Genomic DNA, 72,089 nt, shown 5'->3' with positions numbered 1-72,089 from the left:
ATGCTGGAGGAAACAGGTACAAAAGTATCTATATCCACAGTAAAACAAGTCCTATATCAACATAACCTAAAAGCCCGCTCAGCAAGGAAGAAGCCACTGCTCCAAAACCACCATAAAAAAGCCAGACTACGGTTTGCAACTGCACATGGGGACAAAGATGGTACTTTTTGGAGAAATGTCCTCTGGTCTGATGAAACAAAAATAGAACTGTTTGGCCATAATGACCATCGTTATGTTTGGAGGAAAAAGGGGGTTGCTTGCAAGCCGAAGAACAACATCCCAACCGTGAAGCACGGGGGTGGCAGCATCATGCTGTGAGGGTGCTTTGCTGCAGGAGGGACTGGTGCACTTCACAAAATAGATGGCATCATGAGGAAGAAAATGATGTGGATATATTGAAGCAACATCTAAAGACATCAGTCAGGAAGTTAAAGCTTGGTCGCAAATGGGTCTTCCAAATGAACAATGACCCCAAGCATACTTCCAAAGTTGTGGCAAAATGGCTTAAGGACAACAAAGTCAAGGTATTGGAGTGGCCATCACAAAGCCCTGACCTCAATCCTATAGAAATATGGGGGCAGAAATGAAAAAGCGTGTGCGAGCACGGAGGCCTACAAACCTGACTCAGTTACACCAGCTCTGTCAGGAGGAATGGGCCAAAATTCACCCAACTTATTGTGGAAAGCTTGTGGAAGGCTACCCAAAACGTTTGACCCAAGTTAAACAATTTAAAGGCAATGCTACCAAATACTAATTGAGTGTATGTAAACTTCTGACCCACTGGGAATGTGATGAAAGAAATAAAAGCTGAAATAAATCATTCTCTCTGCTATTATTCTGACATTTCACATTCTTAAAATAAAGTGGTGATCCTAACTGACCTAAGACAGGTAATGTTGACTAGGATTAATTGTCAGGAATTGTGAAAAACTGAGTTTAAATGTATTTGGCTAAGGTGTATGTAAACTTCCGACTTCAACTGTTATTGACAAACGAAGCATTTGTGTTTAGTGACTCGGTACCGGTACCCCCTGTATATAGCCTCGTTATTGTTATTTTATTGTGTTACTTTATATTTTATTTTTTACTTTAGGTTATTTAGTAAATATTTATTCACTCTATTTCTTGAATTGCATTGTTGGTTAAGGGCTTGTAAGTAAGCATTTCACGGTGTTGTATTCGGCGCATGTGACAAATACATTTTGATTTGATTTGATTTAGTGAGTCCACCAGATCAGAGGCAGTAGGGATGACCAGGGATGTTCTCTTGATAAGTGTGTGAATGTCACACCCTGGCTCTGGGGACTCTATATGTTGAGCCAGGGTGTGTAGATTCTATGTGTTTGTGTTCTGTGTTGTAGATTCTAGTTGTTCTATTTCTATGTTGGCCAGAGTGGTTCTCAATCAGAGGCAACGAGTGTCAGCTGTTGCTGGTTGTCTCTGATTGGGAACCACATTTAGACAGGCTGTTTTCCCACAGTGTTGTGGGATCTTGTTCCGTGTTGGTTGTGTTAGACCTAGGACGTCACGTTATCGTTTGTTGTTTTGTTTATTGTGTGCACTTAATAAAATAAGTATGTACGAATATCACGCTGCGCATTGGTCCTCCTCCTTCGACGATCGTGACAGAAGATCCCACCACACCAGGACCAAGCAGCGTGTCCAGGACACACGCAGGAGGTAACATTAGTAGATGTCCTCCTCGGTTGGGGGCAGATTACGGAGGAGGAGGCCGTCCGTTGCCGGAGGGCTATGAAGGGGGAGACCCAGGCAGGAGAGGAGAAGCGGCGCCAACCGGGCCGTGGTCGGACAGGCGAGAGGCACCCCCAAAAAATGTTTAGGGGGGGGCACATGGCATGGACGACGGGGCTGCTGGAGGCAGAGAAGGGGCGAGTTCGTGGATGAGGAGAGAAGGCCACCGGGTTACGGGAGCCATTGGTGAGAAGAGGGAGGGAAGATGTAGAGGCACGGCGAGAGGTACTGAGGTGTATTGCCAGTCCGGTCCGGCCCGTTCCTGATCCCCGTTTAAGGCCAGTGGTGTGTGTTCCTAGTACGGTCCGGCCTGTTCCTGTCCCTCGCACCAAGCCTACGGTGCGCGTCGCCAGCACGGCCCGGCCTGTTCCTGCCCCTCGCACCAAGCCTACGGTGCACGTCGCCAGCCCGGCCCGGCCTGTTCCTGCTCCCCGCACCAAGCTAATGGTGCGCGTCGCCAGCCCGGCCCGGCCTGTTCCTGCTCCCCGCACCAAGCTAATGGTGCGCGTCGCCAGCCCGGCCCGGCCTGTTCCTGCTCCCCGCACCAAGCTAATGGTGCGCGTCGCCAGCCCGGCCTGGCCTGTTCCTGCTCCCCGCACCAAGCTAATGGTGCGCGTCGCTAGCCCGGCCCGGCCTGTTCCTGCTCCCCGCACCAAGCTAATGGTGCGCGTCGCCAGCCCGGCCCGGCCTGTTCCTGCTCCCCGCACCAAGCTAATGCTGCGCGTCGCCAGCCCGGCCCGGCCTGTTCCTGCTCCCCGCACCAAGCTAATGGTGCGCGTCGCCAGCCCGGCCCGGCCTGCTCCTGCCCCTCGCACGAAGCCTACGGTGCGCGTCGCCAGCCCGGCCCGGCCTGTTCCTGCCACTCGCACCAAGCCAGGGGTGCGAGTCGTCAGCCCGGTACGGCCCGTTCCTGCTCCACGCACCAAGCCAGGGGTGCACATCGTCAGCCCGGTCCGGCCCGTTGCTGCTCCACGCACCAAGCCAGGGGTGCGCATCGTCAGCCCGGTCCGGCCCGTTCCTGCTCCACGCACCAAGCCAGGGGTGCGCGTCGTCAGTCCGGCACAACCCGTGCCTGGGTCACCGGTGCCTGGTCAGGTACCTTCAGCTGCTCCACACCGGAGCCTAAGCAATCCGCTCCTACGATGTCCAGTCCAGCTCCAGCCAGTGGGGCCAGACCGGACCAGGGGCGCTACGGGGGGATTGTTGGAGGGTGGTGGTCAAGCCCGGAGCCGGAACCGCCTCCGAGGAGGAATGCCCACCCAGCCCTCCCCTGTTTGGTTTATGTTTAGGCGCGGTCGCAGTCCGCGCCTTTGGGGAGGGGGGGGGGGTACTGTCACACCCTGGCTCTGGGGACTCTATATGTTGAGCCAGGGTGTGTAGATTCTATGTGTTTGTGTTCTGTGTTGTAGATTCTAGTTGTTCTATTTCTATGTTGGCCAGAGTGGTTCTCAATCAGAGGCAACGAGTGTCAGCTGTTGCTGGTTGTCTCTGATTGGGAACCACATTTAGACAGGCTGTTTTCCCACAGTAGTTGTGGGATCTTGTTCCGTGTTGGTTGTGTTAGACCTAGGACGTCACGTTATCGTTTGTTGTTTTGTTTATTGTGTGCACTTAATAAAATAAGTATGTACGAATATCACGCTGCGCATTGGTCCTCCTCCTTCGACGATCGTGACAGTGAATTGGAAAACAATTCTGTCCTGCTAAGAATTCTAAATGTAACGCATACTTTTGGGTTTTAGGGAAAATGTATGGAGTAAAAAGTACATTATTTTCTTTAGGAGTGTAGTGGAGTAATAGTAAAAGTTGTCAAAAATATAAATAGTAAAGTAAAGTACAGATACCCCAAAAAACTACTTAAATAGTACTTTAAAGTATTTTTACTTAATTACTTTACACCACTTGAAAGGCAGAGCTGTTAGAGAGAAAAATGACCTGGAGCTGCAGGGTTTTAACACGATTTGCAAGAGATGGATGACATGAATGGCTGCTCTTAACATCTCTGCGGGGGTCCTAAGAGACAGACAAAGAGAGGGGGAGAGAGAGAGCGAGAGGTTCATATAACATGTATGCTGATATCTCATGCTTGATTGTCTAGCTCCTCTAACGTACTGTTTTTGTTTAGCTTGTTTACGTATTCATGAATGAGGAAGTGACTTTATTCTATAAATGACATGAGTGTCACGATATGCCTAGTCAACAACACATCACTGTTCAGTCGTGTTTTAAAATATTTGTTTATTGTCTCATTTTAGTCAACACAAAAGCAACAAACAAAAAAATCTGTGGAGAAACAGAATTTTATTTTGAGCCAGCCCTTGATTAACTAGTTTGTGCTGCCCGGTTTTATTTAAAGCTTTATTTTCGGCAATGACATTGTCCTTGTTCAGTAAATATAGATGAATTACCACCATCATGCATCCAATTTCCACAGTAATGTGAATGGTGCCCAGGGGAATGTCTTTAGGGACTCAGTGAAAAGGTTATTCTGAATGCTAAATCAACTGTCGAGAACGTAGTGTCGCAGACACACACAGTGGACATGTATCGCATTATCAATGCAAAAAATCTATACCTCGAAGACCTACAGTATATTACCAAATATCTCGCTCCAGTTAAATCCTACAACCCAACCCAGTCTTATCACTCACTGACTTATTTGATACACTGCTCTTTCTTGTCCTTGTACATCCTTTAGAGAGTGTTTGCCAGTTGATAACTACCATAACTACTGGATAATGTAATGAGACCCTCTGGTGACTTCAGCTTATCACTGTCCTCTAACACTACATAATCAGATCAATTACACAGCTTTATCAGGCCAGCAAAACATGTGTAGGGAAGACCTGCCTGACTCAGAGGGGCAATGAAAACCTCAGAACTGTACCACTCAGAGTTTGATAAGGAGTAAGGACTTTTCACTAGGTGTGGATTTTATAGACAGAACAGACCCTGAGGCATTATGGGAAAAAGGCTAGCGGATACCCAGCAGTCACTGTGGATTACTCACCATTGGAGCAAACCACCAATGTGACAGAGGACCTCTCAATCTGTCACAGTGTGAACACTAATGCCAGGGTCTGTCTATTCCACTTTGGAGGGAAACTGAGCTCATGGAGAGTCAGGATTTGGCATTGAGTTGTGCTGGGGTGGGGGGTGCATAAGCAGTGGTGTGTATTCATGGATGCCAAAAGAAGCCAGGCTAACCCAAAATATTTGACCAATAAAAACATTTAAATGATAAAATAAGTTATCTTTCGTCTCTCTGTGATGTCATCATTTTCCGTCAATTCGCAAGTGGCTGAATCTCACCTGAGAAATAATCAGAGCGAGGGAAACAGCACCCCTTTGTCTCAGTATGTGTAGACCATGTATCTGATGCTGTCTGGAACAAAAAAGTACAGTGGGGGAAAAAAGTATTTAGTCAGCCACCAATTGTGCAAGTTCTCCCACTTAAAAAGATGAGAGAGGCCTGTCATTTTCATCATAGGTACACGTCAACTATGACAGACAAATTGAGGAGAAAAAATCCAGAAAATCACATTGTAGGATTTTTTATGAATTTATTTGCAAATTATGGTGGAAAATAAGTATTTGGTCACCTACAAACAAGCAAGATTTCTGGCTCTCACAGACCTGTAACTTCTTCTTTAAGAGGCTCCTCTGTCCTCCACTCGTTACCTGTATTAATGGCACCTGTTTGAACTTGTTATCAGTATAAAAGACACCTGTCCACAACCTCAAACAGTCACACTCCAAACTCCACTATGGCCAAGACCAAAGAGCTGTCAAAGGACACCAGAAACAAAATTGTAGACCTGCACCAGGCTGGGAAGACTGAATCTGCAATAGGTAAGCAGCTTGGTTTGAAGAAATCAACTGTTGGAGCAATTATTAGGAAATGGAAGACATACAAGACCACTGATAATCTCCCTCGATCTGGGGCTCCACGCAAGATCTCACCCCGTGGGGTCAAAATGATCACAAGAACGGTGAGCAAAAATCCCAGAACCACACGGGGGGACCTAGTGAATGACCTACAGAGAGCTGGGACCAAAGTAACAAAGCCTACCATCAGTAACACACTACGCCGCCAGGGACTCAAATCCTGCAGTGCCAGACGTGTCCCCCTGCTTAAGCCAGTACATGTCCAGGCCCGTCTGAAGTTTGCTAGAGTGCATTTGGATGATCCAGAAGAGGATTGGGAGAATGTCATATGGTCAGATGAAACCAAAATAGAACTTTTTGGTAAAAACTCAACTCGTCGTGTTTGGAGGACAAAGAATGCTGAGTTGCATCCAAAGAACACCATACCTACTGTGAAGCATGGGGGTGGAAACATCATGCTTTGGGGCTGTTTTTCTGCAAAGGGACCAGGACGACTGATCCGTGTAAAGGAAACAATGAATGGGGCCATGTATCGTGAGATTTTGAGTGAAAACCTCCTTCCATCAGCAAGGGCATTGAAGATGAAACGTGGCTGGGTCTTTCAGCATGACAATGATCCCAAACACACCGCCCGGGCAACGAAGGAGTGGCTTCGTAAGAAGCATTTCAAGGTCCTGGAGTGGCCTAGCCAGTCTCCAGATCTCAACCCCATAGAAAATCTTTGGAGGGAGTTGAAAGTCTGTGTTGCCCAGCGACAGCCCCAAAACATCACTGCTCTAGAGGAGATCTGCATGGAGGAATGGGCCAAAATACCAGCAACAGTGTGTGAAAACCTTGTGAAGACTTACAGAAAACGTTTGACCTGTGTCATTGCCAACAAAGGGTATATAACAAAGTATTGAGAAACTTTTGTTATTGACCAAATACTTATTTTCCACCATAATTTGCAAATAAATTCATTAAAAATCCTACAATGTGATTTTCTGGAGAATTTTTTTCTCATTTTGTCTGTTATAGTTGACGTGTACCTATGATGAAAATTACAGGCGTCTCTCATCTTTTTAAGTGGGAGAACTTGCACAATTGGTGGCTGACTAAATACTTTTTTTCCCCACTGTATGTCATGTTGCCACCGTAGCATTTGATTAATTGATGCCAGCAAGTATTTGGACATTGTCAGAAAAACGTGTCTGTTTCTGGTCTGCTTGTGTTGATGTCTTGCAGTAGCTAGCTTGCTAAATCAGCCCTTTCCTAAGCCATGGATGGAGATGGGGATTTGGACTTGTGGTTTTGACTTAATTCTATGTACAGGCCAATGATTATGATGGCGATTCTAATCTAACTATGAATTCATATATTGTGCCAATGGTCTGAGATGATTGAAGTTCAATATGTAGCCTAGATGTAGCCTAGTAGTCTCACGTTAGCTAGCTAGCTAACTTAGCTGGTTCATTGTTGCCCATGCGAGGAAGTTAGGCTAGCAAGTATTTTAGCTAGGTAGCCTATGAAAACAAAAACTAAAGGCGTACAGAGCCATAGCCCTTTTTGCCAAAATGAAAGAGAGGAGGACGGCATTGGTGTTCAACTAGTCTACAAGTAGGATGGGTACCCAAAAATGTTTTTACTTGCACGCACGCACACGCACGCACGCACGCACGCACGCACGCACGCACGCACGCACGCACGCACGCACGCACGCACACACACACACACACACACACACACACACACACACACACACACACACACACACACACACACACACACACACACACACACACACACAGAGAGAGAGACAGAAACCAGTACCATGGACAGCCACAAGATATTTAGCAACATTGATTAGACTAAATTGTTTTTGGTTCCTTTAAGTTCGTTTTCAGTGTATTAAACTAAGCATACAGTATATAGCCTTGTTGATTTGATGATGTTTAAATGTTTAAGTTGAAATGGTGCTGGAATAGCAGAGGCAGTGCTCCTGTTGTCTTTGTGCTGACTTGCAGTAACTCTGTGGTTCTAAATCAGTAGTTGTTTAGTAAACTGTCGAAAACATTAACTTGCTTGACCATGCTGCAGGTCATATAACTGTTTGTTACATGCAATATTTACTTTGTGACCTTCACTGGACAGATGTTGCTCTCCGGTTTTGTGATGAAACAAATGTATGTGTAGTTGAATTTATTCTGCCACTGTGTGACCGTTGTCTTTTGGTTGTCATGGCCTTATTGTATATCACGGTGGTGTATGAACAAATGGGTTATAGAGCAAACAACACAAATATCACAACATAGGTTGTAATATGTTTTTCTACAGTGGTGTAAAGTACTTCAGTAAAATACAGTACTTTAAATTACTAATTAAGTAGTTTTCTTTTGTATCTGTACTTTACTATTTCTATTTTTTACAACTTTTACTTTTACTTTTACTACACTACATTCCTAAAGAAAATAATGTACTTTTTACTCCATACATCCCTGACACCCAAAAGTACTTGTTACATTTTAAATGCTTGTCACGATCGTCATACATTGAGGAGGGAGACCAATGCGCAGCGTTGAAGGTGAACATGTTTAATAATAATAATGATGATGATCAACCGATCAGAACAACAAACGAATAACGTGACGTCTACGGTTCAACACAAACCGAAATGAACAAAAACCCACAACACCCACAGGAAACCATACAGATTAAATATGGCTCCCAATCAGAGATAACGAGCCGACAGCTGACACTCGTTACCTCCGATTGGGAGTCACTGACCAAACATAGAAATGCACCCAACAGAAATACAAACATAGAAATACACCCAAATAATGAACACCCCCTGGCTCACTATACAGAGTCCCGGAGCCAGAGCGTGACAGTACCCCCCCCTAAAGGCGCGGACTGCGACCGCGCCTCAATAAGGCTAAACAAGGGAGGGCTGGGTGGGCATACCTCCTCGGCGGTGGTTCTGGCTCCGGCCCTGATCCCCACCTCCTCTTCAACCCCCCAAAGTACCCCTGGTCCTGACTAGCCCCGCTGGTCGGAGCCGGACTGACGACACGAGCCCCTGGCTTGGTGCGTGTAGGAGGAACGAGCTGGACCAGGCTGACGACTCGCATCCCTGGTTTGGTGCGCGTAGCAGGAACGGGCTGGACCCGGCTGACGACGCGCACCACTGACCTGGTGCGGGGAGCAGGACTGAGCCGGACCGGGCTGACGACGCGCACCACTGACCTGGTGCGGGGAGCTTGGATGGGCCGGACTGGGCTGGCGACGCGCACCACAGACTTGGTGCGGAGAGCAGAAACGGGCCGGACAGGGCTGGCGACGCGCACCACAGACTTGGCGCGGAGAGCAGGAATGGGCCGGACTGGGCTGGCGACGCGCACCACAGACCTGGTGCGGAGAGCAGGAACGGGCAGAGCCGGGCTGACGAGACGCACCACAGACTTGATGCGGGGAGCAGGAACGGGCCGGACTGGACTGACGACACACACCACTGGCTTGGTGCGGGAAGCTTGGATGGGCCGGACTGTACTGGGGACACACACCACTGGCCCCACACCGGGATCTGGAACGGGCCGGACCGGACTGGCCACACACGCCAGTACCTCTCGCCGTGCCTCCACTTCCTCCATCCCCTCTTTGACCAGTGGCCCCCGTAACCCGGCGGCCTTCTCCAGCAACCCACTGGGCCGCTCTACCGCGGCCTCCTGCTGATCCGACGTCTCGAGCCCCCCCCTAAAAATTTTCGGGGCGTCTCTCCTACCCGTGGACCAGGTCTCCATAGACCTCGCCAGCCTCTCGCCCTTCTGCCATAGCGTCAAGCCCTTGTCTTCCTCCCTCGGCTTGACCCAGTCCAGGAGGCGAAGGAGATCTGTGAGGGATCTCCCTGGCGATGGCTCCTGGACACGCTGCTTGGTCCCATCTTGGTGGGTTTTTCTGTCACGATCGTCATACATTGAGGAGGGAGACCAATGCGCAGCGTTGAAGGTGAACATGTTTAATAATAATAATGATGATGATCAACCGATCAGAACAACAAACGAATAACGTGACGTCTACGGTTCAACACAAACCGAAATGAACAAAAACCCACAACACCCACAGGAAACCATACAGATTAAATATGGCTCCCAATCAGAGATAACGAGCCGACAGCTGACACTCGTTACCTCCGATTGGGAGTCACTGACCAAACATAGAAATGCACCCAACAGAAATACAAACATAGAAATACACCCAAATAATGAACACCCCCTGGCTCACTATACAGAGTCCCGGAGCCAGAGCGTGACAATGCTTAGTAGGACAGGAAAATGGTACAATTCACACACTTATCAAGAGAACATCCCTGGTCATCCCTACTGCTGGTCCTACTCAAAGTGTCATAAACAAAACTGCACCCCCTCCCCAAAGTTAGAAATATTTTCACAAGATCCTCCCCTTGTACTGTAAAATAAATTGAACACACTCCCCCCTCATAGAATTAACTCAAAATAATGCTTACGACCACAAATAACAATATCTGTAGCGACCCTGTGTTTATCGGCTTTGCCACTTCAGCATGGTTTTGTGGCACAGTCGAGGCCACGCAGGGCTACGGGCCAGAAGGTTGAGGGTTCGCCGACCACCACAGACGCGCTCACTCTCCCTGCCTGTTTCATTACACTATGATCAGAGCCGGCTTCAGACAATGATCAGCTAGAGGGAAATCTGATTTTCAACATTTTGATGCCATATTTATAATTATATAAAATATATGCAACAAACTTTCCACCAACAGGTTTCTGTGCTACTGCACCAAACAACCAACAAACAAAGCAAACCAACTTCTGGCACTTCAATATCATGGTTTTCAACACCACAATAAATAGACTATGTCAATCTCGACAAATAGAAGATACATCCCTCCCTACCTTGTAGTATCGAAGGCTAAACAATCTCTGAATGTCATTAAACTTTTTGGTGTTTTGTAACAGATGTCTCTTTCCATTCATCAATTGGCCGCTGCACAGTTAGGATTGATATTTGTCAGTTAAAAAAATACATTTTTAAAGTGACCGGGATTGCACATTAAAGTCGAGGACTTACATCCATTGTGGTCCGTATTTTTTTACATAAATACATATACAATTACATAGATACAGACACATTACAGAGATAGAGATGAAAAAAATTCTCAACCTCCAGATGAGTATGAGGGGGGAGTTTAAGTACAATTCTTACAAGCTTGTTTAGCTGGTAGCTTATTCTTTAGATGTTTGGGGCTGCTGGTGGAACTAGTGCCCTTGCCAGAGTCTTTAGGATGTCTATAGCTAGGTTTCCATCCAATTGTCGACAGATTTTCCTGTGAATATTCTAAAATCTTCACTAAAAAAATATATGCCATTTCAGAGTTTCCCTTCAGAAAATTTGGCACTGGACAACATGACAGGGAAGATTTTAACTTACCGTACATTTGAGAAATGTAACGGACATTCATATGCATTCAGAATCAACCTGGTGCAGTCAGAGCCATCAATAAATGAAGGATGTTGGCCAAATGAGCCACATTTATGTGTCCTTAAAAACAGCCTATAAAAAAATTACAAAAACACTATTCCTTGTGTTTCGATGTGTAGCATATGCAAAACTTCATAGCTTTTTTATTTTTTTTGACTACTTTCCTTAAACAATAATTGTCCATCTCACAGTTCAGCTGTCAGAGATTTGAGCACTAAATTTAACAGGGCATTGCATTCAAAGGCTTAGGTGTCCACTGTATGATATTAATATTTTAATATAAACTACCATTCAAAAGTTTGGGGTCACATAGAAATGTCCTTGTTTTCGAAAGAAAAGCAATTTTTTTGTCCATTAAAATAACATCAAATTGATCAGAAATACAGTGTAGACATTGTTAGTGTTGTAAATGGCTATTGTAGCTGGAAATGGCTGATATTTTATGGAATATCTACATAGGCGTACAGAGTCCCATTATCAGCAACCATCAGTCCTGTGTTCCAATGGCACGTTGTGTTTGCTAATCCAAGTTTATCATTTTAAAAGGCTAAATGATCATTATAAAACCCTTTTGCAATTATTTTAGCACAGCTGAAAACTGTTGTGCTGATTAAAGAAACAATAAAACTGGCCTTCTTGAGACCAGTTGAGTATCTGGAGCATCAGCAATTGTGGGTTCGATTACAGGTTCAAAATGGCCAGAAACAAAGAACTTTCTTCTGAAACTTGTCAGTCTATTCTTGTTCTGAGAAATGAAGGCTATTCTATGCGAGAAATTGCCAAGAAACTGAAGATTGTAACAGACACATCTCAACATCAACTGAGGAGACTGTATGAATCAGGCCTTCATGGTTGAATTGCTGCAAGAAACCACTACTAAAGGACACCAATAAGAAGAAGAGACTTGCTTGGGCCAAGAAACATGAGCAATGGACATTAGACCAGTGGAAATTTGTCCTTTGGTCTGGAGTCCAAATTGGAGATTTTTGGTGCCAACCGCCGTGTCTTTGTGAGATGCGGTGTGGGTGAACGGATGATCTCCGCATGTGTATTTCCCACCGTAAAGCATGGGGGAGGAGGTGTTATGGTGTGAGGGTGCTTTGCTGGTGACACTGTCTGTGATTTATTTCGAATACAAGGCACACTTAACCAGCATGGCTACCACAGCATTCTGAAGCGATACGCCATCCCATCTGGTTTGGGCTTAGTGGGACTATCATTTGTTTTTCAACAGGACAATGACCCAACACACCTCCAGGCTGTGTAAGGGATATTTTACCAAGAAGGAGAGTGATGGAGTGCTGCATCAGATGACCTGGCCTCCACAATCCCACGACCTCAACCAAATTAAGATGGTTTGGGATGAGTCGGACCGCAGAGTGAAGGAAAAGCAGCCAACAAGGGCTCATCATATGTGGGAATTCCTTCAAGTGTTGGAAAAGCATTCCAGGTGAAGCTGGTTGAGAGAATGCCAAGAGTGTGCAAAGCTGTCATCAAGGCAAAGGGTGGCTATTTGGAGAATCACAAATATAAAATATATTTTGATTTGTTTAACACTTCTTTGATTACTACATGATTCCATATGTGTTATTTCATAGTTTTGATGTCTTCACTATTATTCTACAAAGTAGAAAATAGTAAAAAATTAAGAAAAACCCTTGAATGAGTAGGTGTGTCCAAACTTTTGACCGGTAGTGTATATATATAAATAAAAGAAGAGAAGCTTAGGCCTAACCCAGAGAGATAGAGATATGCCGGTGGCATGCTATGACACCGACATGCATTTCTTTATGTCAGATGGCTACAGCGTCTGCTATACAGATAAAGACATACAGAAGGAGGGTAATTCGTTAAATTTCTATCCCGAATATTTTGTATAAAGTTAAGCATTATATTGTTCGATTATAGGAGTAACTCTGGTAGGCCTGAAACAGTCTTCCTCACCTCTACTGCACGATCCAGCTTTACAGCCGAGCACACTGCCACTGTATCAGGTTTGTTTCAATGTCCAGGTCACATTATCAGGCGCTATACTCAACAACATTGACTGACAACATTCATTTACACTGCAAGCCAATTATTGATTGTGACTAAAGGGTATTGCCATACAGAGACCAATGAACACTTATGGGAGAGGTGAGTGATAACAGGCCATGGTGCTATGAAGGTGACTGACTGCTGCTGGCTACCTGCTCAGTGGCTTGCTGCTGTGGATCTGAGGAGGCGGTTAGGGACAGCAGTGTGGAGGGGGACAGGACAAGTGGCCTCTAATGAGGGAGGGAGGAGGGCTCATATAACACAGCATTATTGATGCAGGGCTCATCCACTCATGGATGACACAATATCTTTGATCTGCCAGACAGCACTAAAATGACTTCTAAATCCACAACATATAGCCTACACCTTTTACGAACAGCCAATATGAGCAAAGACAAGGATATAAGAAAATAAGAATAAAGAATACAATTTAGTCTTTAGACAAGCTATTGAGGAGAAAACTCAAACAGTGGATTGCGAAAGTATTCACCTCCCTTGGCATTTTTCCTATTTAGTTGCCTTACAACCTGAAATTAAAATTGATTTTGGGGGGGGTTGTATCATTTGATTTACACAACATGCCTACCACTTTGAAGATGCAAAATAAAACATTTTGTGAAACAAACAAGAAATAAGACAAAAAAAACAGAAAACTTGAGCGTCCTTCAAGTTGGATGGGTTCCGCTGCTGTACAGCAATCTTTAAGTCATACCACAGATTCTCAATTGGATTGAGGTCTGGGCTTTGACTAGGACATTCCAAGACATTTAAATGTTTCCCCTTAAACATTTTACATTTACATTTTAGTCATTTAACAGACGCTCTTATCCAGAGCGACTTACAGTTAGTGAGTGCATACATTTTCATACTTTTTTCATACTCAAGTGTTGCTTTAGCAGTATGCTTAGGGTCATTGTCCTGCTGGAAGGTGAACCTCTGTCCCAGTCTCAAATCTCTGGAAGACTGAAACAGGTTTCCCTCAAGAATTTCCCTGTACTTAGCGCCATCCCTCATTCCTTCAATTCTGACCAGTTTCCCAGTCCCTGCCGATGAAAAACATCCCCACAGCATGATGCTGCCACCACCATGCTTCACTGTGGGGATGGTGTTCTCGGGGTGATGAGAGGTGTTGGGTTTGCGCCAGACAACATTTTCCTTGATGGCCAAAAAGCAACATTTTTGTCTCATCTGACCAGAGTACCTTCTTCCATATGTTTGGGGTATCTCCCACATGCCTTTTGGCAAACACCAAATGTGTTTGCTTATTTTTTTCTTTAAGCAATAGCTTTTTTCTGGCCACTCTTCCGTAAAGCCCAGCTCTGTGGAGTGTACGGCTTAAAGTGGTCCTATGGACAGATACTCCAATCTCCACTGTGGAGTTTTGCAGCTCCTTCAGGGTTATCTTTGGTCTCTTTTTTGCCTCTCTGATTAATGCCCTCCTTGGCTGGTCTGTGAGTTTTGGTGGGCAGCCCTCTCTTGGCAGGTTTGTTGTGGTGCCATATTCTTTCCATTTTTTAATCATGGATTTAATGGTGCTCCGTGGGATGTTCAAAGTTTCAGATATTTTTTTTAACCCAACCCTGATCTGTACTTCTCCACAACTTTGTCCCTGACCAGTTTGGTGAGCTCCTTGGTCTTCATGGTGCCGCTTGCTTGGTGGTGCCCCTTGCTTAGTGGTGTTGCAGACTCTGGGGCCTTTCAGAACAGATGTATATATACTGAGATCATGTGACAGACCATGTGACACTTAGATTGCACACGGGTGGACTTTATTTAACTAATTATGTGACTTCTGAAGGTAATTGGTTGCACCAGATCTTATTTAGGGGCTTCATAGAGCAAAGGGGGTGAATACATATGCATGCACCACTTTTCCGTTAATTTTTTTGAAACAAGTTATTTTTTTAATTTCACTTCACCAATTTGGACTATTTTGTGTATGTCCATTACATGAAATCCAAATAAAAATCAATTTAAATTACAGGTTGTAATGCAACAAAATAGGAAAAACGCCAAGGGGGATGAATACTTTTGCAAGGCACTGTACATATACAGTATATATATATATACAGTGGGGAGAACAAGTATTTGATACACTGCCGATTTTATTTGATACACTGCCGATCCTACTTACAAAGCATGTAGAGGTCTGTAATGTTTATCATAGGTACACTTCAACTGTGAGAAACGGAATCTAAAACAAAAATCAAGAAAATCACATTGTATGATTTTTAAGTAATTAATTTGCATTTTATTGCATGACATAAGTATTTGATACATCAGAAAAGCAGAACTTAATATTTGGTACAGAAACCTTTGTTTGCAATTACAGAGATCATATGTTTCCTGTAGGTCTTGACCAGGTTTGCACACACTGCAGCAGGGATTTTGGCCCACTCCTCCATACAGACCTTCTCCAGATCCTTCAGGTTTTGGGGCTGTCGCTGGGCAATACGGACATTCAGCTCCCTCCAAAGATTTTCTGGCTAGGCCACTCCAGGACCTTGAGATGCTTCTTACGGAGCCACTCCTTAGTTGTCCTGGCTGTGTGTTTCGGGTCGTTGTCATGCTGGAAGACCCAGCCACGACCCATCTTCAATGCTCTTACTGAGGGAAGGAGGTTGTTGGCCAAGATCTCGCGATACATGGCCCGATCCATCCTCCCCTCAATACGGTGCAGTCGTCCTGTCCCCTTTGCAGAAAAGTATCCCCAAAGAATGATGTTTCCACCTCCGTGCTTCACGGTTGGGATGGTGTTCTTGGGGTTGTACTCATCCTTCTTCTTCCTCCAAACACGGCGAGTGGAGTTTAGACCAAAAAGCTCTATTTTTGTCTCATCAGACCACATGACCTTCTCCCATTCCTCCTCTGGATCATCCAGATGGTCATTGGCAAACTTCAGATGGGCCTGGACATGCGCTGGCTTGAGCAGGAGGACCTTGCGTGCGCTGCAGGATTTTAATCCATGGCGGCGTAGTGTGTTACTAATGGTCTCTTCAGGTCATTGACCAGGTCCTGCCGTGTAGTTCTGGGCTGATCCCTCACCTTCCTCATGATCATTGATGCCCCACGAGGTGAGATCTTGCATGGAGCCCCAGACCGAGGGTGATTGACCGTCATCTTGAACTTCTTCCATTTTCTAATAATTGCGCCAACAGTTGTTGCCTTCTCACCAAGCTGCTTGCCTATTGTCCTGTAGCCCATCCCAGCCTTGTGCAGGTCTACAATTTTATCCCTGATGTCCTTACACAGCTCTCTGGTCTTGGTTATTGTGGAGAGGTTGGAGTGTTTGATTGAGTGTGTGGACAGGTGTCTTTTATACAGGTAACGAGTTCAAACAGGTGCAGTTAATACAGGTAATGAGTGGAGAACAGGAGGGCTTCTTAAAGAAAAACTAACAGGTCTGTGAGAGCCGGAATTCTTACTGGTTGGTAGGTGATCAAATACTTATGTCATGCAATAAAATGCAAATTAAAAAATAATACAATGTGATTTTCTGGATTTTTTTTTTTTGATTCCGTCTCTCACAGTTGAAGTGTACCTATGATACATTTTACAGACCTCTACATGCTTTGTATGTAGGAAAACCTGCAAAATCGGCAGTGTATCAAATACTTCTTCTCCCCACTGTATATATATATATATATATATATAGAGTGGGGAAAAAAAGTATTTAGTCAGCCACCAATTGTGCAAGTTCTCCCACTTAAAAAGATGAGAGAGGCCTGTAATTTTCATCATAGGTACACGTCAATTATGACAGACATAATGAGAAAAAAATTTCCAGAAAATCACATTGTAGGATTTTTAATGAATTTATTGGCATATGATGGTGGAAAATAAGTATTTGGTCAATAACAAAAGTTTCTCAATACTTTGTTATATACCCTTTGTTGGCAATGACACAGGTCAAACGTTTTCTGTAAGTCTTCACAAGGTTTTCACACACTGTTGCTGGTATTTTGGCCTATTCCTCCATGCAGATCTCCTCTAGAGCAGTGATGTTTTGCGGCTGTCGCTGGGCAACACAGACTTTCAACTCCCTCCAAAGATTTTCTATGGGGTTGAGATCTGGAGACTGGCTAGGCCACTCCAGGACCTTGAAATGCTTCTTACGAAGCCACTCCTTCGTTGCCCGGGCGGTGTGTTTGGGATCATTGTCATGCTGAAAGACCCAGCCACGTTTCATCTTCAATGCCCTTGCTGATGGAAGGAGGGTTTCACTCAAAATCTCACGATACATGGCCCCATTCATTCTTTCCTTTACACGGATCAGTCGTCCTGGTCCCTTTGCAGAAAAACAGCCCCAAAGCATGATGTTTCCAACCCCATGCTTCACAGTAGGTATGGTGTTCTTTGGATGCAACTCAGCATTCTTTGTCCTCCAAACATGACGAGTTGAGTTTTTACCAAAAAGTTATATTTTGGTTTCATCTGACCATATGACATTCTCCCAATCCTCTTCTGGATCATCCAAATGCACTTCAGACGGGCCTGGACATGTACTGGCTTAAGCAGGGGGACACGTCTTGCACTGCAGGATTTGAGTCCCTGGCGGCGTAGTGTGTTACTGATGGTTGGCTTTGTTACTTTGGTCCCAGCTCTCTGCAGGTCATTCACTAGGTCCCCCCGTGTGGTTCTGGGATTTTTGCTCACCGTTCTTGTGATCATTTTGACCCCACGGGGTGAGATCTTGCGTGGAGCCCCAGATCGAGGGAGATTATCAGTGGTCTTGTATGTCTTCCATTTCCTAATAATTGCTCCCACAGTTGATTTCTTCAAACCAAGCTGCTTACCTATTGCAGATTCAGTCTTCCCAGCCTGGTGCAGGTCTACAATTTTGTTTTTGGTGTCCTTTGACAGCTCTTTGGTCTTGGCCATTGTGAAGTTTGGAGTGTGACTGTTTGAGGTTGTGGACAGGTGTCTTTTATACTGATAACAAGTTCAAACATGTGCCATTAATACAGGTAATGAGTGGAGGACAGAGGAGCCTCTTAAAGAAGAATTTACAGGTCTGTGAGAGCCAGAAATCTTGCTTGTTTGTAGGTGACCAAATACTTATTTTCCACCATAATTTGCAAATAAATTCATTAAAAATCCTACAATGGGATTTTCTGGATCTTTTTTTCTCAATTTGTCTGTCATAGTTGACGTGTACCTATGATGAAAATTACAGGCCTCTCTCATCTTTTTAAGTGGGAGAACTTGCACAATTGGTGGCTGACTAAATACTTTTTTCCCTCACTGTATATATATATATATATATATATATATATATATATATATATATATATATATATATATTTAAGCAATAAGGCCTGAGGAAGTGTGGTATATTGGCCATATATCACAACCCCCCGAGGTGCCTTTTTGCTATTATAAACTGGTTACCCAACGTAATTAGAGCAGTAAAAATATATGTTTTGTCATACCCGTGACATACGGTCTGATATACCACGGCTGTCAGCCAATCAGCATTCAGGGTTCAAACCACCCAGTTTATAAATATATATACACTGCTCAAAAAAATAAAGGGAACACTTAAATAACACAATGTAACTCCAAGTCAATCACACTTCTGTGAAATCAAACTGTCCACTTAGGAAGCAACACTGATTGACAATAAATGTCATATGCTGTTGTGCAAATGGAATAGACAACAGGTGGAAATTATAAGCAATTAGCAAGACACCCCTAATGAAGAACTGGTTTTGCAGGTGGTGACCACAGACCACTTCTCAGTTCCTATGCTTCCTGGCTGATGTTTTGGTCACTTTTGAATGCTAGCGGTGCTTTCACTCTAGTGGTAGCATGAAACGGAGTCTACAACCCACACAAGTGGCTCAGGTAGTGCAGCTCATCCAGGATGGCACATCAATGCGAGCTGTGGCAAGAAGGTTTGCTGTGTCTGTCAGCGTAGTGTCCAGAGCATGGAGGCGCTACCACGAGACAGGCCAGTACATCAGGAGACGTGGAGGAGGCCGTAGGAGGGCAACAACCCAGCAGCAAGACTGTTACCTCCGCCTTTGTGCAAGGAGGAGCAGGAGGAGCACTGCCAGAGCCCTGCAAAATGACCTCCAGCAGGCCACAAATGTGCATGTGTCTGCTCAAACGGTCAGAAACAGACTCCATGAGGGTGGTATGAGGGCCCGACGTCCACAGGTGGGGGTTGTGCTTACAGCCCAACATCGTGCAGGACGTTTGGCATTTGCCAGAGAACACCAAGATTGGCAAATTCGCCACTGGCGCCCTGTGCTCTTCACAGATGAAAGCAGGTTCACACTGAGCACGTGACAGACGTGACAGAGTCTGGAGACGCCGTGGAGAACGTTCTGCTGCCTGCAACATCATCCAGCATGACCGGTTTGGCGGTGGGTCAGTCATGGTGTGGGGTGGCATTTCTTTGGGGGGCCGCACAGCCCTCCATGTGCTCGCCAGAGGTAGCCTGACTGCCATTAGGTACCGAGATGAGATCCTCAGACCCCTTGTGAGACCATATGCTGGTGCGGTTGGCCCTGGGTTCCTTCTAATGCAAGACAATGCTAGACCTCATGTGGCTGGAGTGTGTCAGCAGTTCCTGCAAGAGGAAGGCATTGATGCTATGGATGGCCCGCCCGTTCCCCAGACCTGAATTCAATTGAGCACATCTGGGACATCATGTCTCGCTCCATCCACCAACGCCACGTTGCACCACAGACTGTCCAGGAGTTGGCGGATGCTTTAGTCCAGGTCTGGGAGGAGATCCCTCAGGAGACCATCCGCCACCTCATCAGGAGCATGCCCAGGCGTTGTAGGGAGGTCATACAGGCATGTGGAGGCCACACACACTACTGAGCCTAATTTTGACTTGTTTTAAGGACATTACATCAAAGTTGGATCAGCCTGTAGTGTGGTTTTCCACTTTAATTTTGAGGGTGACTCCAAATCCAGACCTCCATGGGTTGATAAATTTGATTTCCATTGATAATTTTTGTGTGATTTTGTTGTCAGCACATTCAACTATGTAAAGAAAAAAGTATTTAATAAGATGATTTCATTCATTCAGATCTAGGATGTGTTATTTTAGTGTTCCCTTTATTTTTTTGAGCAATGTATATCACAGGTTCAGAGGGCTCTGTAGCGAGCTAACCATATCTTTACCAAGCCATCCCCTCCAGCTGTAGCTCTGTGAAACACTCACATGGGGGTTGAATCACTGAGCAGTATTGATTACTCTGGTTTCAAGGCTGTGGGATATGTCTGCTCCCTGAACACGGCATCTCTATTGCTGCTTCAGTGAGAGAATAATATCTGTCCATATCCATCCCCCCATTCAGCACAGTCCTCTCAGTGGTCATTATCATGTAGGCCTTCAAATACAGCTCCTAAATGAGCACTCCAGCTCCTCTGGTGTGTGTATCTGTCTGTGTCAAATCAAATCAAATCAAACGTTTTTGTCACATGCTTAGTAAACAACAGGTGTAGACTAACAGTGAAATGCTTACTTACGGACCCTTCCCAACAATGCAGAGAGACAAATATAGAAAAATAATAACACAAGGAGTAAATAAACAATGAGTAATCCTAACAGATAATTGAGGTAGATATGTACATGTAGGTTGGGGTAAAGTGACTGTGTGTGTGCGGTGTGTGTGTGTGTGTGTGTGTGTGTGTGTGTGTGTGTGTGTGTGTGTGTGTGTGTGGTGTGTGCGCGCGCGCGCTCGTGCACGCGCGCGTGTGTGTGCATGTGCGTGTGTGTGCGTGTGTGCATCCGTGCCTGCGTGAGTGTGTGTGTGAGAGAGAAAGATGGAGAGATATAGTGAGAAAGAGAGACGGACAGTAATCAAGAGGGGAGAGACACAGACAGGGTAATTACAGGAAGGATCATCGACAGCTCTCGCAGCTTGCAGGCAAAGCAGCAGGATATCATCCACAGCCAGCAGACCGACACAGAGCAAGGGCTAAAGATGGGCTCTGCTTTGTTGTTATTCTCATTTTCTAAGCCTCAGAGCAATTGAGTGCCGGTCTGCACATGCAGTGTAAGAGACAAACAATAACCAAAGGACAGTAATGTGCTTTCTACACTATGGTGTGGCTCTTAAGGGAGCAACAGCCGCTGGCCATTCAACACTGCACAACCATTGCCAGTGGTACCACTGCTGCCAAACATGCCCTCGTAAAACTGACTATCCTACCGATCCTTGACTTCGGCGATGTCATTTACAAAATAGCCTCCAACACTCTACTCAGCAAATTGGATGTAGTCTATCACAGTGCCATCCGTTTTGTCTCCAAAGCCCCATATACTACCCACCACTGTGACCTGTACGCTCTTGTTGGCTGGTCCTCACTACATATTCGTCGCCAAACCCACTGGCTCCAGGCCATCTATAAATCACTGCTAGGCAAATCCCCGCCTTATCTTAGCTCATTGGTCACCATAGCAACACCCACCCGTAGTCTGCGCTCCAGCAGGTATATCTCACTGGTCATCCCCAAAGCCAACACCTCCTTTGGCCGCCATTCCTTCCAGTTCTCTGCTGCCAATGACTGGAACAAATTGCAAAAATCTCTGAAGCTGGAGACACTTATCTCCCTCACTAACTTTAAGCATCAGTTGTCAGAGCACCTTACCGATCACTGCACCTGTACACAGCCCATCTGAAATTAGCCTGCCCAACTACCTCATCCCTATATTGTTATTTATTTTGCTCATTTGTACCCCAGTATCTCTATTTGCACATCATCTCTTGCACATCTATCATTCCAGTGTTAATACTAATTGTAATTATTTTGCACTATAGCCTATTTATTGCCTTACCTCCATAACTTGCTACATTTGCACACACTGTATATATATGTATTTCTGTTGTATTTTTGACTTTGTTTTGTTTTACCCCATATGTAACTCTGTGTTGTTGTTTTTATCGCACTGCTTTGCTTTATCTTGGCCAGGTCGCAGTTGTAAATGAGAACTTGTTCTCAACTGGTTTACCTGGTTAAATAAAGGTGAAATAAAAAAATAAAATAAAAAAATGAATGGGGCCCATGCCCAAAGACTGAGTGTCTGGAATCTGGATGCTTGGAATTGTGACATTACTTATTATTCCCATGAGATAGGGGCACTTACAGTGCCTTACAAAAGGGGGGTGAATACTTTCGCAAGCCACTGTAATGTAGAGTACCTCTGTCAATGTCCACTGACACAAATGGGTAATCTATAAATCCATCCTTACAGTATGTCCATCCTTTAAATTATTTATAAGGAGGTGCATGTGCTCTGGGAATTTTGGGTGGAATTTGTCCACAAACTGGCAATACTCTCTCCTCCTTAAATAGATTGCTTGTTGTCCTAATACAGTCTCTTTCATCTAAATCAGTGGTTCCCAACCAGGGGTACTAGGACCCCTTGGGGTATTTGGCCTATCCACAGGGGGTACTTAAGAAGACTCATGAGACCATAGGCTTACTGGTAAAATCTACATGAGGGGGTACTTCAGGGGTACGCTGGGCAGAGCAGAATTCAGTTGGTGGTACAGTAACCGACAAAGGAAACACTGATCTAAATGATATGGGCCCTGCCTCCCAGAGGAATTCCCTGCCACCTGAGGAGCCCGTGTCTGGCCTAATCTCATTGCTTTCTGCTCTCTGCATCGCACTGAACACCAAACACACGAGTAGTCAAAGAGGAGAAAGAAATGTATGTCACCGTCAGTAAGCCAAGGTATTCAAACCTTCCACTAATGAAGGAGGATGAGTACGGTCACTCAAAAACCATAACACCAAGAAAATCTAACAGGAAAAAGAAACCCATTTCATTCCTAAATGTCTGCTCAATCAAACAAAAACATTCTGTTTATTCATGTATTCCTAAATGGGAAATGGGACAGTTTAGTGTGTCCATAGTTTTGTAAGTGAAAATAAGTTACACACCATTTGTTTTACACAGGATGTCCCGTGGAAGGACAAAAGTCTGACATAAAACAAGGAAAAGGTCCAGAGATGCACTGCCTGGACAATGCTGGTTAACCGCCAACAAGGAAAATATTCATGTTTACACAACTGACAGTGTGAATCATGTTTGTGACTGTTCCCTTCTCTGAGAGACTGGATGCACAGAGGGCATGAAATGCAAATCATTTGAGATGTTTCTGTTTGCATTGTATGAGTATACAAAACTTTAAGAACACCTTCCCCCGCAACATGTTTAATGAGCTGAATGCATCCAGATGCAGCGCTCCTAGTGGCTGGGGACTTTAATGCAGGGAAACTTAAATCCGTTCTACCTAATTTCTACCAGCATGTTAAATGTGCAACCAGAGGAAAAAAAACTCTAGACCACCTTTACTCCACACACAGAGACGCATACAAAGCTCTCCCTCGCCCTCCATTTGGCAAATCTGACCATAACTCTATCCTCCTGATTCCTGCTTATAAGCAAAAACTAAAGCAGGAAGCACCAGTGACTCGGTTAATAAAAAAGTGGTCAGATGACGCAGATGCTAAGCTACAGGACTGTTTTGCTAGCACAGACTGGAACATGTTCCGGGATTCTTCAGACAGCATTGAGGAGTACACCACATCAGTCACTGGCTTCATCAATAAGTGCATCGATGATGTCGTCCCCACAGTGACCGTACGTACATACCCCAACCAGAAGCCATGGATTACAGGAAACATCCGCACTGAGCTTAAGGGTAGAGCTGCCGCTTTCAAGGAACGGGACTCTAACCCGGACGCTTATAAGAAATCCCGCTATGACCTCCGACGAACCATCAAACAGGCAAAGAGTCAATACAGGACTAAGATTGAATCATACTACACTGGCTCTGACGCTCGTCGGATGTGGCAGGGCTTGAAAACTATTACAGACTACAAAGGGAAGCACAGCCGCGAGCTGCCCAGTGACACAAGCCTACCAGACGAGCTAAACCACTTCTATGCTCGCTTCGAGGCAAGCAACACTGAAGCATGCATGAGAGCACCAGCTGTTCCGGATGACTATGTGATCACGCTCTCCGTAGCCGATGTGAGTAAGACTTTTAAGCAGGTCAACATTCACAAGGCCGCAGGGCCAGACGGATTACCAGGACGTGTACTCCGAGCATGTGCTGACCAACTGGCAAGTGTCTTCACTGACATTTTCAACATGTCCCTGACTGAGTCTGTAATACCAACATCTTTCAAGCAGACCACTATAGTCCCCGTGCCCAAGGACTCTAAGATAACCTGCCTAAATGACTACCGACCCGTAGCACTGACGTCTGTAGCCATGAAGTGCTTTGAAAGGCTGGTCATGGCTCACATCAACAGCATTATCCCAGAAACCCTAGACCCACTCCAATTTGCATACCACCCCAACAGATCCACAGATGATGCAATCTCTATTGCACTCCACACTGCCCTTTCCCACCTGGACAAGAGGAACACCTACGTGAGAATGCTATTCATTGACTACAGCTCAGCATTCAACACCATAGTGCCCTCTAAGCTCATCACTAAGCTAAGGATCCTGGGACTAAACACCTCCCTCTGCAACTGGATCCTGGACTTCCTGACGGGCCGCCCCCAGGTGGTAAGGGTAGGTAACAACACATCTGCCACACTGATCCTCAACACGGGGGCCCCTCAGGGGTGCGTGCTCAGTCCCCTCCTGTACTCTCTGTTCACCCATGACTGCATGGCCAGGCACGACTCCAACACCATCATTAAGTTTGCCGACGACACAACAGTGGTAGGCCTGATCACCGACAACGATGAGACAGCCTATAGGGAGGAGGTCAGAGACCTGGCCGTGTGGTGTCAGGACAACAACCTCTCCCTCAACGTGACCAAGACAAAGGAGATGATTGTGGACTACAGGAAAAAAAAGAGGACTGAGCACGCCCCCATTCTCATCGACGGGGCTGTAGTGGAACAGGTTGAGAGCTTCAAGTTCCTTGGTGTCCACATCACCAACGAACTATCATGGTCCAAACACACCAAGACAGTCGTGAAGAGGGCACGACAAAGCCTATTCCCCCTCAGGAGACTGAAAAGATTTGGCATGGGTCCTCAGATCCTCAAAAAATTATACAGCTGCACCATCGAGAGCATCCTGACTGGTTGCATCACCGCCTGGTATGGCAACTGCTTGGCCTCCGACCGCAAGGCACTACAGAGGGTAGTGCGTACGGCCCAGTACATCACTGGGGCCAAGCTTCCTGCCATCCTGGACCTCTATACCAGGCGGTGTCAGAGGAAGGCCCTCAAAATTGTCAAAGACTCCAGCCACCCTAGTCATAGACTGTTCTCTCTGCTACCGCACGGCAAGCGGTACCGGAGTGCCAAGTCTAGGTCCAAAAGACTTCTCAACAGCTTCTACCCCCAAGCCATAAGACTCCTGAACAGCTAATCATGGCTACCCGGACTATTTGCACTGCCCCCCCCACCCCATCCTTTTTACGCTGCTGCTACTCTGTTAATTATTTATGCATAGTCACTTTAACTCTACCCACATGTACATATTACCTCAACTACCTCAACTAGCCGGTGCCCCCGCACATTGACTCTGCAACGGTACCCCCCTGTATATATAGCCTCCCTACTGTCACTTTATTTTACTTCTGCTCTTTTTTCTCTCAACACTTTTTTTGTTGTTGTTTTATTTTTACTTTTTTTGTAAAAAATAAATGCACTGTTGGTTAAGGGCTGTAAGTAAGCATTTCACTGTAATGTCTGCACCTGTTGTATTCGGCGCATGTGACCAATAAAATTTGATTTGATTTGATTTGAAATAAAAGCTCCCAGAAACTTTCCATATGCACAAAAAGCTTATTTCTCCCAAATGTTGTGCACAAATTTGCTTACATCCCTGTTAGTGAGCATGTCTCCTTTGCCAAGATAATCCATCCACCTGACTGGTGTGGCATATAAAGAAGCTGATTAAACAGCATGATCATTAGACAGGTGCACCTTGTGCTGGGCACAATAAAAGGCCTCTCTAAAATGTGCAGTTTTATCACACAGATGTCTCAAGTTTTGATGGAGCGTGCAATTGGCATGCTGACTGCAGGAATGTCTACAAGAGCTGTTGACAGATAATTGAATGTTCATGTCATACAATTATCTGTAAGGTCCCTCAGTCGAGCAGTGAATTTCAAACACATATTCAACCACAAAGACAAGGGAGGTTTTCCAATGCCTCGCAAAGAAGGGCACCTATTGGTAGAAGAAAAAGCAGACATTGAATATCCCTTTGAGCATGTTGAAGTCATTAATTACACTTTAGATGGTGTTCCAATACACCCAGTCACTACAAAGATACAGGCATCTTTCCTAACTCAGTTGCTGGAGAGGAAGGAAACCACTCAGGGATTTCACCATGAGGCCAATGGTGACTTTAAAACAGTTACAGAGTTTAATGGCTGTGACAGGAGAGAACTGAGGATGGATCAACAACATTGTAGTTACTCCAAAACACGAACCTAATTGACAGGGTGAAATGAAGGAAGCCTGTACAGAACACATTTTACATTTTAGTCATTTAGCAGACGCTCTTATCCAGAGCGACTTACAGGAGCAATTAGGTGCCTTGCTTAAGGGCACATCGACAGATTTTTCACCTAGTCGGCTCGGGGATTAGAACCAGCGACCTTTCGGTTACTGGCACAACGCTCTTACCCACTAAGCTACCTGCCGACCCCCACAAATATGACAAAACATGCATCCTGTTTGCAACAAGGCAAATAATACAAGTAATACAGCAATTCACTTTTTGTCCTGAATACAAAGTGTTATGTTTGGGGCAAATCTAATACAACACATTACTGACTACCACTCACCATATTTTCAAGCATAGTGGTGGCTGCATCATGTTATGGGTATGCTTGTAATCTTTAAGGACTGGGGAATCTTTCAGGATAAAAAAAAGAAACAGAATGGAGCCAAGCACAAGCAAAATCCTAGAGGAAAACCTGGTTCAGTCTGTTTTTTAACAGACACTGGGAGATGAATTCACTTTTCAACAGGACAATAACCTAAAACCAAGGGCAAATCTACACTGGAGTTGCTTACCAAGAAGACAGTGAATGTTCCTGAGTGGCTGAGTTACAGTTTTGACTTAAATCAACTTGAAAATCTATGGCAAGTCCTGAAAATGGTTGTCTAGCAATGAACAACAATCAATTTGGCAGAGCTTGAAGAATTTTGAAAAGAATAATGGACACATGTTGCACAATCCAGATGTGGAAAGCTCTTATAGACTTACCCAGAAAGACTCACAGCTGTAATCACTGCCAAAGGTGCTTCTACAAAGTATTGACTTAGGGGTGTGAATACTTATGTAAATGAAATATTGATGTATTTCATTTTCAATACATTTTCAAGAATTTCTTAAAACAATTGTAACTTTGTCATTAGGGGGTATTGTGTGTAGATGGGTGACAAAAAATATATTTAATCAATTTGGAATTCAGGCTGTAACACAACAACATGTGGAATAAGTCAAGGGTATGAATACTTTCTGAAGGCACTGTACATACGAAGTGGGTAAAACAGTATGTAAACATGATTAAAGTGATCAATCAATCAGTGGTCAATGACTATGTACACAGGGCAGCAGTGTCTAAGGTGCAGGGTAGAGTACCAGGTGGTAGCCGGCTAGTAACAGTAACTAAGGTTCAGGGCCAGGTTCTGTGGAAATTGTTAAAAGGCATTCTTGTTCATAGAGTTGCATGGTTTGTTTAACTTTGCAATCATTGGTTTTTGTTTGGCATGCATTTTAAAGTGAAAAATCGTAGTCTCAGCATCACTTTGTTACCGTGGAATTGATCAGCACTTGCTTTGGAGCATAAACTTACATTAGGCCCCACCATAATCAAGTTGAGTAGCCACACTATTAGGCCTATTTATAAAAGCAAGCATCCTGAACTACAGACAAAATATTTGAAACTCTACAGAAGTTCAGAATTTTGAGAACAGAGAGATGCCATCAACTTACATTAGTCATTTTCTTTCCTATTTTGTCTTTTTGTGGAAATCTGTACTCAGTAAGGGGTTTAGAGTATATCCTGTAGACTAGAGGAATGCCCTGGGTGGAAAACCTGTTCAACAGGACCTGCTCACCCTGTCAGATGAAACATGCATGACCACAGTATCGAATAACTACCAATCCTCCTGCTCAATGTGCATGAAAAACATTCAAATGATATGTTTGTGAAAAACAGAAAATGCTGATAACCAAATCTCAAGACAAAAAGAAAGGCTGGGTCTAAAGGTGGGAAATTATAATAACACTATTCTCAGACCTAGGTTTCTGCATGTGTTGCCTTTGTAGGCTATGTTACGTCTAGACAGAAAAGGTCTCTCTGTTTCTACTGTTTACACTCTGAAAGGCTAGTTTGTATGAATGGCTCCATTAATGAATGTATTCTGATTTGCAAATAACTCTTATCTGTGCTGGCTGAGCACCAAGCCTGGTCTCATAGACTAGACATAACATAGTAAAGGTAAATCCGGGACACTCAAATTAGCATGATATGTTACGTTTGGTATGGTAACATAAGACAGATGGTTACTTAAGGCAAAAACTAAAGTAGGGTGGTTGGTCGGGGTGGATAGGTGGGTGTATAAAACAAATTTCTAGCAACCCAAAGGTTGAGAGTTCAAATCTCATCACGGACAACTTTAGCATTTTAGATAATTAGCAACTTTCAACTACTTACTAGTTTTTAGCTACTTTGCAACTACTTAGCATGTTAGCTAACCCTTCCCCTAACCCTAACCCCAACCTTAACCCTTTTAGCTAACCCTTCCCCTAACTTTAACCCTTTAACCTAACTCATAAACTTAAGCCTAACTTTAACCCTAACCCTTAACCCCTAGCCTAGCTAACGGTAGCCACCTAGCTAGAATTTGTAAAATATCATACGTTTTGCAAATTCTTAACATATTGTACGTTTGCAAATTCATAACATATAATACGAATTGGGTGATGGACATCCACAAATTAATACATACGAAACGTAACATAAAATACTAAATGGGGTGTGCTAAATGCTCTGAGACCAGGTTGGAGCACCAGCGATGGAATCTTCGGTGACAGTTAATAGCTTTATTGAATTGGAAGCACTGACAGCATTAAAACCAACTGAACATCCTAGACTGAAGTTAACACAATGCTGTCCTGCTTTTGTACTCTAATGTACTGTGTGTGTGTGTGTATGTGTGTGTGTGTGTGTGTGTGTGTGTGTGTGTGTGTGTGTGTGTTTGTGTGTGTGTGTGTGTGTGTGTGTGCGTGGGTGCGCGTGCACGTGAGTGTGTGTGTGTCACTTCTTTTATGAAATTCAATATTGTCCCCTTTACAGACCAGCCCCATGCAGTCAGTGGTGTAAAGTACTTAAGTAAAAATAGTTTAAAGTACTACTTAAATAGTTTTTTCTGGTGTCTGTACTTTACTTTACTATTTTTATTTTTGACAACTTTTACTTTTACTTCACTACATTCCTAAAGAAAATTATGTACTTTTTACTCCATACATTTTCCCTGACCCCCAAAAGTACTTGTTACATTTTGAATGCTTAGCAGGACAGGAAAATGGTCCAATTCATGCACTTATCAAGAGAACATCCCTGGTCATCCCTACTACCTGATCTGGCGGATTCACTAAACACAAATGCTACATTTGTAAATTATGTCTGAGTGTTGGAGTGTGCCCCTGGCTATCCGTAAATTTAAAAAACAAGAAAATTGTGCTGTCTGGTTTGCGCAATATAAGGATTTTGAAACGATTTATACTTTTACTTTTGATACTTAAGTACATTTTATCAATTACATTTACTTTTGATACTTAAACTACCGTTCAAAACTTTGGGGTCACTTAGATATTTCCTTGTTTTCGAAAGAAAAGCAATTTTTTGTCCATTAAAATAACATCAAATTGATCAGAACTACAGTATAGACATTGTTAATGTTGTAAATGGCTATTGTAGCTGGAAACGGCAGATTTTTTATGGAATATCTACATAGGCGTACAGAGTCCCATTATCAGCAACCATCAGTCCTGTGTTCCAATGGCACGTTGTGTTTGCTAATCCAAGTTTATGATTTTAAAAGGCTAATTGATCATTAGAAAACCCTTTTGCAATTATGTTAGCACAGCTGAAAACTGTTGTGCTGATTAAAGAAGCAAGAAAACTGCTAAAAGCTAAAACACACACACAATTTACAACATTAACAATGTCTACACTGTACGTGGTCCTCTGTAGCTCAGCTGGTAGAGCACGGCGCTTGTAACGCCAGGGTAGTGGGTTCGAACCCCGGGACCACCCATACACAAAAATGTATGCACGCATGACTGTGAGTCGCTTTGGATAAAATTGTCTGCTAAATGGCATGTTATTATTATTTCTGATCAATTTGATGTTATTTTAATGGACAAAAAAATTGCTTTTCTTTCGAAAACAAGGAAATGTCTAAGTGACCCCAAACTTTTGAACGGTAGTGTAAGTATATTTAAAACCAAATACTTTTAGACTTTTACTCAAGCAAAAGTACTTGAGTAATTTTCTATTAACGTATCTTTACTTTTACTCAAGTATGACAATTGGGTCCTTTTTCCACCACTGCTTGCAGTGTAGTGACAGGGACAGGACATGCACACTGCCTGTCCTCAGCATGTACAGCTATTTCAACTACCATTGACACCAGTGAACTGAGGTAACTGAGCTGCTGAGGTAAACTGAGGTCTGTTAATCAAACTTTGTAGGCTACCTATCTATCTTGTTTACAGTTAGTTGTGGCTTTTCTGTCCTATAAAGTTAATACTTTGAGTAGCCTATCTGTAGCCTACAATTCATTACAGTCTAATTCCTCTTATGGCCCTATTTTGGTACTTGAGTCCAAAGTGACACAAACCCCATACAGGATATCACATTCTTTCTCCCATTCTTTGTCTTTCCCAGGAAACAGGAAACTCAGGCAGAAGTTGTGAGTCTGTGACTTTAAAACCTGTTTGTTTGTGTCTCAGCCTGTGTGTGTGTGTGTGTGTGTGTGTGTGTGTGTGTGTGTGTGTGTGTGTGTGTGTGTGTGTGTGTGTGTGTGTGTGTGTGTGTGTGTGTGTGTGTGTGTGTGTGTGTGTGTGTGTGTGTGTCCCTCTGGACTTGTGCTGGGCTCATAATCAACACCTTGTGGGCATGTTTACAGCAGCATGTCCATAAGAAAACAAGCCTGCACATGTTTTGGTGTGATACCTCAGTGGGTCCTCACCTGATAGCAGCTGTGAGAGTAAGTAAATGAAGGTGATGGAAAGAAATGCATTCTTATCTTTTTTTTTTCTTCATATTGTTGGGTGATCTTATCTCTTTCTTGAGGTAAACAAATAAATGAACATGACTTTCAATTATGAAATGGCACAAACTAAATACAATCTATAAGCTAAGGGAATACTGATTGGTCCTCTGTAGCTCAATTGGTAGAGCATGGCGCTTGTAACGCCAGGGTAGTGGGTTCGATCCCCGGGACCACCCATACGTAAAAATGTATGCACACATGACTTTATGTCGCTTTGGATAAAAGCGTCTGCTAAATGGCTTATTATGACTGTATAAAGTGTCTAGGTATAATAGGTAGGCATATTCATACTGTAGGCTACTAGAGTGTTTAAACTTGTTTCAAGTGTAGAACATATGCCAAGTAATGCACAATGCAACAAGATAAAGGGCAAGAAAATAGCAATTGGCAGCTTGTTTTCCATAGGTTGACTTATTGCTGAAGAAAAAATTAGTGTAGCCTACAATGCAAGTGAAAATATAACTTATACCATACATCATATGATATAGTATTGCACAAATTACAGATGGTTGCCAGCCCAATCAGTATTGCTGTTGATAAACATTGCTTCAGTTATCAACAAAATCATGATTGATTTGTTTGAAAAGAAACCGGACAGTTCCTTACCTTTTTTTTTTTATTGTCGCCGTTATTGTCGAATTAAACGTTTTGTATGAACAGAAGGTTTTTTACCGGCAGCGATAAAAACCAATGATTCCACCGGCGTTCTTTCCTGCTGTAGCCCACTAAAACTAATAAAGAACGTACCGTACAATTAACCGCTGGGCTTTTGCTGTAGGGTTCTGCTGTAGCTCACTAAAACTCATAAAGAACGTAAACTTAACCGCTGCCCTTTCGCTGTAGGGTATAGGCTCCTGATCCATTGGGGCCAGAAAGCAAAACTGCCTACTAGTTCGGAATATCCTTATTGCCCACAGTCCCATCCATTCACACTCTGCCTCCTCCCCTCCATCCTTCAGCCAATTCAGAGCAGACGAATTTCCCACTATCTATTCTGTGCCAGTGCCGGCATGACCTGACCAAATGCACGATCCACGTACAAGCGATGCGGGACCTGCTGAACTAGAGTCCATATAAACAAAGCCCTGTCAGTCTCTGCTCTGCAAACGTAGCTCTATATATTTTATTTTCTATTTATTATGGATCCCCATGTATTGTAATGTTTTAAAAAATGTTTAACTGCCTTAATTTTGCTGGACCCCAGGAAGAGTAGCTGCTGCATTGGCAGCTACTCTTCCTGGGGTCCAACAAAATTAAGGCAGTTAGACATTTTTAAAAACATTGCAATACATTTACAACAGATTTCACACATAGTAAGTGTGTGCCCTCAGGCCACTACTCTACTACGACATATCTATCTTGTGGTCCTCTGTAGCTCAGCTGGTAGAGCACGGCGCTTGTAATACCAAGGTAGTGGGTTCGATCCCCGGGACCACCCATACACAAAAATGTATGCACGCATGACTGTAAGTCGCTTTGGATAAAAGCGTCTGCTAAATGGCATATTATTATTATTATTATTATAACACAAAATCCATGTGTACGTGTGTATAGTGCGTATGTTATCATGTGTTTGTATGCATGTGCCTGTGCCTATGTTTGTGTTGCTTCACAGTCCCGCTGTTCCATAAGGTGTATTTTATCTGTTTTAAAATCAAATTTTACTGCTTGCATGAGTTACTTGATGTGGAATAGAGTTCCATGTAGTCATGGCTCTATGTAGTACTGTGCGCCTCCCATAGTCTGTTCTGGACTTGGGGACTGTGAAGAGACCTCTGGTGGCATGTCTTGTGGGTATGCATGGGTGTCCGAGCTGTGTGCCAGTAGTTCAAACAGACAGCTTGGTGCATTCAACATGTCAATACTTCTCACAAATACAAGTAGTGATGAAGTCAATCTCTCATCCACTTTGAGCCAGGAGAGATTGACATGCATATTATTAATGTTAGCTCTCTGTGTACATCCAAGGGCCAACCATGTTGCCCTGTTCTGAGCCAATTGCAATTTTCCAAAGTCCCTCTTTGTGGCACCTGACCACACGACTGAACAGTAGTCCAGGTGCGACAAACCTAGGGCCTGTAGGACCTGCCTTGTTGATAGTGCTGTTAAGAATGCAGACCAGCGCTTTATTATGGACAGACTTCTCCCCATCCTAGCTACTGTTGTATCAATATGTTTTGACCATGACAGTTTACAATCCAGGGTTACTCCAAGCAGTTTAGTCTCGTCAACTTGCTCAATTACCACATTATTCATTACAAGATTGAATAATGTGGTAATTAAATGTAGGATAGCTCTCTTGAGCTCAGTGATAGTCTAACCAATGGGGTAATGAGTTTTTTAGACTCAGTCTGCAGAAAGTTACATTGTTATCCTTAAAGAGAGACCAAGAGGGAGTTTTTCTGACACAGTGAATTATGATTAATCTATTAGGCAAAAAAGGAAGCTGCTAGAGATATCATGAAAATTATAACATTGTTAAAATGATGAATAAGTTGCTTACAACAGGCCCTTTACTAAAAATAGAAATTGATTGAGTAGTACTTGGTCAGTAGAATTTATGTGAATGTGCAAAATGCATATCTTCAACTGACAGAATTGTGGAACAAGTTGTACAGGGAAGGAAGGGAGTGCCAGATCATTGTGGACTCACTGGAAACTGAACAATGGAAAAGCTCCGAAATCCCCAGAAACTGCAGGACTAGGAAATGGGAGGAATTTAAATAATGACTAGGTTTACTGTAAGGTAGCACAACCAGGTCAAAGCGTTAAAAGACAAACCAAAAGTGGGTGGTGCCCCGTTCTCAATCTCACCCTTGCATACCCATTTAAAACAAAAGATTATCCTTTGTGTCTAGGCAACCGACTGGTGTGTACAGAGACAAAATGCTTTGTTCAAAGCCTAAATTAGTCACCCTGGGGACTGCCTCACCCCAATCCCTGATTTGGGGGGATTTCTGCTTGCTAGTGATTAGGCTTAACCCAGTGCCATGTGTGCACTAAGCATCTCTACCCCCAAATCTCAGCCTGGCCTCAGGTCCCATGGTGATTACCACAGAAGGCCTTGTCACTTTGACACTTCCTATATCTGTCCTATTCATGATACACTAAAAATAAATCTAGATGGCACGCAATTTTCTTTTTATAAGGATGGAGACAGTTTTCCAAAAGATAAAACAATTCAATCTGGTCATTGATGAGAAAGAAGGTATTGGCTACAGAGTCCAATATCTATGAAATTCATATTGCACATATTGTAATTTGTGCAGGTATGAACAACCAAAAGCCTCCCCATACAAGTATTTATTTATAAACTAAAAATGTACAGGTCCCTTGACATTTTAAAATAACAAATTACTGATTTTGAGAATAATTGCGTGAATAACGTTTAATAGAAAATGGAATATAGATGAATAACTTGTACAGTAAGTCATATTTCTATAGTTATTCTTCTCAAAATAACAATCGGAGATATCAACTGCTAAAGTGGAGGGATCATTGTTTTAGGGGAGGTTAACACCATGAATATTAAATAGATGGGATTATGTCCCATCAGTGACCCTCATGGAGCAGATGTTAACATGGAGAGGAGGGATAACCTCCCGGGACAAGATGGGGGCAGGGGAGACCCGGAGCTGATTAACACACTGTGCCAATCTCCTTGATAGGGCCATTGTCAGTGTGTCAGTGTGCATCCCGTCACCATGCATCTCCAAGAATCTGTTTCCTCTTACAGGCCTCAGGACAGATTAACTCTGACAACCACTACCATTAGACTTGACCTTGGTTAAATGGTAATATGATATTTGATGCTCAGACATCACCTCTCATTGACTTTGCAAATCATATTGTTTTCTGTGTTGAGAACTTGTGTACATCCTTAATATAAAACAAAGGACACAAGAAGAGTTGTGGGTGTGGAACCATATGGGCTAGTGTCTATATGGGCTGTAGACTTCCCATCTCACACAGCAGAGCAGCCGAAACAGGTCGACTGTATAATGCTATTGTACTAATACAGCCACCAGCCCTCATTCGGCTTGTTCATTTCTTTGGAATGAAAGGACAATTTTAGTATTTTCCAGGTCACAGTGAAATAATCCATCATTAGTCTCTCCTTCAGCTTTGTCTGCCCATCCCCTATCCCCCATCCCTCATTTAAAGATGAGGTGTTATGTAACTGGGGGATACTGTGGAGGAGGGTAGAGATTTTTTTGGTTTGTGAATTTCCATTTTTTTCTGTGTCTCTCTCTGTACCGCTTGTTCCACATTTGATGTGCTGCATAAATGCATTATAGTCTGCAATTACTCCAATGTTGATTTATGTACATATTCTTAGCTAAAGCCATATTGTTCATTTACCTGAATATATTTCATAATGTTTATCTGAATGAAAGTGAAACAAAATGCAATATTAGAAAAAAGCAATATTTTAGACCAGACAATGTGACATAATATCAAATTAAGGGTTCCGTTTTTCTGTTAATTTGAAAAACATATCAGAGTGCAAACATTCTTACTTTAGAAAACACTTTTAAATACAATTTTAACATGAACGATAATTCTAAAACATTAATATATTTTTTATAATATTCTCAAGTAAGGTTTTTTATCCTGGTTTTGATGACATCAGTTTGTTCAACATTTGTACAGCGATAACAGACAGGTGAATGAATATTCCTGGACTTCCTCTTGACTTCCACTACCATCTAGTGGTCTTTACGCACAACTGGACAGTCTGTATGCTCATTAATTGGCAAAGTAGCCTAATATCTTAATTTATTCCAGAAACATTTTGGTAGAGTATTATGGGTATTAAAAATGACAGCACTGTAGTCTATCTTTAGTTTGTAACATATAAAAGTTGCAATATTTTATATGGCTTTTCTTTTCTCTATATATGCCTAATCATCACCATTGAGGATCATCACAGAAAACAATGTTGTTTATTTGATTTGGCGCCATCTAGAGTGTTCAGAGGACATGACTGCAGAAATAAATAAATAAATTCAAATGAAAGTTTATTATTTCCATTTACATTTTAGTCATTTAGCAGACGCTCTTATCCAGAGCGACTCACAGTTAGTGAGTGCATACATTTTCATACTGCCTCCCCGTGGGAATCGAATCCAGAACCCTGGCGTTGCAAACTCCATGCTCTATCAACTGAGCAACACGGGGCCACGTGTTTAGGATATTTGTATTTTAGCCATTGTCGCTACGTGCGAAAGTTTCATGGGGAAAGAATGCCGTCAGACTCAGGAATTGTTCCAGATAGGACTAATCCAAAACGTTTTACGAGTTGAAAAGCAAGCCCTTGTTAAACAGGTCAGTCCAGATGTTTACAACCTACTGCCTGCTCTGGAGCTGGATGAGTAACATGATGATTCATTTATGAATGTCCTTTATGATTGCTGATAGACAGATTTGCACATTCAGCCAAAATGTTTCACCATAAATGATAGTTTTGATTTCTGAACCTCTCAAGCAACTTTCCTGACATTTTGAGCAACATCTTGTGCAGATATTAGGCTACTTAAATAAAACATCATAACCCAATAACCCATTGATTTTGGGGACACCTAGGCTAAAGACTAGAGCAAACCAGATATGTATCCCTGTATGCCTATTTCCCACTCTGGATGTTCAGTGCAGATGAAGCTAAGCATGTCAACACAGTGTAGTACAGTAAATCTGACAGATAGCCTCATTGCAGTGCACATGGTTTGTTAATGTTTTCAAAAATATAAATGTGTCGAATAAACTATAGTTATGATGGATCATCAGAGTAAGTATATTATGTCCCACTGGGCACAGATGTCAGTTCACGTCTTACATTTGGTTGAGTTGTCAACTTACGTGAATTCAACGTGAAATCAACAAAAAATGTCACCATGTCATTGGATTTAGGTTAATAATAGTTGGGTGGGGAAAAAAAGAATATGAGTTTTCCACGTTTATTCAACGTCATCAGATTTTTTTGGTTGAAATGACGTGGAAACAAAGTTGATTCAACCAGTTTTTGCCCAGTGGGTGTAGCATGTAAATCTTGGGCCATTCACTGTTTGGACTGGAGGTAGCACCAATGTGGAGACAACATGTGACTCAGTAACTAAAAGTCATTACCCCTGGAATGAAGACCTTGTCTCTCCAGTGTTCATCCAATTGAATGCTTCAAGCACTGGAGCTGAGCATGTTTCACATTTTTTCTCCCTCTCCCTTCTCTGTGGTAAATCTACATCACTGCAGTGTAGCAAGTGTAGAATGCTGGCCAGCAGAATGGCTGAAAATATACATTAATCTTTATCATGATAAGAGAATGAATATGGCCCTCGTGTGCTCAACAGGTTTGTACCTTTGTCTTAGGATTGACCAGAAGTGTGCAGAAAGTAAAATTGGCACCAATAACCAAATCTCACGTGGCCACTGGTGTGAAAAGACTGGTATTGTAACGGGGCTACTCTGCAAGGGTTGATTCCATGCCAGGATAGCCTGAAAATATTTATGGTATCTCAGATTGTTCTGGCAATTGTCACATATAAACTTAATTGGGAGGAAGGATGTTTGACATGCTTTTTACATTTGTATCACCATTTTGTTTTTTTAGAAAATCATGATGAAAGTGGCCATTTTAGACCTATACATGCCTCCTGTAAGACCCAATGATCCGTGAACTGTACATGACACAGACAACATCTTGGTGTCATTACACTTCTTATAGTGTGCTCTAACATATTGAGTATGTCTAGATTCGGAAGTCGATTGATCACATTAATTTATTCAACATTACAATTATTAATATCTCAGATGTACCCTTTTTGATTTTGCTTATTTGTAGACATAAAGTTTACAACAACATACTCTTCAAACACGTCACATTTCCAGAGTGGGCTCTTTGTTTGTAGCATAATACAAATGTAAAAAGCATGTCAAACATCCTTCCTCCCACTGAAGTTTCTATGTGACAATTCCCAGAACAATCTGAGATATCACAAATATTTTCAGACTATCCTGGCATGGAATCACCCTTTTATGGATCAGAGCAGACATCCTTGTTGCAGAGACAGTTATCCCTGGTGTGAATGGGTTGTCCCATCCGGCACCTTATTGCAATCGTTATTCAACTGATCCCACGGTGACGCTGATATAATGATTTGTGAGGTCAAACTTGCTCTGGCAGGCCTCCCTGTCTGGGTGGTGTATGAAGGTGTGGTCCCTTATAGGGAAGATACAGATTGAGAGTGCAGGAATTTGCCCCAAGGGATTAAGATGACATGTCTGTGAGCTCTACAAACATGTGACATGGATTCACTGAACGGGAAGTGGCTGTATACTCACCTGAGGCAGTCAATGCAACTGAAATGTAAATTTTTGCTATTTAAGGCTATGCAATTTGGTTACATGAATGCAGAAATGTGAGTGAGATGTTCTGTAGATGTATACAACACAGAATGTCTTGATGATTTTGTATGGATTCAATTTGGTTGATTGTAATTTCTACTCAATCATATTCCTCTCTAAGGGAAACGGTACTGAACCAGTATACTATCTGAAACTCTCCTGGGTTTGGTAATCCGAAAGATTAATTAACAGTGTCTTATACGTTAAAGTGGATGTAGTACAGTATATTATCTGTTTGCTTGTGAAGTGAAGTGAACACAAGATGGTGCTTTAACTCCCATTACGGAAAAAACACATGAATTTCACATGTGAAGTGTTCCAAAAACAAGTTTTCATGTAATCTCTTGATCTTGTATGGCGTCAATGTGATAACATGTAAAGCAACATGTGATAACATGAAACTATACATGTGAAAACACATGATCACATGTGAAGTGTTCCAAAGACACTTTTTCACATGATTTCACATGTGATATTGCATCTGAAATCATGTGATTTTCCACATGTGAAATCAGACATGGATTTTCATGCCTCATAAAATGATGGACAGATATTCTAGTATGCTATGATTATATCTAATTAGTTACTTCCTTCAGAGATACTGTACATTTGCTATGAACCAAGTTGATATGCCAATGCGAAGACTGGTCTTACTTATGAAGCATCTTGTGTATGTGTTGCACAACAATCTTGGTTTGGTTTATGGTATGGCATTACCTTTCACTCCTTACTGTATTTAACTGCTAAGGATGACCTTATTTTGCTGGGATTTCCTTTAGAATAATATCCTTGAAACTAATGTTGTTGAAAGAGAGACATGTTGTCACCTGTGATAATGTGAAATGGCATGTGAACTTTTAAAAGGATGGCAATGCACTGATAATAATAAGTTGGGTAACAGGATCCTACAAAGTGATTCAATCTTCTCTCAAAGTTATTGAACGAGAGTAGAGGACTCTGAGATTTCCTCTCACGCCACAATAGGAAGGTGAAGAAATGTACTATAGTCTGGAACAAAGAACACTGTATTTTTAGACCCTGTTACTACCCTGTTACTACATGGAAACAGTTGAATCACAGCCCATCCTTCCTGTTATTCTGTGACCACAGGCTGTACTAAATATATTGACATAAGTGTCTTGGAAAATGTGCACTTCGAGATGGAGACTCAGATATTTTAGTAAATATCACAAGGTCTTCCGAAGATAGAGTTTTCTGCAATTATTTAGAAACATCATGTATTTTAATGAGTTTTGTGTCTCAGCATGTATTTTTTTTACGAGTGTTTTGTGTACGGCTGTGTGTTTTATTGTGTGCATGTGGTGTGTATCTGAGAAACGGATCATTGACTAGTTCAGAATGGTGAACGGTCATATTTCTAAAGAAGCAAGTCAACATATTTGCGCTTCAGAAAACAGGCCGTTTGCGTTTACATGTTTTTACAGACATATATGTTATTGCAATAAATATAGAGTTACCCAAATATTTCCCAAAGTGAAATACGGTTGGAGGGAGTGTATCTGGATTTATTTATCATGTTTAGTGTAAATAATCAACATTATCAATGAAAGTATCACAGCTAATTGCATATAAGGCTTATTACCTCTAGACATTCAATGATACTTCAGAAAGCAGAGTGGGGATCTGAAAGTGAGCCATTATTGTGTCATAACCGGAAGTACTGCCATCCTCTTGTCCTTTAAAAGGACCCTAGGTTTTAAACCACATACATATTGATGTTAGTCTCAAAAGAGTCACTGCCAATCATGATAATAAGAAGGTAGGACATTATCAACTGAAATACATTATGATACCTAATCTACAGAGTGTAATCTGCTCATACTTAACAATATTTGGGATATCTGATATAATATTATACCTTGCTTTGTAATTGCTTTGAGAGTTTACTTCTTCCAGTTTAGATTCAACATAACTTCTGGGGTCATCTAGTTTTATTGATACATGCTTGGTGCTAAACCTTTCACCATTGCCATATCTACACAATTGGCAACAATTGATGAGTTGTGTCCAAGCCATGCGCACACAGGGTAATTGTTTACTATGGCTTTGGTGAGGAAATGGCTGGAGAACATAGTGTTTTATCTAGCGGCATGGGGACATTGAGGTCAGTCCTCCCCTAGTTTTCATGCATGCATGCTTGTTTTTCTATTATATTTTATCGGAAGAAACAACTTCGTCATCTTTATCTTTGAATACTGAATTGGTATCCCCAGTGAGTTAGGTGCTCGTGCTCCCAAATTATTCTTGCTTCTTCTGAATACCAATTCGATTATGCTTCTTTTTTTAAATATTTTTTTCCAGGTGTAAATGTATGATATTGTTCTATTGAATTGCCCTAGCATATGTGGCAGAATTTTCAAACTTTGGTTAGCTTCAACCAGGCTTTTGAAGGATTGTCCCTGGCTACAATTTGATACTTTGTAACTGCTAACCAGAAAATGTATGTTAGTGAATTGGCAAAAGCCACTCTAGTGATATATTGAACAATAACTGCATTGTTGCATATCAATACATTACATTTCACAGTGTCTCAATACATTTAAAATGTCTCAATAGCATGTTGTGCTATTGAAATGGATTATGATTAGGAAGTAGATTAAACATTGAGACATCTTTGCATTGTGATGTGCTTAATTGATCTCAGTGATCTGGAACATTTTGTCACCAGACCTTTTTATTAGCTTAGCATCCATAATAATTATTATTGGCCTAATTAATTATTTAATGTGTGGGGCACACTGCTATTACAACCTATTCTACAAGCTAATGCTACATGGTGGCCTTACTAATTTAGCAAAAAAAAAAAAAAGATTAAGCAGTTTCAAAAGACTTCTGGGTTTTTGCATGGGCTGTGTCTCAATCCACCGCATTCGCCTATGTAGGCCTTCCGCATCTGCGGTGGAAAGTGGTGTTTGTCAGACAAGGTGACATCCAGAAAGTCAGTCAAAAAAAAAAAAAGTCTGTAGAGTCCGAACGGTTTGGCCTAGAAACTAATATGACCACTCTATGGAAAGCTGAGACTTTTACGAACACACTCTACGATGCCCACAAGCTTCACGGGACTCGTGAGAAGGTCACTGTGACTGTGAGGTAAAAAATGAATTAATATGATTTTTGGGGACTAGGGTTACATATGTAAACTTCTTTTTTTTATCTTTCCTATAGCTCTCAGATGCATTTCAGACACCTCAAACCATACTTCCTTTTGATAAGTTTTGGGATTTGTTTTTGTTGCAATGTATGAATGTGTTATTCAGTGAATTTCTATGGGCTAATAGCAGTAAGGCCAAATTCAATGTTTCATCAAACAGTTTTATTTGATTTATTATTGGATACCTACAGGGTTCCTAAAACTCAAAATCAAATAGCTAAATGGTCGATCTTATAACCGTATTAAAACAATTCCATATGTTAGCTTAGTAGATATCACCATCTAGAGGCTTAGACTCTTAGGGGTTAATGGTTTGTGGCTATGATCAATGATGAGGTCAGTCGAACACAGCCTGAAGATTAGTCTATATATGCTAGTATGATAAATGTTTCTGTTTTGTTTGGAAGTTATGGACCAGTCAGGCCATGCAGAATGCTGTTGTCCCCATAAGGCACAATGATGATTTGATATTTGGTTTGGTTTAGTAAATGACCTACTCCACAAACTTCATGTCTTTATAAAGGCCTGCAGCTCAACATCTGTGTAGGTACTTTAACTGTATGTCCATAGACGAGAGCCATGGGACTCTTGATGGTTGTTTTGGTAGGTTTCATTCTGCGTGAATAGTAGGGCTGGGAATTGCCTGGCACCTCACGATATGATATTATCACGATACTTATGTGCCGATACGATATGTATTGCGATTCGATGCTGCGATTTGATTGCGATTTGATGTTCTAAACATATTGCTCACTATACTGTCTGTCTGCTGCAGAGAGACGAGCGAGAGCATGAGAAAATGCGTTTCGATCAGTCGTGGAAATAAAAGTGCTGAAAACATGTTGGCTCACTATTTAAAAAGAAGATGGAGAACAAGCTATAGGATGAAAAATACTGGCGTTTTGGCACAGGAACAGCCAAGTATCGATTTTATTTTACAAATCGATACTTGGAGTAAAATTATCGCTATAATATTGCAAAAATAGTATTGTGATATGTAACTGTATCGATTTTCCTCCCATCACTAGTGAATAGTGGGGTTGTCTAGACATTTTATGTTGGGGCTATAAGATGATGAAGCCTCCACTGTGCTGTAGTATGTGCATGGTGATGCTAAGTGATAGTTGCAGACCATGGCTAGATTTGACATGACTGGCTAATTAGTGCGATTATCACACAGCTGCGCGGGCTGAGAGGCTTTGCAGTGGTTTTATCAAAAGGATCACTTACCCAGGGAATGCCTCGTCCTGACAGTGCATGGACTGCCACATCCATTTAGGTTTGGGATGGGCAGAGTCCGTCTTGAGACACACGTTGTACATGTATTTCATAAGGGAGATGAGTGTGGATGGGGATAATAGTGATAGATGGAGAGGAATGACTTATTGCTAATTTATACAACAGGTGGTGATTGCTGATTGGTTAAAACATTTGTATTATTGCCCGTGAGTAAGAGTGCATAGCTTGATTAGACTAGATGTGGAGTCTTGTTCCAAGCCAGTCTGCTGTTGCCACTTGCCAGGTCTCTGAGGTTATAGGGCCATAGGCCACTTCTAGGAGCTGAGTGGCCCAGTGTTGGTCACAGCTTTCCCAGAATTCCACTCTGATCATGCATCAGGAGAGAATAGTCTGATTTTAGATTGTGTTTTTGTAAGAATCTCCATTCCAGCATCTCTCACTCTCCCCCACCAACTACAGGTATATGATCTTAATTTGATCACTCTTTGGTTGATGAGAATTTTCCTGCAAGATGAGCAGAAATGCAAATGAGCTTCATGATTTACTTAACTTCACTGAGAACCCACACTAACACACAGTTCTATTAGTATTCCACTTTTCTTGGAGCCTCATTTTGACCAGTTAATTAATAGCCTAACCACTGATCAAGCAACATTGTGGACTAAACATTCAAATCCTGTTGCTGCTACCTTCATAATATGTACCTCTTTCACATATCCTCCGTCTCATGCTCCCAACACATACTCATAATGCCTCTCTCTACCTCCCTCTCTCATTTAATTGTATTCTAATATGACACCTCATCCTGCTTGTTTAAACCTGGATGGCTCAGAATAATGCAATCAGCCTATCACTGTGTGTGTGTTTGTGTTTGTGTTTGTGTGTGTGTCCTGGTTGACTGTGTGTCTCTCCTGTGTCTTTCTCCCCACCTCTGCCCTGCTCTGGTTGGGCCGTGGCCTGCAGTGATCCCCTGGACCAACATGGGTTCCCCAAGCTCCCCCAGAGCCCCACCGTGCCCCCCGCGGTGACGTCACGTGTCCTGCTCCGCCAGCAGCTGACGCGGGACCAGCTCCAGGAGCAGGACCAGCGGGAACAGAGGGAACAGAGAGAGAGGAGCACCAGGCACCCCTCACATCACCTCCTGGACCCCAGCAGCCCCCAGACCCTTGCCATCAATGTCACGCTGCCCTCTAACCTGCCCGCTGTGACCCATGTGCCCATGGAAGTCCTCAAGGTAAGCTGACCACAGTGCCAGGCAGGTAGGGTTGGACACTCTCTGTTCACCACTCACTAGAGGAGCTGCCAGAAGGTAGGGGTTCTCATCTGGAACTTTTACTGATAGATTCCTAGGTACATAGGTTCCTATTGTTAGTGCTGCAGCGGAATTGTCTTTCAGTGCCCAGTTTTTCTGAATTTCATTTAGATCCTTGATTAAACGTGATTAGAAACGGATTACAGTTTATAGCATTTTGTTTAGATTGTTAATTTAACTAGATTATGCTACAGAAATTCTGGTGACGGTGCCACCTTAAAACTGAAAATTACTGCTCTTTAAGACTGAACTGTGTTAAATCCATAGGGGGGATTATCTATTGAAAGAATTCCTCTGTTTCCAGACATTTGGCATTCAACAGATTTAATCCTATTTGCTCCACTACATTGACGTATTTTCATTGCTTTGATTTCTGGTATGTCCGAGTGGATTCTAAAAACTGATGGTAGTAGTAGTATGTAATGAGACAGAGGATGCTACAGATGTAGAAACCAATGTTTTCCCAAGCCAACTCTTAGGAATCAAGAACGGGTAAGATTTAATATTCTCTAAATTGCATGTATTCGTTATTTTATTTGACTGTCACTAATTGCCGTGATAAATGGTTTTGCAAAGATGATCCATGTAGATTTACAACCCATTGTTATTGGTTGCCAAATTCTCCTGATAAAACAAACCTACTGCATGGAGAATGTACAGTATGTGCTTGTTATAAACAGGAAAGGGGGTCAAGCAGCAACTCCGCGTTTTAAATGTGTCGAATCATAACATCCTAGCAGATTAGGATTGGCTCAATATTGGAGACTAATAGCATGCATTTGTCTGCCATTAGTCTCAGTAGTTACATATGTTTATTGTTGCTTACGCTGGCTGATTGTTTGGCTGGGTTTCCTCTTCTACTAAATGCTCCACCAGAGACTAATAATCAGAGATATGTATGTGCTGCAGTTGTGGCTAATAAGATATTTGAGTAAAGAATCTAGCAATGTTATACAGATGTAGGATCTTAATTTGACCTGTATTGTCACAGCTAAATAATCCTGCAGTAACAGGATTTGAATGTTTACTCCATAATGTTGCTTGAGCGGTGGTTAGGCTATTAGCTGGACAAAAGTAGGCTACATGAAAAGTGCAATACTGTTAATATAACCGTGTGTTAGTGTGGGTTTTCAGTAAATCACAAAGCTCATATGCATTTCCTGTGGTGCAGGAAAACTCTCAGCAACACAAGAGTGATCAAATTAAGATCTCACATCTATAGGTGTTCTGATAGAGATGCTATTTGTAAACAATTAGAGATCTACTGTATGTGAGCACAATATCCGCTCCTAACTGCACACTTGGCACACAATAGTTTTTTGGGGAGATTATCTGCACGTTTTTGATCTGGAAGTTTGTTTTGGAACATTTTTGTATTCTACTTACATTCTGACTATCAGAGTAGTCTGTAGTGACCAGTAGAGTTTGTCCACATTTGATAGCCTTGTATCTCCATTCTACTGCAGACTTATCAGACGTCTTGTTTCTATTTGAGTCACACAGTGGTTGTGGCCCCACTCTACTACAACCTTGCAAAACACGTTGGTTCATGTTTTGTTTTGATAAATGTAGCTTTGGTTTTAATATTTTTTTGAGTATATTATACATTTTACATTCAATAACGTTCAAACTGAGCTGTGAGGCTTTACTGAAGCTGTTTCCAGGAAAGCTTTGAGGTTACTAACTGGAGAAATAATTGACGTTAAAGAGGTTCTTAGATGTGTAGGGTTTTCTTTCATTGTACAAATTACCAACCAGAATCTAAAGACCTTGGTAAATGCATTGTGGCAGTTTGAACTTGACCTGGCTGTGCCTAGATTAACAGGGTCCCACCAAAGCTATGCAGGCAGGCAAAATTAGCTTAGAGAGGTACCAGGCAGAGCCGCTGGGCCATGAAAGTGAAAACATTAAGCTCAGATGAGTTTGTCTAAAGACTGAGGGGACCCTTAATTAGCAAAGTTACCTCTGACCCTGCAAGAAACTAGTAAGAAACCAGTTCAGGGATCAAGACAATGGCAGGCACAGAGTTTTACCACACAGTAAGTCAGCAAAGAATGCTCGTAATTAGGCCCAATACTTTCATTCTTGAGCTTGTTTAAGAAAAAAAAACTGCATTGAAATAATGATCATAGGATCATATCCATTGATCTCATATTTGTCACAGACACATTTTCACAGTTAATTTTTGAAATTTTGGATAGCACATGAGTGACCCTTAATAAAATTGTGAATGTCATGAAAACCTGGTGGTTCATAAGTCCTCTCCCTAAGGTTGCGTTTAAGCAGGCAGCCCAATTCTGTTTTTTTTCCCACTAATTGGTCTTTTGACCAATCACATCAGATCTTTTTTTTCTTCACAAAAATATTAGAATTGGGCTGCCTGTCTAAACAAAGACCAAGAAGACCACAATCCTACTTATTGGATTACAAGTGAATATTACAGGAGTCTTAAAAACACAACTACTCACTAGCCACTATAAATACAACCTTTCATAGGTACATATAGCCATTTGTGTACAGACTTACAATAAAGTCTAGCTTAACCTCGGTACTGTATACAGTACATTTGCTTGTTGATTCTCAGTGGTTAATGGGATTTTCAAATTTATCTGGTGTTGGGTACTCAAGAATACACTGAAGTTGTTGTTTGGTGTGAACGTATTTTTATGTATGGCAGGGGTCCCCAATTACATTCAGCTAGGGCCCGATTTTTTCGTGAGCGGATGGTCTGGGGGCAGGAACACATTTATAAATAATTTGTAAACTGCAAATTGACCACAAGAAGCACAAACAGATATAGTATTTGACAAAAATCAAATAATTTCAACCATGATTACATTGGGATACGAGCACATAATGCCCCTCGATTTATGCGTGGAAATACTTGGGAACATATTTCCTAAATTAAAATCATGTTGAGCTGATTTCCTGGTGTTTTTTATTTTCTTATTTATGTCGAACAGCGAAAATTGGGGACCCCTGCCATACATAAAAATACTACATGACCAAAAGTATGTGGACACCTGCTCGTCGAACATCTCATTCCGTAATCATGGGCATTAATATAGTGTTGGTCCCCCCTTTGCTGCTATAACTTCTGGGAAGGCTTTCCTCTAGATGTTGGAACATTGCTGCAGGGACTTGCTTCCATTCAGCCACAAGATCATTAGTGAGGTCAGGCACTGATGTTGGGCGATTAGGCCTGGCTCGCAGTCTGCATTCCCATTCATCCCAAAGGTGTTCGATGGAGTTGAGATCAGGGCTCTGTGCAGGCCAGTCAAGTTCTTACACACCTATCTCGACAAACCATTTCTGTATGGACCTCGCTTTGTGCACGGGGGCATTGTCATGCTGAAACAGGAAAGGGCCTTGCCCAAACTGTTGCCACAAAGTTGGAAGCACAGAATCGTGTTGAATGTCATTGTATGCTGTAGCATTAAGATTTCCCTTCACTGGAACTAAGGGGCCTAGCCCGAACCATGAAAAACAGCCCCAGTCCATTATCCCTCCTCCACCAAACTTTACAGTTGGCACTATGCATTCTCTAAGCGTTCTCCTGGCATCCGCCAATCCCAGATTACTCCATCGGACTGCCAGACGGTGAAGCATGATTCATCACTTCAGAGAACGCATTTCCACTGCTCCAGAGTTCAATGGCGGTAAGCTTTACACCACTCCAGCCGACTCTTGGCGCATGTTGATCTTAGGCTTGTGTGTAGCTGCTCGGCCATGGAAACCCATTTCATGAAGCTCCTGAGGAAGAGTTATTGTGCTGACATTGCTTCCAGAGGCAGTTTGGAACTCGGTAGTGAGTGTTGCAACTGAGGACTGATGATTTTTACGCGCTGCGCGCTTCAGCACTCAGCGGTCCAGTTCTGTGAGCTTGTGTGGCCTACTACTTCGTGGCTGAGCCGTTGTTGCTCTTAGACATTTCCACTTCACAATAACAGCACTTACAGTTGACTGGGGCAGCTCTAGCAGGGAAGAAATGTGACAAACTGACTTGTTGGAAAGGTGGCATCCTATGATGGTGCCACGTTGAAAGTCACTGAGCTCTTCAGTAAGGCTGTTCTACTGCCAATGTTTGTCTATGGCGATTGCATGTCTGTGTGCTCAATTTTATACACCTGTCAACAATGGGTGTGGCTGAAATAGACGAATTTGAAGGGGTGTCCACATACTTTTGTATATATAGTATATATATATATATATATATATATATATATATATATATATATATATATATATATACACAGTGGGGAGAACAAGTATTTGATACACTGCCGAATTTGCAGGTTTTCCTACTTACAAAGCATGTAGAGGTCTGTAATTTATATCATAGGTACACTTCAACTGTGAGAGACGGAATCTAAAACAAAAATCCTGAAAATCACATTGCATGATTTTTAAGTAATTAATTTGCATTTTATTGCATGACATAAGTATTTGATCACCTACCAACCAGTAAGTATATTCTGGCTCTCACAGACCTGTTCGTTTTTCTTTAAGAAGCCCTCCTGTTCTCCACTCATTACCTGTATTAACTGCACCTGTTTGAACTCGTTACCTGTATAAAAGACACCTGTCCACACACTCAATCAAACAGACTCCAACCTCTCCACAAAGGCCAAGACCAGAGAGTTGTGTAAGGACATCAGGGATAACATTGTAGACCTGCACAAGGCTGGGATGGGCTACAGGACAATAGGCAAGCAGCTTGGTGAGAAGGCAACAACTGTTGGCGCAATTATTAGAAAATGGAAGAAGTTCAAGATGACGGTCAATCACCCTTGGTCTGGGGCTCCATGCAAGATCTCACCTCGTGGGGCATCAATGATCATGAGGAAGGTGAGGGATCAGCCCAGAACTACACGGCAGGACCTGGTCAATGACCTGAAGAGAGCTGGGACCACAGTCTCAAAGGAAACCATTAGTAACACACTACGCCGTCATGGATTAAAATCCTGCAGCGCACGCAAGGTCCCCCTGCTCAAGCCAGCGCATGTCCAGGCCCGTCTGAAGTTTGCCAATGACCATCTGGATGATCCAGAGGAGGAATTGGAGAAGGTCATGTGGTCTGATGAGACAAAAATATAGCTTTTTGGTCTAAACTTCACTAGCCGTGTTTGGAGGAAGAAGAAGGATGAGTACAACCCCAAGAACACCATCCCAACTGTGAAGCATGGAGGTGGAAACATCATTCTTTGGGGATGCTTTTCTGTAAAGGGGACAGGACGACTGCACCGTATTGAGGGGAGGATGGATTGGGCCATGTATCGCGAGATCTTGGCCAACAACCTCCTTCCCTCAGTAAGAGCATTGAAGATGGGTCGTGGCTGGGTCTTCCAGCATGACAATGACCCGAAACACACAGCCTGGGCAACTAAGGAGTGGCTCCGTAAGAAGCATCTCAAGGTCCTGGAGTGGCCTAGCCAGTCTCCAGACCTGAACCCAATAGAAAATCTGTGGAGGGAGCTGAAAGTCCGTATTGCCCAGCGACAGCCCCGAAACCTGAAGGATCTGGAGAAGTTCTGTATGGAGGAGTGGTTCAAAATCCCTGCTGCAGTGTGTGCAAACCTGGTCAAGACCTACAGGAAACGTATGATCTCTGTAATTGCAAACAAAGGTTTCTGTACCAAATATTAAGTTCTGCTTTTCTGATGTATCAAATACTTATGTCATGCAATAAAATGCAAATTAATTACTTAAAAATCATACAATGTGATTTTCTGGATTTTTGTTTTAGATTCCGTCTCTCACAGTTGAAGTGTACCTATGATAAAAATTACAGACCTCTACATGCTTTGTAAGTAGGAAAACCTGCAAATTCGGCAGTGTATCAAATACTTGTTCTCCCCACTGTATATGTGTGTATATATATATATATATATATATATATATATATATATATATATATATATATATATATATATATATATATATACATACAGTGGGGGAAAAAAGTATTTAGTCAGCCACCAATTGTGCAAGTTCTCCCACTTAAAAAGATGAGAGAGGCCTGTAATTTTCATCATAGGTACACGTCAACTATGACAGACAAATTGAGAGAAAAAAATCCAGAAAATCACATTGTAAGATTTTTAATGAATTTATTTGCAAATTATTGTGGAAAATAAGTATTTGGTCACCTACAAACAAGCAAGATTTCTGGCTCTCACAGACCTGTAACTTCTTCTTTAAGAGGCTCCTCTGTCCTCCACTCGTTACCTGTATTAATGGCACCTGTTTGAACTTGTTATCAGTATAAAAGACACCTGTCCACAACCTCAAACAGTCACACTCCAAACTCCACTATGGCCAAGACCAAAGAGCTGTCAAAGGACACCAGAAACAAAATTGTAGACCTGCACCAGGCTGGGAAGACTGAATCTGCAATAGGTAAGCAGCTTGGTTTGAAGAAATCAACTGTGGGAGCAATTATTAGGAAATGGAAGACATACAAGACCACTGATAATCTCCCTCGATCTGGGGCTCCACGCAAGATCTCACCCCATGGGGTCAAAATGATCACAAGAACGGTGAGCAAAAATCCCAGAACCACACGGGGGGACCTAGTGAATGACCTGCAGAGAGCTGGGACCAAAGTAACAAAGCCTACCATCAGTAACACACTACGCCGCCAGGGACTCAAATCCTGCAGTGCCAGACGTGTCCCCCTGCTTAAGCCAGTACATGTCCAGGCCCGTCTGAAGTTTGCTAGAGTGCATTTGGATGATCCAGAAGAGGATTGGGAGAATGTCATATGTGTTTGGAGGACAAAGAATGCTGAGTTGCATCCAAAGAACACCATACCTACTGTGAAGCATGGGGGTGGAAACATCATGCTTTGGGGCTGTTTTTCTGCAAAGGGACCAGGACGACTGATCCGTGTAAAGGAAAGAATGAATGGGGTCATGTATCGTGAGATTTTGAGTGAAAACCTCCTTCCATCAGCAAGGACATTGAAGATGAAACGTGGCTGGGCCTTTCAGCATGACAATGATCCCAAACACACCGCCCGGGCAACGAAGGAGTGGCTTCGTAAGAATCATTTCAAGGTCCTGGAGTGGCCTAGCCAGTCTCCAGATCTCAACCCCATAGAAAATCTTTGGAGGGAGTTGAAAGTCCGTGTTGCCCAGCGACAGCCCCAAAACATCACTGCTCTAGAGGAGATCTGCATGGAGGAATGGGCCAAAATACCAGCAACAGTGTGTGAAAACCTTGTGAAGACTTACAGAAAACGTTTGACCTGTGTCATTGCCAACAAAGGGTATATAACAAAGTATTGAGAAACGTTTGTTATTGACCAAATACTTATTTTCCACCATAATTTGCAAATAAATTCATAAAAAATCCTGCTCTGTCTTTTTTCAAATCAGTTATCAGGCAAAAGGGAACATTCTCATTTCTGGTATACACAAAGGCAAGTGTAAGTACTGTAAGTAAATAGTTAAATTAGGAGAATCACTTGAAACCAGAACAGACAAACATTGACAGACAAAAAAACTCAAAAGCAAATGAAATAGGCAAGAATGGTTGTTCTTATAGACATTATCTGTGTTCCAAGGGATCTTGTCTAGAATGTTTGGATTTAATCAAACCTGTGCTGCAGTTATACAGACTGAGGAAAGATCACATTGTTCCTGTGGGGTGAAAATGTACACCTCTGATCCGTACCTGATACTTTTTATGGTACAATAACAATAAGGGTTTTATTAGGGTTTATCACTTTAGAGTCATATTTTCTGTTTGGTTCTGACCTGTAGAGGCTATGGTAGTGCTGTGGTGGTTAGTGGTGGGTAGTGGCGGGTAGTGCAGAATTAGGATTAGGGGCTCTTAGGATGATTATCACAGTTTGACATCAATAAAGTATTTTGTAATCATTGAGCTCAACAAAGCTTCACCTGGGTGGGCACAGTAGGAGTAGGAGAGGGCTGAACTGGGAGGAGATTCAATCTCTTAAATAATCTAAATTCATAAACTGTAATGATTAGATATCAGATCAAGTTGGCCAGACTGCACTAAGTGGAGATGCTTTCCATACAGTTGACTTTTAAATACCATCAGATTTAGCTCCACGTGCAGAGTAGACTTGCTGTCTTTTCCCTCCCTCTGATAGTTGGTATTCGGATTGACCTTTGGAAATGTTCAGCTCGGGGCCTAGTGTGGAGCTGCATAATGCTTTATCATTGTGCTCCTCATTTTGGAGAGCCCAGCTCTGAGGTTTAATGCTTTGTCAAAACCCAGCAATGTGAAAAAGGTCTTTGTTTCAACATAGTTCAGTAAGTAGACCAACATCACTCTGGATTTCTGAGGACTCTCTACCTACAGATTTAGGATCTTAATTTGATCGGTCTTTTGTTGCTGCAAATTTTCCTGCGCCACTTGAAATGCAGATGGGCTTCGAGATTTACAGAAATTCGCAGAAAACCTGCACTAACACACGGTTATATTAACAGTATTGCACTTTTCATGTAGCCTACTTTTGTCCAGCTAATAGCCTTACCACCGACCAAGCAACATTATGGAGTAAACATTTAAATCCTGTTTCTGCAGGATTATTTTTCTAAAACAATACTGGTCAAATTAAGATCCTACATATGTTGGATGTTAATTTGATCCCTTTCGTTCCAGGAGGAAAATAATCAGTGGCGTTTATTCATGGATGCCAAAGGAAGCCAGGCTTCCCCAAAAATTTGACCAATACATTTTTTAAAATTATAAAACAATTTATCTTTCGTCTCGCTGTGTTTTCATAATGTTCCTTCAATTTGCAATTGGCTGTATCTATCTCACAGGAGAAATCATCCCGAACAAGCGAAACAGCGCCCCTATGTGTCAGTATGTGTAGCCCATGTATCTGATGCTGTCTGAACAAAAAGAGTACGACATGTTGCAGCTGTAGCATTTGATCGATTGGTGCCAGCGAGCATTTGGCTTCCATTGATAAAACAATTAACCATTCAGCGTTGCGCTGAGCTAAACTGTGGGTGGTCTTGGTGAAGCAAAACATCCCCCAAGGGAGGCCAGTTTGGATTTAGCATCACACCAATCAAATCACATCAAAAGCAATGTCCGAAATGTGTTTATGTTTCTGGCATTGGTTTCTGGTAGCTTGTGACGTGTTGATGTCCTGCAGTAGCTAGCTAAATTGAATGGAGATGTGTATTTGAACTTAGTGTTTTTACTTAATTCTCCGTACAGGCCAATGATTATGACAGCCTGAGACGATTGAAGTTCAGTATGTAGCTTAGATGTAGTAGGTGCACGTTAACTATCTAGCTAGCTAACTTAGCTGGTTAATTTTTGCCCATGCGAGGAAGTTAAGCTAGCAAACATTTTAGCATTGTAGCCTAGTATGACAGTCATAAGCCCTATTGGCATGGGACTAGTATTACTATAGAATGTCGGTTATGTAATTATTACCCCAGCAAATACGTTTTTCCAGTGGACTATTTGGATGTGATTAGTTTTACCAAACTGCCCCTGTAATTATTTTTTTTCCTCATTCAAAATTGATCGTTATGATGGAAGCATGGAGGCTCTTCTAGGCGTAAAGATATTTCAAATGTCTAGGGATAGCCTAATATCAGCCTAAAGGCCTTCAGTTTGGAGGAAGTCAAAATAATCATCCATATCAATAAGAACCATGAACTGTAACCTATGTAACCATTTAATTAACTAATGTATTTGGCAATTTATCAATTCATTGGCTCAATATCGTCCACTTTATCTTTTAAAAGAGAAGTATGGCACTAGGAAAGTTGATATATGACAAAACAGATCATTCATCTGTAGGCTACGTGCATAGCACTTTGATTTAAGCATACATTTGTTCCCATGTTCTTACCTAAACTGGGTGCAGCACCTGTTAAACTCTGTTATATCCCTCAAAACACAGGGATGACTATTCGCACGGGTTAAGTATTATCAGAGGACCTGGGAGTTTGCTGGGCTGGGATAATAACCTTCCTGACAAGTAAAAAATACTGAAGGAAGATTCGGACAGGACTAAAATTAGAGATGTGGTGGTTTGTGGTCGTGCACATAATTACATTACCTGAGCTCCCTCAGTAAAACGTATCCCGTCCGAATAGGGCTATATACTTTTGTGACACACACACACACACACACACACACACAAAGGAATAATAGAAATCATGGACTGCCACATGATATTTAGCAACGTTGATTGGACTTAATTATTTTTGGTATCTTTAAGTTTGTTTTCACTGTATTAGACTAATCATATATAACCTTATAGATTTGATGATGTTTAAATGTTTAACTTGAATTGGTGCTGGAATAGCAGAGGCAGTGGTACTGTTTTCTCTGTGCTGACATTCTCTAACTCTCTGTGGTTCTAAATCAGTAGTTGTTTAGTAAACTGTCAGAAACATGAACTTGCTTGACCATGTTGACCAGGTCATGTGACTGTTTGCACCACTACTAAAAATTATCCTGCAGCAGGAGGATTTGAATATCTAAATAAATATTTAGAATCACTGCCAGGAGGCAGCTGGAAGCGGTGTTTGTATACAACGCAGTACCATACCTACATTGTACCTTATGTAGGTTACGTGCAGACTACAGCGCGTCTCTTGTGAATTTTTATGTGGATTATAATAAATTGACATATTTGTAGGGGTTACATGTATTTTCTGTTAGGGAAAAAATATATTGTTTTATTGTTTTATGATGTTGAAGGCAAGCAATAGGCAGAACAAATTATTTTGGTTGGCTGTGTGTTCTTGCAGTTACAGCCACTGACCCCAACACACATATGCCAGAGTTGGCATGGGTTCAAATCTGGCCCACTGCCCTTTGACTCATGGATGAACGTCTGTTAATTTACGCATGGTTACAGGGTAAACACAGAAACAACTCAAAGGTTAACAGTTTAGGCATTAATTTGGAGTGCTTAACATTAGGGCAATGGTTTGGGGAAGGCTTTATTGTAAAATTAACTCTGTCCATAAGGTGTAGATAGTAAGTATAGACCGGAAGTAGAGGCCTGGGCGTTGTTGTTCACTAATTTACTCCAAGTAGGGAAAGGATGGTGGGGTTGAAAAGTAATAAAGGGGAATATATATATAAAAAATAAACATGGGGGATTGGAAGTGATGCAGACAATTACATTGATAGAAGATGCAATCTATCTGCAATATTAAGCTGATCCATCCCCCCCCCAAAAAAAAATAAGAACAAAAAAAAAAAAAAAAAAAAAGAATGGTTTGGGGAAGGCTTAAAACAAAATAATGGAAAATGCCTTTGTATCATCAGTATTCATAGGATTCTTAGTGCTTGCTAGAGCATTGTGAACTGCCATAGCGCAGTGGTCTCAGCATGCACGCTGGGCGATCTAGTGACCAGCCTGAGCCTACATGAGCCCACAAGTTAATTGCATTTATTTAAATGTTTTCAAGAATTAAAACGAATAATCTGACATTTACACATCAAAGAGAAGTGTCTCAGCTCAACAAAATGTATTTGGATAGGCTCAAATGCATAAACATCTTGACAGCTTTACGAAATGAAATATCAAAGCCACACAATACAGGCTTTCAATCTACACCAAAGACCTTAACTATGTTTACAAATTATACATAACATTTACATTTTAGTCATTTAGCAGACGTTCTTATCCAGAGCGACTTACAGTTAGTGAGTGCATACATTTTTCATACTGGCCCCCCGTGGGAATCGAACCCACAACCCTGACGTTGCAAACGCCATGCTCTACCAACTGAGCTACACGGGACTATAACCTAACTATAAAACGTGGACGAGCATCCACACTGGACGAATGTTTATCGTTCTACAGTAGGCCTACATCTGTCAATCAACTGATGGCCCAAATCAGCTCATCAACTCAGCCAGGGAAACACAAACAGTAGGCTATTATAGGTTTTCACACCTTGCATTATGTGACAATGGATAGGCTAACGGATAGCCTACAGAATGTAGCCTATTGGAATATAATCAAATAACAAAGGGCCTATTGCAACCATCGATGGCACTAGATTATCGCCAGTTGATGTCTCATTAAACAATCAATAGCGCTAAATTCACCCGCACAACTGATCTCAATTGCAAACATTATTGGTCACCTCATTACCGCTCCAGATGATGTCGGTGTTACCTTAACCATAGTCCTGCTTTCAACCAGTCTTTCAAGATATGTTCACCCTCTGGTTGGTATTGTTATCGGAACAACTTACCGTAGTCCTTTTTTAACAGACTAAGGGTGATTTAACTATTTGACAAGCATTCTGTACAATATAAATAAAGTATTTCCTTGTTTACCATGGCAAATCTACTGAGGCAATTTACCTGACACTTTGTATGAATGGAAACTAATGTTGGTGTAGCCTACTGCTATTATTTTATTAGTTACTTATTTATGTTATCCAAAAGTGTCTGGTATGGACATTTCTTATCAAGATCGGTGGTAAAATATCCCTGGACTGTCCATATTTAAAATGTGTAAATAAATCAAGGGGATTGTTATTTGTGCCAGAAGGGCATTGGCTGGAATCAAACCCACACCAGGCCTATGTGTGCACTGTAGGTAGTGGCCCTAATCACTAGACCACCCCAGGTCACAATTGAACAGAATTTTGACCATAGCAAACACTTGACACTTGTATGTCATAGCCTAATGGAGACCAATATCTATCTTGTGTTATTAAGCTATATTAAATTATGGTTGTTGATAGTATGGCTGCATTTCAGATATATTTCTGTACATTTGAATGTTGCATTAATAGGAGCTAGGCCTAGTGTTTGAGCCAACGAGAGAGAAAAATATTTTGATATCAAGCACTGATCCCAATGACTCAACTGCCCCAGCATGGAGAGAAAGAGAACTGCTCATTTTCAGGAACTCACGAGGCTCATTTGAATTTCCTGATGCAGCAGGAAAATTCTCTGCCACAAAATAATGATCAAGTTAAGATCCGACATCTGAACCTCTGTTTTCTGATAATTTTACACATGAGGGTATATGGCTAAGGATACCAATGCAATGTGAATTGATATGCAAGTTAAGTTCAAGATTAAACTCTCATAATCAATGTTCCCTCTAAACTGCGTGTGTGCGCAGCCGCGCACTTCCTTCAGGAGTGCCGCACAGAAAAAATGCCATGCACCATAGACACAAGAGGTTGAACCCCATTAGTTTGCACTATATAGATCAACGTTCTTTCTGTAATCGAATCAACATTACATCAGCCCCTTTTCAATGCAACAAACCAAAACAAATATAACTTTGCAAGATTGAGTCTATGATTTTGTTGTAGGCAGAGCCAGAGCGGAGTTGAATTCTATTGGTGGGGGTAGCACACGAGCGGTCTTTCAAGTGAATCCGCTTTTCAGATCAGTTCAGATCACATCGCAGAGCCGCGCGTGTGCATATTTGTTGATATTCTTTGCTAGTTAGCGAGTTATTAGCCCAGTTATAGATAAGTCAGCAATGGGGAGTTACTGCTTCCTACAAGAGCACAAAACGTGTAGGCTACATTTCATGCTGTCTTTTGAAAAGCCAGTCAAGTACAAATATTATGTCTTAATTAAAGGGGCAGTGTTGTATTTTGAGACAGGCTTGAATATGCCAATAGGCAGAGGGGTAGCCTACATTATCTAATTATCTGTATGGTAATAATAATTCATGTTATTTTGTAAAGGGGTTTCTTGCATCATACAACACAAAACAATGCAATTTACAGTCACCTAGTTTGCCCATGGTTTTACAGACCAAGTAAAAAATCATTAATTAATGTCAAGCCCTTCATAATGTAAAAACGTTTTTAAAAGTCTCTTGCAATGTAAGCCTGCAATGAACACCACATATAGGCTACTGTAGGCTATATCATAGAAATCAAAAGCTATTTCCATGTGAAAATTGATTTGTTGGTGGGCCTACATTATGCTCAAATAGCCACAATAGCCTGTCTAAAACTGTAAGGGTACAGCATCAGTGTTCACTGTAAACGCGCGTCGGAAGTTGCACAAAATTCTCACAATGTTCAAGTTTACGCTCACAAGACCTAAAATGTACTCAGTGCCCCAAAACATTAGAGGGAACATTGCTCAAAATATATTCAATTTAGCAGACGCTTTTATCCGAAACAACTTACAATCATGCGTGCAAACATTTTATGTATGGGTGGTCCTGGGAATTGAACCCATAATCTTGCCGTTGCAAGTGCCATGCTCTACCAACTGAATGACAGAGGACCAGCTGAGGTGTGATGGGGGGATATGGTTTCAGATTTGATAAATGCATTGCAATGCAGCCGCAGATCCACTTTTGATTCACTGAGTAGTTTAAAATATATATACGTTAGACACACTGAACAAACGTTCTGCCTATTGCATTCATTAGCGGTTTGTATTTTTAGTGTTGTGCTATACATCGCTGAACTCATGACACATTGACGGATTCTGTGCCTCTTGACCCTACGGCAGGATGTACAGTATCAGACCTCCCTTGTTTAATGGACTTCCATTGTCATAGCAAGTTTAGCTGAGATCTCATAGTTCCATACAAGGCTATGATAAACCAGCTCTGTGGGTTTATGCGGCTGCACACATAAGCTCTTTTGTTCGTAATTTAGGCAAGTGCATTTTCTTAATCCCTCATAAACTGGACAATGTTTCCCATTCTGGGCAGAGAAGGGTTACATTCTTGTTAACATCTCTTGCCACAGGCCCAATAGCACACAACACAACCTCTGGTCCAAGTAGAAGATGCCTCTTTGTCCGTTTCCCCTCCTCTTAGCTGAGCAGCCTATGTCATCACAGCGGCTCCCACGCCTGCAATGTCAGAGGCTTGTAACTATGGGCTGGAAGGCTAGAGAGTAAGACCCACTGCCTTGGGGCTACGATGGAACCCAACGCATAGCGGTCACTTAAACACTCACAAAGTCTCTCTTGTTTCTAACGAAGCGCTGTCTTTCACGGATATGCATTCAGTGTTTTGTCTGGTCTCAACAGCTTCCACGCTGTCTCTCTCTCCCACTCTGTTCAACAAATCTCTACCTCCTTGACACTTATCTTAACCCTGCATCTAAGATATCAAAGTCCAAGGGAAGAAGGGGTGAATAAGAGTGTATACATCCCATCTGTGAAATGGTTTAAAAGCACAATCTATAAGTATTTCTGCTGTTGAAGATATATACCCATTGATTTTTGAAGAATGTAACTTATACAGCACATCCCTTATGAGCTTAGTTCTTAGCTGTGTCTATGAATGTGAGATAAGTTAGGGTTTCCCTTGACCCATCTCTCAACTGACCAAACAAGGTGGCAGTGTCAGGCTGTTTAAAATTCAGATTGGTCGTTAAAATGATTTAATAGTCATCTGTGTACATTTCGTCCTGTGTGGCTCAGTTGGTAGAGCGTGGTGCTTGCAATGACAGGGTTGTGGGTTCGATTCCCATGTGGGACCAGTATGAGAAATGTATGCACACTCTACTGTAAGTCGCTCTGGATATGAGTGTCTGCTAAATGACTGAAATGGAAATGATGTTTGCATTTACTTTGATAGTTTTTTCTTCATCCCAACAACAGTATAACATTACCGTTCTTATGATCACAAGGTACAGACCACAACTTCAGCATAAAGTATTTAATGAATAATCCAAAGAAAGCTTTTTTTCCCATTTCAGATGTTTTTTGGGGAGATAAGGTTTTTCCAGGACTGGTGATATACAGCCTGAAGGGTCATTTAGGAATATATCATGGGGCATGAACCTCTCTTGTGTCCATTGACTGGTTTCTGGTCCAGTTTTACGCTGTAGACTGCATGGCACCAGGGCACCCTAATGTCAAATTTTCACGGAAATGCAAGATTAGTGACAGCCTGATGCATGTGAACGCTTATGTCTCAAGTTAGGATAAGACCTCAGAGGATCCCATTTTAGGCACAGGGGCTATCATCCAGACAACAGACAGTTTTATCATAGAGCGAGAAAAGGGTCTGCAGGTCAATAGTAGGGCTATGATACCCTACAGTGATTTCTGAAATAAACATAATAGTTACATGTCCTCTCTGATTAGAAGAATGTGAGATGGTAATGTATAGTAAAATATACTTTAAATTACTTTAGTTGGAGAACACCATTAGTTCAATGCAGATTGATAAATAGTCAAAAGTTGTTCCTCAGCAGTGTGTACAAGTAGTTATACAGGGGCCAAGGGATCATGGCAGCCAGTGGCTATAGCTGTCAACGTAAGCCCATGTGCTCTCTGTGAGTAGGTGATAAACCTCCGTCTCGCGAAGAGGCTATAAATAAACGAGGTCGCTGTGGGGAGATGAGGAATACTGCTCTTCTTCATATCTGTGACTTAACCCAAAGGTTTGGCTGAAGGAAAAGGCCACAAAATGAGGGCGGAACAAAGACGTCCTCTGCTATGTTAGCACAAAGACATCTTTCTCTGGGTTATTATCGGTGAAGGTTCTGCCAGGCCGTAGGGCACTTCCCCTGCGTGTGCTTCACCTCTCTGTCTCTAACTGGAAGGCCTTTCCTCCACTCCAAGTCACGGTTTCCAGTAATCCCAACAAAGGCATCATACTGTTTAGGAGGGAATGGTAGACCTTTACGTTAGTTAGAGGGGCTATTGACATCGCTTTATCTCATGTGAGGATCCTCATAAATTTGGACTCATGGCTGCGCAGTTCCTTCACCAACTTGTTCACCTCACACCCGTGGAATGGTTCTCAGAGCTGGCACTATTAGCACGGTCATTTTGAATGCTTCTCTAGTCAATTACATGAGTATGTAATTGGGAGATATCGATGGGGAAATATGCATGTTCAGACCAGCAGTTTAGTGTGTTGTAATGACTGCGCTTCTATTCTCATCTCTTTAGATTTTTCAGTCAGAGAAAAACACGTTACATTTTTTTGGTTTACACTTTGACCCATTCAGAACAATGTTTGTATCTTTGACATAATGGTGAACGGCGCTGAACAACTTACTAAACAGAAGTTCCTAAATTAGAAAGGACATTCTATGTTAAAGTTATTGAGCTCCATTTTTCTTTTCAAGGTTGAAACTTAAAGATCCAATGCAGCTGTTTTTATCTCAATATCAAATCATTTCTGGGTAACAACTAAGCACCTTACTGTGTTTGTTTTCAATTAAAATGCTCAAAAATAAACAAAAATAGATTCTTAGCGAAGAGCAATTTCTCATTTAACATTTACATTTAAGTCATTTAGCAGACGCTCTTATCCAAATTCTCAAGCAAGACATTTGCTAGGACTGTCTGGGAATGGTCTGAGTGGGGAGGGGAACACTGAAAACTAGCTGTTATTGGCAGAGAGGTTTCTTATTTCCTATTAACTAATTTACCGCCTGATGATGACACCCGGCAGGCCAAAACTCCATCCCACCAAAGCAGGCTGAGATTTCAGGTGGTCTTTTTAAACAGCTCTTAAACATTATTATAATTTTAACAATTTCACAGTATTATTACAACTTGTGGAAATACAGTACCAGTCTAACGTTTGGACACACCTACTCATTCAAGGTTATTTTTTATTTTTTTACATTGTAGAATAATAGTGAAGACATCAAAACTATGAAATAACACATATGGAATCATGTAGTAACCAACAAAGTGTTAAACAAATCAAAATATATTTTATATTTGAGATTGTTCAAATAGCCACCCTTTAACTTGATGACAGCTTTGCACACTCTTGGCATTCTCTCAACCAGCTTCATGAGGTAGTCGCCTGGAATGCATTTCAATTAACAGTGTGCCTTCATAAAAGTTAATTTGTGGAATTTCTTTCCTTCTTAATGGGTTTAAGCCAATCAGTTGTGTTGTGACAAGGTAGAATATAGCCCTATTTGGTAAAAGACCAAGTCCATATTATGGCAAGAACAGCTCAAATAAGCAAAGAGAAACGACAGTCCATGATTACTTTAAGACATGAAGGTCAGTCAATCTGGAACATTTCAAGAACTTTGAAAGTTTCTTCAAGTGCAGACGCAAAAACCATCAAGCGCTATGATGAAACTGGCTCTCATGAGGACCGCTACAGGAATGGAAGACCCAGAGTTACCTCTGCTGCAGAGGATAAGTTCATTAGAGTTAACTGCACCTCAGATTGCAGCCCAAATAAATGTTTCACAGAGTTCAAGTAACAGACACATCTCAACATCAACTGTTCAGAGGAGACTGCGTGAATCAGGACTTCATGGTTGAATTGCTGCAAAGGAACCACTGCTAAAGGACACCAATAATAAGAAGAGACTTGCTTTGGCCAAGAAACATGAGCAATGGACATTAGACCGGTCCATAATTTGTCCAAATTTGAGATTTTTGGTTCCACCCGCCGTGTCTTTGTGAGACGCAGAGTAGGTGAACGGATGATTTCCGCATGTGTGGTTCCCACCGTGAAGCATGGAGGAGGAGGTGTGATGGTGTGGGAGTGCTTTGATGGTGACACTGTCTGTGATTTTTTTAGAATTCAAGGCACACTTAACCACCATGGCTACCACAGCATTCTGCAGCGATACACCATCCCATCTGGTTTGCGCTTAGTGGGACTATCATTTGTTTTTCAACAGGACAATGACCCAACACACCTCCAGGCAGTGTAAGGGCTAATTGACCAAGAAGGAGAGTGATTGAGTGCTGCATCAGATGACCTGGCCTCCACAATCACCCAACCTCAAGCATTCCAGGTGAAGCTGGTTGAGAGAATGCAAAGAGTGTGCAAAGCTGTCATCAAGGCAAAGGGTGGCTACTTTGAAGATTCTAAAATATAACATATATTTTTATTTGTTTAACACTTTTTTGGTTACTACATGACTCCATATGTATTATTTCATAGTTTTGATGTCTTCACTATTATTCTACAATGTAAAAAATAGTAAAAAATAAAGAAAAACCCTTGAATGAGTAGGTGTGTCCAAATGTTTGACTGGTACTGTATATATAAAACACAAGAAAATCACACTTTGGACTGCACTGGGCCTTTAACAAACATGTACAATGGTTAAACAAACGTGGAACAAACATGTTATTGCGGTTAAGCGTATACAGTGGGGAAAAAAAGTATTTAGTCAGCCACCAATTGTGCAAGTTCTCCCACTTAAAAAGATGAGAGAGGCCTGTAATTTGCATCATAGGTACACGTCAACTATGACAGACAAATTGAAGACAAAAAATCCAGAAAATCACATTGTAGGATTTTTTATGAATTTATTTGCAAATTATGGTGGAAAATAAGTATTTGGTCACCTACAAACAAGCAAGATTTCTGGCTCTCACAGACCTGTAACTTCTTCTTTAAGAGGCTCCTCTGTCCTCCACTCATTACCTGTATTAATGGCACCTGTTTGAACTTGTTATCAGTATAAAAGACACCTGTCCACAACCTCAAACAGTCACACTCCAAACTCCACTATGGCCAAGACCAAAGAGCTGTCAAAGGACACCAGAAACAAAATTGTAGACCTGCACCAGGCTGGGAAGACTGAATCTGCAATAGGTAAGCAGCTTGGTTTGAAGAAATCAACTGTGGGAGCAATTATTAGGAAATGGAAGACATACAAGACCACTGATAATCTCCCTCGATCTGGGGCTCCACGCAAGATCTCACCCCGTGGGGTCAAAATGATCACAAGAACGGTGAGCAAAAATCCCAGAACCACACGGGGGGACCTAGTGAATGACCTGCAGAGAGCTGGGACCAAAGTAACAAAGCCTACCATCAGTAACACACTACGCCGCCAGGGACTCAAATCCTGCAGTGCCAGACGTGTCCCCCTGCTTAAGCCAGTACATGTCCAGGCCCGTCTGAAGTTTGCTAGAGTGCATTTGGATGATCCAGAAGAGGATTGGGAGAATGTCATATGGTCAGATGAAACCAAAATATAACTTTTTGGTAAAAACTCAACTCGTCGTGTTTGGAGGACAAATAATGCTGAGTTGCATCCAAAGAACACCATACCTACTGTGAAGCATGGGGATGGAAACATCATGCTTTGGGGCTGTTTTTCTGCAAAGGGACCAGGACGACTGATCCGTGTAAAGGAAAGAATGAATGGGGCCATGTATCGTGAGATTTTGAGTGAAAACCTCCTTCCATTAGCAAGGGCATTGAAGATGAAACGTGGCTGGGTCTTTCAGCATGACAATGATCCCAAACACACCGCCCGGGCAACGAAGGAGTGGCTTCTATAAGAAGCATTTCAAGGTCCTGGAGTGGCCTAGCCAGTCTCCAGATCTCAACCCCATAGAAAATCTTTGGAGGGAGTTGAAAGTCCGTGTTGCCCAGCGACAGCCCCAAAACATCACTGCTCTAGAGGAGATCTGCATGGAGGAATGGGCCAAAATACCAGCAACAGTGTATGAAAACCTTGTGAAGACTTACAGAAAACGTTTGACCTGTGTCATTGCCAACAAAGGGTATATAACAAAGTATTGAGAAACTTTTGTTATTGACCAAATACTTATTTTCCACCATAATTTGCAAATAAATTCATTAAAAATCCTACAGTGTGATTGTCTGGATTTTCTTTTCTCATTTTGTCTGTCATAGTTGACGTGTACCTATGATGAAAATTACAGGCCTCTCTCATCTTTTTAAGTGGGAGAACTTGCACAATTGGTGGCTGACTAAATACTTTTTTCCCCCACTGTATATCCAAGGGCTACTATGTTTAAAGGACGTTTAAGACAGATTAATTATTTTACAGTGCTACTGGTCAAGCATGTGCCTTGTGGAGTATTTATGTTTTGCTAAGGGTTCCTTCTTCATTCTCAATATACACAGTCTTTGTCAGGTAGATCTGATTGGTCAGTGGTGAGGGTGTGGTGTTAGCCTTTATTTAACTAAGGCAATAGATGCTGGTATGTGCACAGTCTGCACACACATATCTACATTCTGTGTGATATTTTAAAGAAATACAATCAAGCAATACAATACTTTAATGTACGACAACTTGATTACTATGACCTGTGTGGAAGCAATATATCTAGGCATCCACTGTATGTGCTTAAGGGTGCAAGGAGTGGTAACATAATATACCTTTGTCAGGTAGATAGAGAAGAGATAACTCTAATTACTAATAGTAATGTGAGAAAAAGAGGGAGAGAGAGGAGTTGTGTGCAACATCACACGTGTTGGCTCCAGGCAGGACGCCTGCTGTTATAATTCGAAATGACTGCCCCAGAATAATGGGCCAGCTTTGTTAGAATAGAATGGTCAGTTGTGAGCTTAACATTTCTGATAAAGGATTTTGGAGGAAAGGGTGGCAGGTGTTCCTAATGAGGATTTTTGGAACGATTTGTGGATGTAATGTTTTTATTAATTTTTATTTTACAATTTTAGTAGCATATTTCTCTATACTAAAAATGAATAGTTCTATAAATTAGCTAATCCTTTCTTAGTTTTTTGCATAGTGGAAATCCCAGTGGGCATATATAGACTCACACTCCGCTCATAGCTTGTATACACATGCAGAGACAGACCAAAACCAGTCAAAACGAATTATCTTCCTATAGAAGGGTGTGAGGGTGAGATAATATTCTCGGTTGATAAGAATCTCAACTGATTCATTTATATACAGTACAGTTGGCCCTTGTGTTAGATACAACTACTACTTATAGTGTTGCTTATTTATTCATCTTTGACATGGTTTAGGAACCATGAATGGCCATGTGTCATCTGAAATACAGATGTAACAAATTTCACTAAGCAGTGTTGAACTTTAATAGCATACAGGCCTAGTGATCTGGATCAACTATTGAACTTTGGCATAGATTAATCTTCCTAATTAAACAGTAATATTTGTTTCTGGTAATGTTATATTCCAGAGGTTTCAGGCCAGCAGCGATTCCATTTTTGTGCCATGCCTGTGGCCCATTTTTAGACTGAATTTGTGCTTTTTAACCCTAGTTGCCTCTTAAGCGGTAGACTAAGTAGGAACTCGCTATGACTTAGTTAACTAGTGGATCCTGGCACACCATTTGGGAACCACTGAGACTAGTAGTTAAATACTTAACACTAAACGTTGGTAGGGGGATGGACAGTCTGTTTTAAAATGCTGCTACATTTTGGGATGTATCTTTTCATACTCTCTGTTTGTAATGGAACAGTGGTGTCAATTGTATTCTGTGTTCTCAGAACAAATTATGTTTTATACTAGATGAGCGGAACTAAAGATGAAACGTTAGTTAGCCGTGAGCGAGTTTCAGTTTGGAGACTAGTAACCCACCAGCAGAAAGAGTCCTTTGTGAGACGGAGATGTTGACGTCAAATGAACCCTGTGAAGACATCAATTCTCAGTTTAACTAGAACAACACAACACAGGGAGGATGAGCTCTGGTATCCTCCCCCTGTCTCCTAACTTACATAACTCATGAGGGGTTTTCCTTTAATAAGTTCAAGTGACCAAGTCTGTCCTCTTATTTTCATGTTAGCCCTGTGTCCACACAGTTGACTGACCAGAACAAGGGAATATCTGATACATACTATCATACAAATTACAATATGTTGGAGATGCTTGAATACAGCCATTACCAGGTGAGATGTGCTACTGAACTGTTTTTTTGGTTTGGTTTTCTATCAGGATGCAGTATTACTATATTTATAGTATATTACGTACTATGTTTGTTCTGAAGATTCTAATAATATAACAGAGATGTTCCCTAATCAATGACAAGTGTGTTGTATAATTGACTGTCATTGAGTAATATAAATAGAGGTGTATAATTGGAGGCTCTGATTGAAATTATTTGGTCCATTGTTTCTGATTGTGTCTTATCCATATGTATTGATCTTCAGGCATTCGTTCTAGTCTGAAGATCAATCCACACAATCTCAAAGATCTATATTGTGAGACAACATTTTACAAAGCCACATTTCAGTGGATAACTATGCGTTTACATAGGATAAGATGACTACTTCAATACTGACATTGAACAAAACTAACTTATTAAAAATGTTATTCGTCTTCCATGTCTCTCCTTTTCCCCCAACAAGGTACAGACACATCTGGAGAACCCCACCAAGTACCACATCCAGCAGGCCCAGAGGAAGCAGGTGAGGCAGTACCTGTCTGCCACCCTTGGGGGTAAGCCTGGCAGCCAGGCCAGCAGCCTACAGTGCCCCAGCCAGCCCCCGGAGCACGGGATGCCCCCCGGCCCAGGCAGCAGTGCCCCCAACAGCCCCATGGCCCTGCTGACCCTCAGCTCCAACTGCGAGAAGGAGGTAGGCATAACAGAGATGACACAGAGATCCAATGTACCATTCACCCTGGTTTCTCATTTGGATTTCACAGTGGATTTATAATTAACTTCATGAATATGGCAAATTGGGTACAAAATACATGTAGATTTCTGGTACCTCTTTCAATGTTGTCTATCAGAACATTATTTTAATACAAATCTGGTACTATAGGTTTGTTTCTAATGTGTTTTTCATCATTATTACAGATGGACGATGTCATTGATGACATTATTAGCTTGGAAACAAGTTATAATGAGGATATTTTTGGACTTATGGACCCAGGACTCCAGGTTACTAATACAGTAAGTTGACATCCTTTACAATTTAAACTACTTTTTCAAGTGTTAAGTGCAATAGCTACAGGCCCTACAACACATTTACTGAAAAGGAACTACGTATTTTTATGCTATAGAATATAAATATCTTTCTTACATTGCATTGCAATGGTTGAATGTTCTGTTCATTTCCTCAGCTCCCTGTATCTGGTAACCTTCTGGACATGTATGGAAATCAAGTGCTTCCCCCAAATGGACTTGCCATCAGTAACTCCTGCCCTGGTAGCTTATCCAACATCAAAAGGGAATTCTCAGGTAAATGTTTTTTGTCTACCAGGTATAACGCATTATTTACCCAACACCCTCAGCAAAGCAGCTCCATATTAACTATTTCAACCCTTTCAAATTCAAAAATATTTAAAGATGATTATATTCCATTTTTGAAACCATTGTAGTGATATACTAACAGTTAAAGAAGCAAAGATGCATAAATATTGTGTGCAATTTGTAAAATGCATAAATATACTGTTAAATTGATCAAATAATGTACCAATACTCCAGCTCCTGGTATGATGCACGTACTGGACAATGCTGGATCCTATGGCCAGTTTGACAACTACCAAAGGCCCGAGGGCTTTCCAGTTGGTACGTTGTTACTAGATTTTCATATATTTAAGCCATTGTTCATTTGAATTTTTTTAATACATTTATGAAACTATTTTCATGGCGGCTCACTAATGTACCTGAACTAAAATGCCAGTGGGAATTCATTATAATCTATCTCAGATTGGATATTTTGTGTCTGTAATATTAAATGCAGCATTACAGGCCTCTGTGAAGTATTTTGTGTATATTGAAAAATTTCACACAATATGGATCTATATACTGTCTCAGTAAAATTGTAGCAAAGATACCTAATGGGTAACATGAATGGTATTTAGCTAGAAAATGGTTGTAATCATCTTGAGTATGTATGGAATAGGACACCTTCTTTTGTCACTCAAAAGTGTTTCCCTTCCGCCCAGAAGCTGAGGTCCGAGCGATGGCCAAGGAGAGGCAAAAAAAGGACAACCACAACTTAAGTGAGTTTCTATGGCAAAGAGGAGCAGTCAGTTTTTTGGGATACATTGGTATTTTTCAAGAGTTGATTTGCAGATGTCCTCACATGATACTATAACTGATTCCTTATTTTTGTCTCTTCACCCTGTAGTTGAACGAAGGAGAAGGTTCAACATCAACGATCGAATCAAAGAGCTTGGAACCCTGATTCCTAAGTCAAATGATCCGTAAGTAGCACAGTTTATACCACATTTGGATATTCATAGTTTTTATCTACCAAAAATCAGTTTAAGGATCAGCTGCTTAGTTGCTACATGTATGCACTGGTTGTAGCGTGTTGTCTCCTGCGGTCCCTAGGGACATGCGCTGGAATAAGGGCACCATTCTGAAGGCCTCAGTGGACTACATCAGGAAGCTGCAGAGGGAGCAGCAGAGAGCTAAGGAGGTGGAGCTTAGACAGAGGAGGCTGGAGCATGCCAACCGCCATCTGATGCTGCGCATACAGGTACGCCAGTCCAGAGGGCATAGCACAGGGGCGCCTTGAGGGAAAACCTTTGTACTTCTGTACTTTAATACTCTTTGGAATGTGTACTTTAATAGTCTTGGGTTAATGTGTTTTCTGTGTGTTTCTGTGTAGGAGTTGGAGATGCAGGCGCGGGCTCATGGTCTTGCGATTCTGCCGTCGTCTTCCCTCTGCTCCTCTGAGCTGATGGCCCGAGCCATCAAGCAGGAGCCCATCCTAGGAGACTGTCCCTCAGACCTGTACCAGCAGCCAGGTCCCGACATGTCCCCTCCCACCACACTGGACCTCAACAACGGTACCATCCACTTTAACGACAGCCCTGTGGATGCAGGTGACCCAGGGGCATATGGCTCCAGCAAAGCATCCACTAAACTGAAGGACATTCTAACGGACAACACCCTGTCGCCCATATCATCCAATGATCCCCTTCTGTCCTCAGCTTCCCCAGACACCTCCAACAGCAGCAGCAGGCGTAGCAGCAGCTCAAGCATGGAGGAGAATGATCATGGTTGTTAGCACTGCCCACAAGATCAAAACTGACATTTTATAAAGCAGCATTGTTATTACTGGGGCCAACGCTAGGTGCTGCTATGGCCTATTCCTTGAGATGCTTCCCTGCTAGCATCCGAAGTTGTCCTCCATACTCAGAGGATAAAGACAGTGGGATTTTCCCTCCCATTGTGTTCAGAAGTTTTGTCTTGTGTTTTTGTTTGTTTTACAATATCATTGTGTCTCTTTCTGGAATCAAATCTGGCTATTCAGATTAGGCTACTCTACCTAAGGTGACTGCTGAGATTTCACTGGACTGTAGCATTCACTTTTCATGTGTGAATTATTTGACAGGAAGTGCACAATAACATGACAAGATTGTATTACATTATATTTTGATAATTTTTTCATATCATGACTATTTGTTAAATTAGTTTAAAACATTTGTTTTGTGAGATATCATAGAGAAATATATATTTAGTTGAATACTTAAATTAACTGATAATAACATTTTACCAAGATTTTAAGATGAGATAAGACACATTTTTACCTTTAAATTTAGAAGCAATGGTTTGAAACCTACAATATTATTTCCGACTAGAAACAACTTTCAGGAACAATGAATGCAATTTGAATATATCTGTTGCTGAATTTTGTTTCCTACATGGTGATATCTAAAGTGAAGATATTTGTACAAAACAACACTGTAAATATAAATATTTTGTGATTTAGTTTTTTGAAGTAGGCCTTTAATTAAGTATTAAATTGAAAGTCAATCAATTTTATTTTTATTCCCCTGGCTATCGCAACCATATCATTTAAATCTTTGCTCTTACCCCATACAAAGTTGTAATGCACATGAAGATAATATTTTGTCCAGGTCAAACCAACGACACATACAGTATGACCATTGTTTTTGTATGTCAGACTGCTGAATTACTATCCCTAACATAACTTTATAATTACTAATATAAATTCCTAATAGAACTTTCCATAAGACCACTACATGGTCCTCTGTAAGTATTTCATATTTTATTAGGATCCCTTTTAGCTACTGCTAAAGCAGCAGCTACTCTTCCTGAGGTCCACACAAAACATGACACACAGTGCCTTGCAAAAGTATTCATCCCCCTTGGTGTTTTTCCTATTTTGTTGCATTACAACCTGTAATTTAAATGGATTTTTATTTGGATTTCATGTAATGGACATACACAAAATAGTCAAAATTTGTGAAGTGAAATTAAAAAAATAACTTGTTAAAAAACATTATAAAAAATAAATAACGGAAAAGTGGTGCGTACATATGTATTCACCCCCTTTGCTATGAAGCCCCTAAATAAGATCTGGTGCAACCAATTACCTTCAGAAGTCACATAATTAGTTAAATAAAGTCCACCTGTGTACAATCTAAGTGTCACATGATCTGTCACATGATCTCAGTATATATACACCTGTTCTGCAAGGCCCCAGAGTCTGATACACCACTAAGCAAGGGGCACCATCAAGCAAGCAGCACCATGAAGCTCCACAGCGGAGATTGGAGTATCTGTCCATAGGACCACTTTAAGCTGTACACTCCACAGAGCTGGGCTTTACGGAAGAGTGGCCAGAAAAAAGCCATTGCTTAAAGAAAAAAATAAGCAAACACGCCAAAAGCCATGTAGGAGACTCCCCAAACATATGAAAGCAGGTACTCTGGTCAGATGAGACTAAAATTTAGCTTTTTGGCTATCAAGGAAAACGCTATGTCTGGCGCAAACCCAACACCTCTCATCACCCAGAGAACACCATCCCCACAGTGAAGCATGGTGGTGGCAGCATCATGCTGTGTGGATGTTTTGAATCGGCAGGGACTGGGAAACTGGTCAGAATTGAAGGAATGA

At 41.8% G+C, this 72,089-nt stretch overlaps 1 protein-coding gene across 3 annotated transcripts; it reads left to right on the top strand.

Moving 5' to 3' along the window:
• The first annotated feature begins 44,446 nt into the window (after positions 1 to 44,446).
• On the top strand, positions 44,447 to 71,521 carry LOC311138156 (microphthalmia-associated transcription factor-like). 3 transcript variants are annotated; one of them, XM_084172825.1, is made up of 9 exons: positions 44,447 to 44,525; positions 67,615 to 67,842; positions 68,067 to 68,162; positions 68,333 to 68,450; positions 68,697 to 68,780; positions 69,164 to 69,217; positions 69,346 to 69,421; positions 69,552 to 69,699; positions 69,832 to 71,521. In XM_084172825.1, exons 1-9 carry the CDS (start codon positions 44,511 to 44,513, stop codon positions 70,231 to 70,233), a joined length of 1,221 nt encoding a protein of 406 aa, XP_084028951.1. In that variant the 5' UTR covers positions 44,447 to 44,510; the 3' UTR covers positions 70,234 to 71,521. The 3 variants fall into 3 exon arrangements, with proteins under 3 accessions (XP_084028951.1, XP_084028950.1, XP_084028952.1); XM_084172824.1 differs by having other exon boundaries at positions 69,161 to 69,217; XM_084172826.1 differs by lacking the exon at positions 68,697 to 68,780.
• Positions 71,522 to 72,089: the final 568 nt, after the last annotated feature.

This window comes from Coregonus lavaretus (genome assembly GCF_964263955.1).
Source record: "Coregonus lavaretus genome assembly, chromosome: 12".
NCBI lineage: Eukaryota > Metazoa > Chordata > Actinopteri > Salmoniformes > Salmonidae > Coregonus > Coregonus lavaretus.
Note: the sequence above shows the minus strand (reverse complement) of the source record. Positions and strands in the feature narration are given on the sequence as shown.

Bases quoted from the DNA above. Each gene is read 5' to 3' on its own strand.
- LOC311138156 (XM_084172824.1), top strand. The intron at 68,451-68,696 runs GTAAATGTTTTT...CCAATACTCCAG, and splicing joins CATCAAAAGGGAATTCTCAG to CTCCTGGTATGATGCACGTA. The intron at 69,700-69,831 runs GTACGCCAGTCC...GTTTCTGTGTAG, and splicing joins ATCTGATGCTGCGCATACAG to GAGTTGGAGATGCAGGCGCG.